This window comes from Ambystoma mexicanum, chromosome 3p (genome assembly GCF_040938575.1).
Source record: "Ambystoma mexicanum isolate Mex_15411 chromosome 3p, UKY_AmexF1_1, whole genome shotgun sequence".
Taxonomy (NCBI): domain Eukaryota; kingdom Metazoa; phylum Chordata; class Amphibia; order Caudata; family Ambystomatidae; genus Ambystoma; species Ambystoma mexicanum.
In genome coordinates this window covers 233,151,924-233,224,012 of record NC_090925.1, presented here as the reverse complement: position 1 = coordinate 233,224,012, position 72,089 = coordinate 233,151,924, and positions in this window count along the sequence as shown.

Genomic DNA, 72,089 nt, shown 5'->3' with positions numbered 1-72,089 from the left:
ATTGGCTGATCCGTACAGTCTTCTTTCCATGTTGGATTTCCTGGAAAAACCCGGATTTACCACGCCCTGTCCACGAACAGCCGCGGTGTTGGCGGACGGCGTCCACTTTACTCTCTGTACCATTCCCTCATTGCATACAGCTAAGCAATCACACAATACGAATAACGTCCTCAGAACACCCCCATTTTGTGAATTTTCCAACATTTCAGGACAATTATCATTTCATTATTCTACATATTAACATTACAAATATTATACTTTCTTGTACTCTGCACACAATGCTATCTTTCTCCATTAGCAGCTCAGTATACTACATAGAATCCCATAATACAATGCTATTTATTGATATAAATGCATCGTTCAAAGCACTAATAACGGTATGATATTTATTGCAATATCCTTGACACTTTTTTCGGAACATTATAATGAAAATCCCTAGTACACAAATTCCATGAAAAGTACATACACATGTGATGTCATCAGTGATTTCATCAATGACATTTGCGATGTCATCTTTGATGTCCTGGGTGTTAGTCTTAGCAGTGCATGGTGTTGGCGCGAGTTATTTTTCATAGCTTACCATAACTTGCTATTTTCACGGGTCTTTCGGCTGTACTTAGAACCATAACGTCCTTTAAACAAACTTTTTTTAATATCACGCAAAAAATATACAAACATGGTGTGCAAAAACCAACTTCTACAGATGGCTTTACACAGAATGTTGCAAAGTAAGAATTTATGCTCGTTCACAGTGAAGGTCAGCTGCTTCATTTTTTTCTTGGGCCCCGGAGAGGCTCACGAAGCAGACTATAAGGTTGTATTGTGTTTTGACCTTGACAGACAGAGATTGTGATGAAAGACTTCTCTTGAAGGAGTGTTGCTAAAACGTAAGAGAAGATAAAGATGAAATTTCTGAAACGAAACCACTTTTACATATTATATCAGTATGCGAAAGATCGATGGCACACGCGGAGTTGTATTTTCGGACTGCACCACTCGTAGACAATGGAAATTGCAATTGTACTGTAAGTAACCCTTTACATTACTTTATACCAAATATAATTACAATAGCGTAGCATTAAAGACCGCTAAAGTTGAACTTGTTCGTTGAAAGTGGCATAATGTTTTCTACCGTGTACTATCACCGCTGAATTGATCCCCTGTCGTTTAGAGGGCTCTGAAAAAGGCAGACGACACAGAGTGGGTTAATAGAAATAATTTAACCGGTCTATAGGCGGTCAAACGCTCTACTCGCTGTGCCACTTTACTGTAGCCTGTCAAGCGCTCGCTTTGACATCTGTGCACAGCTTTAACGCAAGTTCGAATCCAGGCAAGCCCAAACTCAGCCTTTCATCCTTCCGTGGTCGATAAATGAGCACCACACACCGTGGTTAATAATAAGCACTGCTTAGATACCTCACAGTTCTTAGCGCTATATGAATGGGAAAATATTATTTTTTTATTATTAACATACTCTGTTGCACTATCTTCAATAGCAAATAGTTTCACGCCCTAATAGATAAAATGATGATTTTTAATGAAGATCGGCTGGTGAGACTAATTTATGTTTTTTAAAACAGGTACGTGGCCCCGTTTTGTCTATGTCACAATTTACAGACTCCAGCGGATGGGGTCTTCAACTGCCAGGTGCAAGTCCAAATATGGAACTTCATGACCCTCACCAATTTATGGGACAATCGCCAAGGACCAATATGCCCTTACACAGTACTAGCGGCTACAAACAACATACTAACCAATACGGTGGTCTAATGGCTCGTTGTTGGAGCAACCTTCCGATTATCAGAGAGACCATTTACTGCTTTTATCATAAACCAACAGCCTATCTACCGCAAAGGAACAACGCGCGGCTCCAAATAAACTTTTGCTGATCGACAGCAGAGACAATAGCAAATCGCTGAATATTCACTAAACATTTCATGTGAAATAAATGTACTTTACCAAGTGTACAATCCTGCTGTTTACTTTTAAACCACAGTTTCATATTCCGAATTGTGACGCACTGAGTTGTAACCTGATCTAACACTCTCTGTACCACAAAGGAACATCGCGTGTCTCAACATGAACTTTTGCGGATCGACAACAAAGACAAATGCAAATTGCTGAATATTCTCTAAACATTTGATGTCAAATAAATGTACTTTACAACATTTACAATCTTGCTCTTTGCTTTTAAATCACAGTTTCATATTCTGAATTGTGGCGCGCTGTGTTGTGACATAATGTGTGTTGTCTTCTGGGTTCTGTGTAAAGTCGCGTAGTACTGGAGACGACTGGGCGCGTTTCATTATGCACCCTGTAACGTCACAGAGAGAGGCGGGGAATATGAATGCTTTGATAATATCAGGCTTAGTGGCGGGAGATATGATTTAGTGTCGCAAAAGCAAGTCAGCCAGGTCAATAGCGCCAGTCATAGGATTATCACATAATGTCGACGCACAGCAGCCGGATTTATCGTTTCTTTAGTGGACAAAAAGTCAGTTAACGCCCCTAGGAAATTGTACTATTAGCGGACAAAAGGAGTGCTCTTAAAACACTGACAACGAACAATACAAACAACGTTGTCAGAACACCCCCATTTTGTGTAATTGCAACCATTTCGGGACACTGCGAGTGTTCTTAGAACACATTCAACTAGACAGATTACAATACGGACAGCGTCCTGAGGACACCCCCAGTTTGTGTATTTAGGAACAATTAAGTACACCGCGAGTGTTCATAGCTCATTTTTACCTTCCTTGCGAACAAAAATGACACATACTCCGTCCTCTAAACACCCCACCATTTAGTTTATTTACAAAATGTCAGAACAGCCGTGTTCTCCGCGGACAAATCGAACGCAACAAAAACGTCTAGCACATAAAAAAACAAAGCATTGAACCTATCTCATACTCCCCCACCCTCCCCAAACACTCTTACACACCAACACACTGCACTAAATACAATTTTTTATCCACGTTTCACTGCGCTGTACGCGGTCGACTGCGAATACAAGATGGCGGGCGCCACAGAAAATCTGACGCGCTACACGCCCTCGCCGTCCAATCAGCGAACATTCAGTCTATGGGAAAAAAAAAAGTTTTGGGACCCCCCCTATAACTTTGCCCCCCCTGGACGAATCCTCACCAAACTTTGCAAAAAAATTCAGAGTGACCCAACTACTGTTTTTGCAAAGTTTGGTGAGGATCCGTCCAGGGAGAGCGAAGTTATAAGCCGCCCAAAAAGTGCTCTTCCTATGGAAACAGCAACTTAACCATAACTACATGGCCATGTTGATGAGGATTCGTCCAGGGGGGGCAAAGTTATAGGGGGGGTCCCAAAACTTTTTTTTCCCATAGACTGAATGGGAAAGAAATGTTGCTCGCGTCTACAGCCCAAACCGCTGGACGGATTTTCACCAAATTTGGACCAGGAGCAGCGGCTTGGTCCCGAAAGCGTGCTTTTGCAAATTTGGTCAAAATCCATCCAGTAGTTTTTTTTAAAATGACCAAAAAGTAGGTAAAACTAAAAATTGTGATATCTGTGTTCGGTCCGCGGACACACTTCCCTGTTCGCTCCCCGGACAGTGTCCTGATTGGCCAATGGCTTGCGTGATGTTCGCGGACATTCAATGTGTTCGCTGATTGGACGGCGTGGAGCGTGAAGAGCGTCAGATTTTCGGTAGCGCCCGCCATCTTGGATTCGCGGTCGTCTGCAGACAGCGCGGTGAAACTTTGTTCAAAATTTGTATTTAGTAGAGTGTGTTGGTGTGTAAGAGTGTTTGGGGAGGGTGGGAGTGTATGAGATAGGATGAAAGTTGTGTTTTTTTATGTGTTAGACGTTCTTTTTGTGTTTGATTTGTCTGCGGACATCACGGGTGTTCTGAAATGTTCTAAATAAACTGAATGGGGGTGTTCTGAGGACTCAATATGTTTCGCAAGCAAACTGAAACTGTTCTAAGAACACTCGCAGTGTCCTGAAATGTTCGGTTATAAACAAAATGGGGGTGTCCTGAGGACGCTGTCCGTATTGTTCGTTGTCAAGTTGAATATGTTCTAAGAACACTTGCGGTGTCCTGAAATGTTCGCAAATACACAAAATGGGGGTGTTCTGAAGACGTTGTCGAACACTTGCTGTGTCCTGAAATGTTCGCAAATATGAATGGGGGTTGTGGCTGACAAGTTGAATGTGTTCTAAGAACACTTGCGGTGTCCTGAAATGTTTGCAAATAAACAAAATGGGGGTGTCCTGAGGACGCTGTCCGTATTGTTCTCTGTCAAGTTGAATGTGTTCTAAGAACACTTGCGGTTTCCTGAAATGTTCGCAAATAAACAAGATGGTGGTGTTCTGAAGACGCTTCTAAGAACACTTGCGGTGTCCGGGGAATGTTCGTAGGGAGTGTCCTGAGGACGCTGTTCGTATTGTTCTCTGTCAAGTTGAATGTGTTCTAAGAACACTTGCGGTGTCCTGAAATGTTCGCAAATAAACAAAATGGGGGTGTTCTGAAGACGTTTCTAAGAACAATCGCGGTGTACTGGAATGTTCGTAGGGGGTGTCCTGAAGGCGTAGTCCGTATTGTTCGCTGGCAAGTTGAATGTGTTCGAAGAACACTCGCAGTGTCCTGAAATGTTCGCAAATAAACAAAATGGGGGCTGTCCGTATTGTTCTCTGTCAAGTTGAATGTGTTCTAAGAACTCTCACGTTGTTCTGAAATGTTCGTAGGGGGTGTCCTGAAGATGCTGTTCATATTGTTCTCTGTCAAGTTGAATGTGTTCTTAGAACACTCATGGTGTCCTGAAATGTTTGCAAATAAACTAAATGGGGGTGTTCTGAGGACACTGTCAGTATTGTTCGTTGTCAAGTTGAATGTGTTCTAAGAACACTCGCGGTGTCCTGAAATGTTCGCAAATAAACAAGATGGTGGTGTTCTGAAGACGCTTCTAAGAACACTCGTGGTGTCTGGGGAATGTTCGTAGGGGGTGTCCTGAGGACGCTGTCCGTATTGTTCTCTGTCAAGTTGAATGTGTTCTAAGAACACTCGCGGTGTCCTGAAATGTTCACAAATAAAGAAAATGGGGGTGTTCTGAAGACGTTTCTAAGAACACTCGCGGTGTCCTGGAATGTTTGTAGGGGGTGTCCTGAGGACGCTGTCCGTATTGTTCTCTGTCAAGTTGAATGTGTTCTAAGAACACTCGCGGTGTCCTGAAATGTTCACAAATAAAGAAAATGGGGGTGTTCTGACAACGTTTCTAAGAACACTCGCGGTGTCCTGGAATGTTCGTAGGGGGTGTCCTGAAGGCGTAGTCAGTATTGTTCGCTGGCAAGTTGAATGTGTTCTAAGAACACTCGCAGTGTCCTGAAATGTTCGCAAATAAACAAAATGGGGGTGTCCTGAGGACACTGTCCGTATTGTTCGTTGTCAAGTTGAAAGTGTTCTAAGAACTATCGCTTTGTTCTGAAATGTTCGTAGGGTATGACCTGAAAACGCTGTCCGTATTGTTCGCTGGCAAGTTGAAAGTGTTCTAAGAAAACTCATAATGACCAGGGACATTACAAGTTTCCATAGACCATAGTTGAAATGTTTGACTCTATGGATGTGATATGCTGCGGTGGTTGTTGCCAGGGCATAGAGTCTTGTTGCACCCAAGACTCTATGCCCTGGCAACAACCACTGCAGCATATCACATTCATATTTGCTTATAACTTTGGGTGAAAAACAAATGTATAAGGAACAAAGGTTTTAGATACTATGGATGTGATATGCTGCTATGGTTCTCCTTATTATTGTATACTTACTGTTTGGTCTAGTAACCGGAGTACATGTATTTCTTGTTAATTTCTGTGATAAAAGAAAATAGCATGTTAGTATTAGTATTTTGTAATGACTTATTACATTGTAATAAGTATCAATATACTTTTTTTTTTTTTGGACCCTCATATTTAGTAGTTTACAAATCAGAGTACTGTGCACTTTGCTCAGTTTCTGTATTTGTTGCTAAAATCATTGGGTCTGTGGGAGAAAAAAAAATCCATGTTGGATTAAAAAAAAACTTTTTCTGTTATGCTACAGTTTATTTGTTTGTTTGTTTTCAGTGTTCACTTGTTGTTTCTGGCTAATGCTTTATACTTTGGCTTGTTGTATTTTTTTGGAGCAGTAACATATTATTTATTTGTTTTGATATTATAAAATTTTGCAGCAGTTAGATACCAATTGGCGTATTCTAACTGTCTATTTTTTTTATATATTTTAGTGGTATTGATTTATCTATTTGGATATTGTTAAATTTTTGGACAGTTAGATACCAATTGGCGTATTCTAACTGTGTATTTTTTGGTCTAATTTAGTGGTATTCATTTATCTGATTAGTTGTTGTAGAATCTTTGAGCAGTTAGATAGCTTTTGGAGTATTCTAACAGTTTATATTTTTTTAACACAAGTTTACTTAGGGTTTAAATACAGTTTAGTTATCAAATTTTGGTTTTAAGAACATCAAATAAGCGTTTGTAAGATTTCCTGGTAATCTCTGCTTTAGAGTAATGGTACTATCATTACATTCAAACCATCCACATTTCTTTTTTATATATGCAGTGCAGTGCCCTGGATTGGTTGTGGCTCCTGCGTGGTAGATTATACCTATTGTTGTGAAGGTTTTCTTACCAAGTGATATTTGACCATGTGTGAATCCAGTCAGCTTGCAGTTGTTTTTGGTACCATCTGCATTGTAACGTAGAAGCATTAGTATTATGTATTTACTATGTGTTTGTATTACTAACGTGGAGCGATTATCTGAATTGCAGGTAGAGCATAATCTACCATGGTTTGCATTTTGTACAAGTCGCTGAAATGGAATGGATTCACAATTTTGTATTGATATATATGAAGCGTTCATTGGGGATTTCTTCTTGTGTCACATTGTTGCAGAGAGTGCATGTATGTTTCCACATGTATGAAATCTCAAAGATTTCATTTATAGGTATGTTTTTGTTTCCCAGTACTTGTAGTAAGTATATTAGAAATTCTTGTGGATCTTCCTGTGAGTTTATAGTGAATTTCACCATTCCAGCACAGTAGTCCAATTTTTGTCTTATTCCATAAACACTAGACGTGTTGTCAGGATTGTTTGCTGCATTTCTGTGAAGTACTAACATTTGCAAACACAATGGGTCTGTACTGTGTAAGTAAATGTTGTCAACAATTGGTGGTAATTGAAATAGAATATTCATAGCTACATTTGCGTAGCAATTTACACCAACTATATTTGAGAATTTAAATGGTCCAGGTAGTTCTGTATCTAACTGCTTTTTTTGGAGTTTGTCTTCCTTCTTTAAAGAAGTACCTGGTTTACTTTCCCTAATTGATTCTTTTTTGCTTGTAGTACTTGATGAAGTATTAGTTTCTCTTACTCTCTTTGGAGGATTTGCAGTGACATCCTGTTGCATTTCTGTTTGATTTATTTTTCTTTTATAACGTTTTAATTTTTGTGGAACAGAATATGTGTTTAGGTGGGGGGTGTATAGTGAGCGAAGTCTATTGTATTCTAAAATGCAAGGAATATCAGCGTTTATTTTACTTGCATCAAAGTTGATTAGAAATAGACCGTCAAGTGTACGTAAGCGTGATAGTGCTACATAGCTCAGGCCTTCTTTAAAGACTGTGTTACCAATATCTATCATTGCTTTGTCTAGGGTAAGACCTTGTGATTTATCAATCGTGACTGCGAATGCAAGAGTTAGAGAAAATTGTTCTCTGCGTACACACATATCTTTGAAGAGAAGGAATCTAGCTGTTGAGCGTCCTATCCTTTTTACTTCTGAAAGTTTGTCAAAGAGTATATTGACAAACTGAATTTTGTTGTCGCGTGGGTATGTTTGAAAGCCAACAACTGTACCCAGTGCTCCATTAACTAGTCCTTGGTCCACGTCAAGGTTACGTTTAAGCATTACTCTCCAATTTAAGGATAATTTTAATATCTTTTCTAAGCCTGCTGTGTTTGAGATTGATTTTTCCAAACTATTTAGTCTTGTTGTGGCTTGGTCACACATGGGTAGTGTCATACCATGTACATCTAGTTTGTCTGTGGCGCTAATTTCCATGATTGGTTGCATTTCTTTACTTAGCATGATTTCATTGAATTTGAAACAGCTTGCAATAGTTGGTATTAAGGCCATACAATTGACATTTTTGTGGGCTAATTGTTCCATAACATCTGTAGCAAATGCATTATCGCCATAAAGTGCATTAATGTGCCGGGTTTTCAATAGTGCTTCTGCTTCTTTAGAAAGTATACCGACTCTGATACTTTTTAAAATGTTGGCATAAGTGAGATCTGCAGATTGCCGCATGTTTTCTGTTAATTCTCTGTATTGGAAATGCTGCCAACAGTTTTACGGCAGAATTTGTGTCCTAATGTTTTAAAAATAGGCTCACCATTTACTGGTGTTAATTGAAGCAGATCTCCAAAAACAATAATGTGTTTTCCTGCAAAGAGCTCTTCATAGTCTGTTTTGAGTACTTCTTGTAATCTGAGGTGAATCAAAGCTAACATCAGGTTGGAGACCATGCTCACTTCATCTATTAGTAGCATTTTCATTTGTTTCAATACTCTGCGTAATTCCATTGCAGCTTCTGCAGAAAGTTTGTAATAGTCTAATTTGTTCTGGTGTTCTACTGGTAATAGTAGTAATCGGTGTAATGTAACAACACCTATGTTGTAGGCAGCTAAACCTGTGGGGGCAGTGACAACAGCTGACAGTTTGTTGTTTGTCAATTGTTGAAGGAACTTACTAATGATTTTGATTAGGAATGTTTTGCCAGAACCAGCTTCACCACTGACGTACAGTAGTATAGGTTTATAATTATGGCAGGAACATTCTTTATTTTCATGTTTTACACCATGTGAAATTTGTTTTGTTACTTCTTGAAAAATGCTACTTTGCTCATTGTTTAGTTTTGATTGTACTATAGTTAAGTCTTCTTTATCTTCATTACTGACACATGGTGTTTTCTACTTCTATCATAGCTAATTCTGCCTCATTTATTATTAATGGTTCTCCCAGTGGTTCTTGGCTTCCTGTTACAGAAGGTTGACTACTGTCAGGAGTGTCCTTATTTAGTTGGGCTTGGAGTTCTTCTTCGTGTTGCTGTTCATTGTGCAACACTGTTTTGTACTGTGTAAAGTTTGCATCAGTTATTGTGCTTTCATTTGCTTTGAAAGCATCCTCATATGAGTCATAGTTATCTGGTAATTGTTCTTCTTTTCTCCATGGTTTGAAGAGTTGTAGCAGGGACATGTATTATACTTCTTTATGTTGAGGAGTCTTTAATGACAATTTGATATGATGAATTAAATTTGGTTTAGTGAGTTTAACTACGCTGCCTTCACAGTTTGTCACTCTATATTTACCTTTTTTTTCATCAGGTTTCATATTATTTTTGTATGTATAGTTTTGGGCTATGTGGTATAGACACATGTTTTCCAAAGTATTACTTCTGGTTGGGTAGTATGTGTCCAATAAATTGTTTTTTAAAATGTCTTGGCTGTTTGGATCATGTTTGGCTATTGTTTCTATATCTTCATATGATTTTAGAACTCTTTTTCTAGATTTAGCTGGACCAAGACTTAGCCATACTATATTTTCAGATTTACCATACAATGCAGAACCAGTTAAACGATCAGCTGCTTCATATGATCCACATTCTCTATGGGTGAGCATTTTTATGCCCAAGCTGTATAATTTCTGAGATACTGTCTTATCTGATGACAGGTCATTCCAGAGGTCTTGGAGCTCTGTCTTTTCTGCTTTAGTTAAGTATGCTGTGACATATCGTGCAACTGCAGTAGAATTGTCTGCAATGTACTGCACATCTATGTTTGCATTCCATAAGTGGGCAATGATTGCATTATAATCATTGATATATTTTTCTTCGTCTTTTTTTTTAATGTAATATTTATTTTTAGGTGACTTACCTTTAACACTATGTCTAACTGAAGACATGAGGTTGTTCACTTGACCTGTATTTGTAACTGGTCTAGGGAAACCAAATCGGCATTTGGTGTAGTATTTCCCTTTGTTTTTGTATTTGCGACGACAATATTTTCCACATTTGTGTCTTTGAAATTGTAAAATTAGTGCATGAAGATCACTATTTGTGGCTTCTGATGGAATTTCACAAGTGACATATTTTTCTATAAACTGTAAAACAGTGGCATCACTGTCTTGACCAAATTTAGGAGCATCTTTAATCCATAAAAGCATGTGGATATGTGGTGCTCCTCTGGCTTGGTATTCTTTTCTCCAAAAGAAGTGTTGCACTTCTCCAATGGGAGGAACAGTTATATTACAAATAAAATGTAGCATAGCAATGAAGCGATAGTGAAAATATCTTGAAACATTAACAGGATCCAAAGAACAAAGTTCTCCAGGTGTTAGTATATCTATGTTTGTTTTGTTTTTATTTGATATGCGTAGGAAATCATGTAAATCTTCCCATGCATATTCTGCAAAACTTAATGTAACAAACCAATTGGGTGGGCCAAGATTTCTGATCATACAACGTACATCTCCATGACGTCGAAACCAGTACTCTTTAGTACCACGCATATTTGCTAATAGATTTGTAATATTTGATTGTAAAACCTCATCCTTTTGTTGCACTTTTTCTTCTGATTGTGTAGCTGTCATATTTTGAAAGTGTGATCCTGATTTTAAAATGTGTGCAACTCCGTAAAATAAAGTTGCTAGTTCACTTTCAAAGAGTAGGTGGAATATGTATTCCACATTTTGTCTAAATCTGGGATCTTCAGAATACATCCATAATGAGCGGTATTCTGAAGCTGATATTTGAATAGGTCTATCATCATACCTTCCTCCTTTGCCAGTAGGAAAGAGTAGAGGAAAAGCATGTGCTTCTATACTTTTTTCCCATCTGCTGATTGGTGATCCTGTTGTTTGACGCATTTGGTAAGTTTCCAGTACATCTTCTATGTTGTCTTTACAGTGCAAAGGATGAATTGTATAATGGTCTAAAGTATTTGATATTGTAGCAGGATCTAGTAGCTCAAATTGTCCAGCTTCTTGTGTTTCTTGAATTATTTCTGTTGTATCTTTCAAGTTTTATTCAATATTAATTTCTTTGTAATATTCATTATTCTCTTTAAGATATTGGAAGGCGTGTCTAACTTTATATAAAACTACCAGCTGTTGCCATATTTTTTTGTCTTTTGTAGGTAATCCATTTACTAAGATAATTAAAGATTGCTGTATTGGACGTTGCACTCCTAGAGTATGCACATTTTCTTTTAGATCTAATGCTAAATAAACTACTTTTCCACGAATGCCTTTTACCAATTCAGAGAGAGGTAATTTTGTTGTTTTTGTTTGAAGGCGTATTATGGCTTGAAATGGGTGTACTGTTTAAAATATGATATTATAGGTACTGGGTATAATTCCAAATTATTTGTGATAGCACGTGAAGGAGTTTGGTTGTTGTCAAGTTTTGTAGTGCAGTAACTGCAAAGTATTAAGGGCTCAGTTATTTCGTATTTGTTTTCTGTTACAAGGTAGAGAGCTAATTCAAACCATTTAGAATCTTCATTGTCTTCTATTTTGTATGATAGGTCTACAGTTTTTGTGTTACTTCTATAAAAAGTTCTACGGCAACATACACATACATGGTTTGGTACTTCAGCTGATGTACTTTTAAATTTTAGTATTTCTTTTTTGTATGTGTTTAGCAAAAGGTTGCCATTGTAGAATTGTTGCTTAATTGGTTTAAAGCTATTTCATTCTGTAAATGGCTTTCACTTCCAAAATATTTTTTCTGGATATAGTGAATTTCTTCAAGTAGGTTTTTTGCTGTACCATGTAGAAGGATGTTATTTAACTTTGCTAGTGCTAAAGCAGGACTTTTAGCATATTACAGTTTATAGACTAGATTTCTTATAGTTGAATGATGTGTTGATATCCTTTTGATATCATGGAAAGTGGTTTTACAAGTAGGTCCTGTAATGCAGGCCAATGAATGTCCTTGTAGTCCTGTGTACTTGCGCACTGGACAGGTATCCATATTTTGCAGTAATTTAATTTTGATTTTGTCTTTGCTTTTTACATATTTATTGAGGAATTGGCGTAAAGATTTGAAACATTGTTTGGGAATGTTACACATTGACGTGCATGGCCATTTGTACACTAGATGTTCTGATTCAGTTGAATGGAGGGTTAATTCTACGTTTTCAGGGCATATTTTTGTAAGGAGTACTTCTTGTTCCATTATGGTATTATTCACTTTTCATAACCTCGACCACTGCTATGTATGGCAATTGTACTTGTTTGCTTTTGTTTGTACGCTTCTTCATTAAAATATGGTTCTGTGCTCGTAGTGTGATTCCATTCACCTCCGCAGATACTTAAGAAGTTCTTTCTGTTGATATTTCGCTTATTGAGAAGTCTTTTTTGTAATTTAGTTATTAGTTTTGTTAGTGGTTTCATTTTGTTTAACAGTAAAATAAATAACTTTCTTTTGAGAAGAATTGCACTGTCCATCAACGCTTCTAAGATTAATTTCCTACGATAGGTTTTAAGCATTGAACCTGATTTCTCTCCTGTTTTTATAAGATTTTGAAGGACTTTGTGACGGTACATTTTGGCTAAAATACTTTTCTTGGTATGCTTACTTTGCACTATATTAAAATTTGAAGAAGTAGTTTTATCTGTAGTGATAGTTGATTTTCTGTTAATTGTTTTTTGGTTTGTTTTACATTTTGATAGAGGAGGCAACGTTTTTGTACTTGAAACTTCTTGTGTTTCTCTAAATGACTGTATTAGCTGTTTTGTTTCAACTTTTTTTTACAAATTCTGCTAGAGATGGATGCTTATGTTGGACACGTTTATTTTCATTTGCTCTACTTTTGCGTTGCTTTCTACAGACTTGACTTTTGGTAGGCATTCTTTAGGGTCTGTTGAAAAAATAAAGAGGATATGGGTTGGGGTGTTCTGGAATGTATGTGTGCTGTGTGCATGAGTGTTTGAGTAAGATGATAAAGATGTATGTAATGGTGTGTGATTGTGCATTGGGAACTACAACTAGTAGGGATAGGTATTCTTGAATTTATGTGTTACTAAACTGGGGTTCAGATGACAAAAAAAAAGTAAGCTAGTGGTGTGGAAAAGTACAAATAGCAAATCTAATGTATACAATTAAAACAGTTCTTTGTTCTATAATATGAAAATTGTAGCGGTTCAGTTGGGTAATTTGTGTGTCCAAAAATATGAATTTGTGGGCCATTCTGTCTGTAAATCGCTGTTTAAGACATGGAGATTTTTGGACAAAATGGTACACAATCTCTATTTTTAGGCACAGAAATAGCTTATATTAATGTTATAGTATGTTTGATTAATAACACAAATATTATGGTGATATTCTACTTACTTTTTTTCTTAAATTAACAGGTAACTTCTTAGTTCTTCTTTGTTCTTCGAATTTGGCTGCTTCTTTTCAGGAGACTGGTCTTCACTGCAATTGTAAAAGCTACAAATTAGTAACTTTGTATATAGCGCTGTTTTTAATTCAGATATTGATTTTTTTTAATTGAAATCCTCAGTGCCTTCTTTAAAACTATTAAACTAATTTATTTACATAAGATACATTGCATCAGTTCAGCACATATGATATGTTCTTAATGAACAAATTGTATTGAATGACTAACTGTAGCAAAAAAAACATTGTTACTATGTCTTGTGAAAATTATAATATACCAGTGAATACCACTATTTCTGTAACTAAGCTGTTCTAGGTAATAGCACCTCAATGTCATGTCTAAATTAAAGTAATTAAGTAAATAAATAAATAAAAACAAGAAAATATGAAATTGTATAAGTATTTTTTTAAAGATTTAAACATATTAAACATAGATTGTGCTTGCATGCAATTTTGTTTGAATATATGTAGTCTATATATTTCATTTAAAATATGTTAGTTTAACATGATTTGAGTGTGTGTGTATAAAGAAAGTAAATAGTATAAAGGTTTATAAGTGATAGTTGATTTTAGGAAATTGAAAAAATACAGTAAATTCATTTTACAGATTACACAAGCTAAAAGTCTGTTTGAAAATGTGTTCATCTACTGTACATAAAATATGCATACCTGAAGTTTGTGTTCATGCATATGGATATGCATGGAGCTGCAAGTAGAAATCTTGGAGACTTGTACAGTATTTCTGGTAGATGGTGCTTGCAAATGATATGACACTTGTACTCAGAGAGATTCACAGTACATTTGCAGTGCTGATCTATGATGATGCAGTTAGATGTAGAGGTCTTGAATGTGATTGGTGCATGGTCATGTGATTTCTTAGCTAGATCCAATGAGGGAATGGCAGAGAGAGTGAAGTGGAAATGGTAGAAGGGCTGTTCATGTTACGATATGTCCGCGGACATGGCGGTAGTTCGCGGACATCGGGAGTTACATCATGGGATTTTTGGGTTCTGAAGTCATGCAAATGAGAATGAGTACTAAAAAGGGATTGGTCAGGAAAGTTTAGTGGGTGTGTTGTGCCAAATGAGAGTTTCTCATATACTGTTTTTGCTGAGAGAACAACAGATAGCTATGTCTGTATATTTTAGGAAAAAGATTGTATGGATTTTGGGAGATTCATGGATATATTGGTTGAAGGTGCATGCAGAAAGCTGTGGAGTAGCTGTAGATCTTGGATTCCCACATGTGGAAGTACACTGGCATGGAGTACGTGGAATGAAGTGGTTGGGCCTGCTACCTCTCTGTGCTACTTTGGAGACAGAGCAACATCCAGACACAATTGTAATTCATTGTAGAGGGAACAGTTTAGGACATGTGACTGGAATTTTTTTGCAATTTGCTATGAAAGAAGGACTTGAGAAGGTTATGGACATGTTTCCTAATTCTCAAGTGATATTTTCACGGATTGCGCAGAGACAAATATGGCTTCGTTCTTCTTCATTTGGTCCACAAATGGAAAAAGCAAGGCGCAATGTTAATAAAGCTGTTTGTGCCTTTCTAAAAGATTTTGGCATGTCTTCTTTTCACAATGAAAATATTCTGTTTCGTAGTACAAACATTTTTCGCAAAGATGGAGTCCATCTTACTTATGGTGGCAATCAGATTTTTCTGAGAAATGTACAAAATGCATTGCGACCTTTTTTGTAATTACAACATCCATTTTGAAGTAGGTGTTAAGCATTTATAATTTTTGACTTACAAACACCTCCCAAAGGCTCTTTTCAGAGCCACCACTTCCTCCCAGAGATAATTGCAATGTTTGTGATGGGGTAGCAACCCAATTTGTTAAATGTTCGCGAACTGGCCGCGGACTTCTATAAAATACAAAGGGCCCTGCTTCATTTATTCTCACTTCTGTTTTTTAACTGTGAAAGGCAGCTCTGAAAAGAGCCTTATTTTTTTTTTGATTTTTGATATTTTGTATTCTTTTTGGTTTTTTATACATGACACACTAGGAGAGGAGGGGAAAGGAAGGTAAAGGGGGGGCACCAACCACAGGGATAAGAAAGGGCGAGCTGAGAGAGGAAGATGTAGAGTGGGTTTTATTTGGGTAGTGAGCAGATCTTCTCGTGCTCTGAGACGATAGTCTCAAAAGCACTACAAAGTCGCTCCCCCCGGCAGAGTACTGTGTCACAGTACATACATACAACTGTGACCCTCGAAAGGTAAGGGTCATCAGCATTCTGTATGGCATGTGAGGCAGCATGAGGAAGACACTGTCCCACAGAGGTGGTCCTTGTGGTGACAGGATCAGAAACAAAGAATGAAGTAGAGGAAATCAACCTGCTACGTTCTTCGCAAGGTACAACCCTGCAAATAGCCCCAGAGTGAAATGACCTCAGGTGTTGCTTCATAGTAGTGGTCCCAAAGCTGTACTTACCGTGCTTCCCGCGACTGAGTATCATTTTGCACTCCTTGCAGGTAACACGGTTCGCACGAGCCTTAGGAACATTCCCATGAATCGTAAATAACCGCCACACCCAAGACTCATGCCTAGTGCGGGTAGTAGGGTTTTCCTCTACCTCATTCTCATCATCCTCTTCTTCCTCCTCCGCATCCTCACTCCTGTTCCCCTCTTCAGGCCCTTGGGGAGGTGGTGGTGGTGGAGGGGGTGGGGGTGGTGCTGAAGCAGGTGCAGCACCAGGTGGCAGTTCAGCAGCCAGGGATGCCATCAAAGATGCGAAGGAAATCTGCAGTTGGCAGCAAAATTCGCTGTGCTCTGTAGAAAAGCCAGAAACACAATAAGAATGAGCTCTAGGGCATGGTCTTTTATAGGTGTGCTTGTGCACGGTCCGCGGACATGCGCGCTGTCCGCGGACAGATCGAACACCAAAAAAAAGTTTGAAAAGTTTCAAAAGGTATGTAGAAACTCAGGATTACTATGTGGGACTTGTGCCATGGTGAGATTTTATTGAAAAATATTATGGATTAATTGAAAATGTACTTATAACTTGTTCAGGGACCCGAACAGTGTCCGCATTCAGAACACGTGATCAACGTGGGTGCAGTCATATGATCCGTTCGCGAACAAGTCCGCGAAGGAAGCGCTTGTCCGCAGGACACCAAATGCACGGAGATTGGCTAGCGCATGTGTGTTGATGTTCTACGGACACTGTTCGGGTCCTGAACTAATTAAAATTGCGTCACACGTGAAACGAACATTTCAGGACACTGCGTGTGTTCTTAGAACAGTTTAAATTTGCTAGCGAGCAGTAAAGACAGATATAGTGTTCTTCAGGACACGTTCAATTTCGTTTATGTACGAACATTTCAGGACACCAATTGTGTTCTTAGAACATTTTCAACTTGCTAGCGAACAGTACGGACAGGTATAGTGTTCTTTAAGACACCTCCATTTTCGTTTAATTACAAACAATTCAGGACACTGCGTGTGTTCTTAGAACAGTTTGAACTTGCTAGCGAACACTACGAACAGGTATAGTGTTCTTCAGGACACCTCCATTTTCGTTTACGTACGAACATTTCAGGACACCAATTGTGTTCTTAGAAGAGTTTAAACTTGATGGCGAACACTACGGACAGATATAGTGTTCTTTAGGACACTTTAATTATTTTTTTTTACGAACATTTCAGGACACCGCGTGTGTTCTTAGAATAGTTTCATCTTGCTAGCGAACAGTACGAACAGGTATATTGTTCTTCAGGACACCTCCATTTTCGTTTATTTACGAACTTTTCAGAACACCTGCACTGCGGACACCTACATTGTTTTTACAAAAAAAAAGAAACTATTTACAACACAATATAAAAATTAAACTTTATTTAACATATATTAATAATTTATGACAGAGAAGGTGAGGCAGAAACAGAAACAAAAACAGGAGAATTAGGGGTTTCATCATGATTGTTATTAGGTGAAGAAGGGATGGAAGTCTCATCAAAATGTTTTGGGTTATGGAGAGGGTTTGGGGATAATTGACTGGGATACGGTGAGGAGGGACAAGTACATGTGGGGCAATGGTACAAGGTTTTTGGTTTAAAATGATCTTCCACAAAAGTTTTCAAATTATTAAAATTAGTCAACAATAAATCAATTTTTTCTTCTATACTGTGAAAAGTGTTATCCATAACAGGTTTTTCTGAAGTATTTTCTATTTTGGTATGCTCTGTACAAACAAATATATATATATATATGTTAAATGTATACAAAATAATAATAATTAAATGGTTTATATTATAAAGTGTTTACCATTAGTTTCACTATCTGTGACATTTCTTCATGTGGGAATTGTTCCTCTAGCCATTCCAGAGTACTAGACATTTCGGTGACAGAAAAAAAAAAAAAAAAAAAAGATAATATATTTTTTTATCTAATACAGAAAGTTTATAAATATGAATAAAATTAAGTACACTTACTATTTCAGGTACGATATGTCCTATGTACTCAGTGGGTCTGCTGGGTTATGGTTGCTTAGCTTACCATATCTGGCGAATTTCAAGGGTTTTTTCGGTTTTACTTGGAACCATAACGTCCCTTTAACAAAGTTTTTTCACTGAATTTCATCGGTTTTTAGTAGTGCAACTTAACCATAACGTCCCTTTAACAAAGTTTTTTCACTGAATATATATATATATATATATATATATATGTGTATATATATATATATATATATATATATATATATATATATATATATATATATATTACATGGCCATGGTAGTGGCCATGAAGTTATGGTTAAGTTGATGTTTCCATAGGAAGAGCACTTTTTGGGCGGCTTATAACTTCGCTCCCCCTGGACGAATCCTCACCAAACTTTGCAAAGAAAGTATATGGCCCACTCTGAATGTTTTGGCAAAGTTTGGTGAGGTTTCGTTCAGGGGGGGCAAAGTTATAGGGGGGTCCCAAAACTTTTTTTTCCCCATAGACTGAATGGAAAAATGTTTTTGCTCGTGCCTACAGCCCAAACCGCTGGACGGATTTTCACCAAATTTGGACCAGGAGCAGCAGCTTGGTCACGAAAGTGTGCTTTTGCAAATTAGGTGAAAATCCGTCCAGTAGTTTATTCTTAAATTACCAAAAAGTAGGTCAGAAAAAATTAGTGATATCTGTGTTCGCTTCGCTGTGAAGCGTGCAGTACGTCTATTTTCAGAGATGCCCGTCATCTTTGTTTATCGGAGCGGGATCTGCTGCCTGCACAGTGTAGCTGTGGGTTGGGGCCACGAAAAGGTGGTGAGGCACAGGCCCTCGTGTCTCTCTCTTGTTCCCCCCACCCCCCGCTCATGGCCCGTGTCTCCCCTGTTCCCCCCCACGCTGATTCTCTGTGTGTTCCTCCCACCCCCACTCATGCTCAGTTTTTCTTTCCCATTCCCCCGCTCATGTCCCGTGTCTTCCTCCTCCCCCCCACCCCCAACTCATGCCCCGTGTGTCTCTCCCCTTCCCCCCCACCCCCCGCTCATGCCCCATGTGTCTCCCTCCTTTTCCCCAGCCCCCGCTCATGCCCTGTGTGTCTCTCCCCTTCCTCCCCACCCCCCGCTCATGCCCCGTGTGTCTCTCCCCTTCCCCCCCACCCCCCGCTCATGCCCCATGTGTCTCCCTCCTTTTCCCCAGCCCCCGCTCATGCCCTGTGTGTCTCTCCCCTTCCTCCCCACCCCCCGCTCATGCCCCGTGTCTCTCTCCCCTTCCCCCACCCCCTGCTCATGCCCCGTGTGTCTCTCCCCTTCCCCCCCACCCTCGCTCATGCCCCATTTGTCTCACCCCTTCCTCCCCACCCCCCGCTCATGCCTCGTGTTTCTCTCCCCTTCCCCCCACCCCACGCTCATGCCCCGTGTGTCTCTCCCCTTACCCCTACCCCCCAGCTCATGCCCGTGTCTCTATCCCCTTCCCATGACCGGTCTCCCCTGTTACCCCCCACCCCCCGCTCATGCCCCGTGTCTCCCTTGTGTTACTCCCCACCCCCAGCTCATGCCCCGTGTCTCCCTTGTTTTACCCCCCCACCCCCTGCTCATGCCCCGTGTCTCCCTCGTGTTACCCCCCACCCCCCTCTCATGCCCCGTGTCTCCCTTGTGTTACCCCCCACCTATGTCCTGTCTCCCCTGTTACCCCCTCCCCCGCTCATGCCCGTGTCTCTCTCCCCTTCCCACCCACACCCACCCCCTGCTCCTGCCCGTGTCTGTCTCCCCTTCCCCCCACCCCCGCTCATGCCCCGTGTCTCCCTTGTGTTACCCTCACCCCCCGCTCATGCCCCATGTCTCCCCTGTTCCCCCCACCCCGCTCATGCCACGTGTCTCCTTCCTGTTCCCCCCAACCCCGCTCATGCCCCGTGTCTCCCCTGTTCCCCCTCCACCCCGCTCATGCCCCGTGTTTCCCTCGTGTACCCCCACCCCCTGCTCATGCTGCATTTCTCCTGTTGCAGCCCCATCCTCCGGTCATGTCACGTGTCTCCCTCCTGTACCCCCACCCCCCGCTCATGCCCCGTGTTTCCCTCCTGTACCCCCACCCCCTGCTCATGCCCCATGTTTACCTCGTGTTCCCCGCACCACCCCACTCATGCCCCGTGTTACTCTCCCACCCCCCGCTCATGCCCCGTGTCTCCCTCGTGTTACCCCCCACCCCCGCTCATGCCTCATGTTCCCCCCACTCCCTGCTCATGCCCTGTGTCTCCTGTTGCCCCCAACCCCCGCTCATGTCCCGTGTCTCCCTCGTGTTCCCCCCACCCCCGCTCATGCCTTGTGTTTCCCTTGTGTTACCCCCCTCCCGGTCATGCCCCGTGTCCCCCTCGTGTTCCCCCCATCCGCTCATGCCCCGTGTCTCTCTCCTTTCCCTCACCCCCCGCTCATGCCCCGTGTGTGCGCCCTGTTCCCCCTCCCCCGCTCATGCCCCGTGTGTGCGCCCTGTTCCTCCACCCCCGCTCATGCCCCGTGTGTGTGCCCTGTTTCCGCACCCCCGCTCATGCCCCATGTGTGCGCCCTGTTCCCCCACCCCCGCTCATGCCCTGTGTGCGCCCTGTTCCCCCACCCCTGCTCATGCCCCGTGTGTGCCCTGTTCCCCCACCCCCGCTCATGCCCCATGTGCACTGTTCCCCCCACCCCCGCTCATGCCCCGTGTCTCCCTTGTGTACCCCCTCCCCCCCGCGTGTCTCCTGTTGCCCCCACCCCCCGATCATGCCCCGTGTCTCCATCGTGTACCCCCTCACCCCCGCTCATGCCCCGTCTGTCTCCTGTTGCCCCCACTCATGCCCCGTGTCTCCCTCGTGTTCCTCCCACCCCCCACTCATGCCCTGTGTCTCCATCGTGTACCCCCTCACCCCCTGCTCATGCCCCGTGTGTCTCCTGTTGCCCCCACCCCCCGCTCATGCCCCGTGTCTCCCTCGTGTTCCCCCCACCCCCCGCTCAGGCCCCGTGTTTCCCTCGTGTTACCCCCCACCCCCCTGCTCATGCCCCGTGTCTCCCTCGTGTTCCCCCACCCCCGCTCATGCCCCTTGTCTCTCTCCTTTCCCCCGCACCCCCTCTCATGCCCCGTTTGTGCCCTATTCCGCCACCCCATGCTCCTGCCCTGTGTGTGCCCTGTTCCCCCACCCCCCGCTCATGCCCGTGTGTGCCCTGTTCCCCCCACCCACCGCTCATGCCCCGTGTGTGCCCTGTTCCCCTCACCCCCGCTCATGCCCCGTGTGTGCCCTGTTTCCCCCACCCCCCGCTCATGCCCCGTTTCTCCCTCGTGTTCCTCCCCACCCCCTGCTCATGCCCCGTGTCTCCCTCGTGTTCCTCTCCACCCCCCGCTCATGCCCCGTGTCTCCCCTGTTCCCCCAGCCGCTGCTCATGCCCTGTGTCACTCTAGTGTTCTCCCCACCCCCGCTCATGCCCCGTATTTCCTTCCTTTTCCCCCCACCCTTCCTTTTCCTCCCACCCCCTGCTCATGCCCCGTTTGTGCCCTGTTCCCTCTCACCCCCCGCTCATGCCCATGTGTCTCCCCTGTTTTTTTTAGTGAAGTGTACTGGTTTTTGTTAGGGCAAGTTAACCATAACGTCCCCTCAACAAAGTTTTTTTTTGTAGTGAATTTCACAGGTTTTTGGGAGGGGAACTTAACCATAACGTCCTCTCAACAAAGTTTTTGTTTTAGTGCATTTCACTGGTTTTTGGGAGGGCAACTTAAGCATAACATCCCCGTAAGGTTTTTTTTGTAGGGAATTGTAAAGGTTTTTGGAAGGTGGAACTTAAGCATGACATTGTGGCAATGAAGTCGTTGAGCAGAATATACACTGTAATCATGTGATTTTGAGAGATATGTATTATAATCTACGTACTTGGCATACATTTAACATAGAACATACAGAACCCCCTCCCTATTGATATTGGAAAGGGATGGACTGAGCGCCTGTTTGCGGACGGGGTTGGACAGGATCAACATTACCCAAAGAGGCGGGGGATAGCTGAAAATGTACTATTGTCTTACACAAAAAATGTGCAACGTAGAAGAAGGACATAAAGATATTATAAGTAGTAATACGTAAATATGGAAACCTGAAGCAGGGAAAAGAAAACAAGACATTTAATAACCACGTAGAATAAAGTGGATGGTACCATAAAAAAGAAAGGATGCCTCCAGCGTAATCACTTCATAGAAACTCGGCAGCCTGGAACGACAGTGGACGGATGCAGTAGGACGAAGGGACATTACAGCAAAAGAGTGAATGCAGGTCATTTTTTTATATGGGTGATGTTTTTTTGGTGGTATGTGGTGCAGACATAATAATTTCTTTCTGTTGTTTTGACTCAGAAATGGCTAGTACTTTGGATGGCTGGAGGAGTATTTTCCTCATGGGGAAATGTTTGAAGACAGCGACAATAATGGTACAGAGTGCTCTGCATATGCAAAATAGTGACCAGTATTTTAGAGGCATTCAACTTATGTATTTTTGTTTTGAACAGACCAGGAAAGAAAAGAAGAAAAGGCAACAAATGAGACAGAAGAAGACAGGATAAAAAGGATAGAGCAGAAAATTGACATATTGAACGACAAAGTTTACGGGAGTTTGTGGAGGACTGTGTGAGAGGAAAAGTTTGTTATCATTGCCCCACCTGCAGCTGCCCTGCTTCTCCATTCTTAGTGAACCATCCCCAAACCTTGAACAGGAAAATAGACCTTTTGACGAAATATCCATCCCTTCTTCCCCTCATAAATCTTCTCCTCATTACCAGCCCGTGTGAATCCTAATTGCCACATATTTGTTTCAGTGTCCGCTTCCCCCGGTATTTCTTTAGAATGATGTGTGTGTGTGTGTGTGTGTGTGTGTGTGTTTGAAATGTTTTTGTACAGTAGTTGTAGAGAAAGTGTTTTTGTGTAGATTTATTTTTTAAAAAGACGTAAAATGTTCGTGTACATAAACAGAAAGGTGTGTCCAAAGGATATACTATCTCGGCATGCCGCTTGGAAACGAGATAATACATGTTCTTGAACACACCAGATGTCCGGAATGGATGTAAATGTGTAAAATGGGAGTGTGTGAAGGACAGTATAGTGGTCAGTATGGGACACAGCCAAAATGGTGCCGTCCGTAGAACAGGCATGGTGGCCGGCAAGTTCGTAGGCAAAACAAAATGGAGTTGTCCTAAGGACACTGGAACTGTCCGTACAGTGAACATAGCATGCGTGCACATGCGCAGTAGAAACGTACGTATTGCGAACATCGCGCCTGTTCCTAACTGTCCTTCTCACTTGTGTCGCACTTTGAAGTAGTTTGAGAACCCAAACACTGTCCGTAGGACACTTGAGCGCATGCGCACATTTTATTCTTTGCATTTGCTGTCCAGGGGACTTTCATTACTGGGGCGGATGTGTTGAGGACATCATCATGTGACCGCACCTACGCTGAGCGTGGGGACTAATTTCCGCGGTTTGTGTGCTTCCGCAACAATACGAATGAACTTATAGGCAAAGTATTGTAGAGTGTAAAAATGTAATTTCACACATCCCAAACAATAGACCACCTCGGGACTTGCTGTGTAAAATGTGTGTACCGTTTTGTAGGGATGAATACAGTTACGAGGCACACCCCTGCACCCCTACAAAAGGCCACAACCCTGAGTGCATCTTCATTGTCCTTCTAGCTATAGCAGATTGAGGTGTGTTGCCTTTACTGCTGTAGTGACCAAAAGGAAACTAATCAGTATGGCTTCCATGGGTGCTGTTGGGTCATTAGCCTCTGCACCACCCCCAAACTCACCACCACCTCACCATGGGCCTGCAGAGAGATTTATGGGTGAGGATGTAGAGATCGAGGAAGAAGAGGAGGAAGAGAATGAAGTGGAGGAACTCCAAACTAGGAGCACTTGGCAGGAGTTGTGGGTGTGGCGGTTGTTTTCCGTTTATGGGAAAGTACCAAAAGCACATGCGAACCTGGTGAAGTGTAACCAGTGCGAGGTGGTGTTGAGTCGCAAGAGATTTGGAGCGTACAGTTTTGGTACGACAACCATGAAGCGACACCTCACTTTGTTACACACTGCGGACATTCGCAAGTTGGTGCCATGTGAAGAGCGTAGTCGTTTGAGTTCCTCCACAGCATCCTCGGTATCCGATCCTCCCACCACAAGAGACACTCCTGTGGGAGAGCGCCTCCCTCCAGCTGCCTCACAAGCCATTCGCAATGCTGTTGACCCTTACCTTTCAAAGGTGACAGGAGTGTGCACGTATTGTGACACAGTACTCTGCAGGGGGGAGAGTTTTCAAAGTGCTTTTGAGGCTGCAGTCACCGAGCACCAGAAAATCTGCTCCTTACCTAAATAAAACTCACCCTAAATCTTTCTCTGGTCAGTTGCCCTTTTTATCCCCGTGGCTGGTGTCCCTTCCTTAGCCTCCTTTCGCCTCTTCTCCTAGTGTGCCGTGTGCTGTTAAGCAATGAACATAAAAACAACACAAATTACACAAAAGGCTCTTTTCAGAGCCGCCTTTTTCAGTATAACAATAGAACTATGAAGTGACGGCCGTAGACCCCTGTGGAGTTCTGAAAAAGTTCATGGACAGTCATAGAGGAAAAAAGGGAGGGTGCAAGCGGAGCAAATGCAATAAAGTGTACGTTGGGAGTTAGTGGCGGCTCTGAAAAGAACCTTTCGGTGGTGTGTTGTGTGGGTCAAAAACAGTGGATTGGGGAAAACAGATTGCCAGATAGGTTAGTGTGATTGCAAAAGAGGTTGCAATTCATTTTGTACATTGTGAAGAACAATCTGATTGCAGCATATTTGAGGTGGACTCCATCTCTGCGGAAAATGAAAGTGCTGTGAAACAAAATGTTTTCATTGTGGAAAGAGGACATGCCAAAATCTCTTAAAAATGCACACACAGCCTTATTCACATTGCGTCTCGCTTTCTCCATTTGTGGACCAAAGCAGAAGAACGCAGCCATATTTGTCTTTGGGCAATATGGGAAAAAAGTATTTGACAATTTGGAAACATGTCCATGAGCTTCGCGAGTCCTTCCTTCATTGCAAATTGCAAAGAAGTTCCAGATACATGGCCTAAACTGTTTCCTCCACAATGAATGATCAGTATATCTGGAGGACGCTCTGTAAGTAAAGTAACACAAAGAGGCACCAAGTCCAGCCATCTCATGCCACGCACGCCATGTCAGTGCACTTCCGCATGTGGAAATCCGAGATTTGTAGATAAACTCCAGCTTTCTTCATGCACCTTCAACCAATGTATCATGAGTCTCCCAAAATCCAGATAATCTGTTTTCGAGCATGAAAAGCTATGGCTGTGTGGTCTCCTGTGAGGGAGAAGACGGTTTTACTAAAGTACGTCGGTCAGAACACACCTACTGAACTTAATGGACCAATCCCTAGCTCCGCTCATTCTCATTTACATGCAGCTCCACCCTTGAATCCCCGGTGGTGATATGTGCTGGCTGCTAACTACCACCATGTTTGCAGACATGTACAGGATCAGAGCGTGACGACGGTATATTAAAGTACTATTCCCCTTTTTCCCCTTTAAGGTAGGCTCTGAAAAGAGCCGTTTTATTTTTTTATTTTTGACCAGATACCGCACAGACTTCTGGTATTTTATGTATTTTTTTTATTTTTGTCCTTGCTTTACTCTTGCAAACATTACAGAACCTTCTGTAAAGCAAACCTTACGTTCCAAAAGAACATCGCATTTCCCAAAGAAGATAGCACAACACCATCTCCTTCAAAGTAATGCGCATTGCTTGGAGCAATGTTATCATGGCTACAAAAAAACATACCAACTCGTAGCATGAAAGCACGCATGCCGCGATTGATGATACACCTCCCGATGCTTTGATCTGGACAGAAAACAGAAGTGTTGTTCCATTGTACTCTCGAGAGTAAAGCAGAAAAAATTACTTTGGTTGTTGGCAAGACGGTCATGAGTGCTTCAACCAACTTTGTCAAATCTGCCAACAAAGTAAGTGAAGTCAGGTATCCCAAATGGCAAGCACTGTAGTGCAAAATTACCACATGAGGAGTGGTCATTCTACGCATGTCTCTACAAACTTGCAGAATTGCTGCAGCATTGGCATCAGCGTCATCCCTCCACACCACCTCCACTCCTCGCACATTGAAATGGTGTGCCACATGCCCACTCTCGGCATAGCGTTGTAAACCTTGCACAAAAATGTCTCCAAGCATCAAAACCCTGACCCTCTCCACCTCTGCGCACCATCTTTCCACACAAATGAGTAATGTGAACATCTGATTGGCTCATGCCTACAGTCGACTTTCCATGCAGGATTTGCTGTAGAAACCGGTATGTGACATGCCCTACCAGCGGACAAGCGTTGCCTACGTGCGGCACGTAACTCTTACCCAGTCCTTCCACCCTTTCTACAGCGGTACCAAAGCGAGTCCCTCATTGGACACAACAAAGCGGTAGCACAATCATCCACCAATCAAATAGAACATCGCTAATTTTAACTCCGTCATCAACATTGCGCACTTCAAATTTACTATCGATGATTCTGAATGGAAGTCAAATTCCATTGCAAAGCACCTACTTCACAAGCCACTGTGCAAGAATTGCACATTTCTACGCACAGCTCCATACATGTCCACATGCATCAGTATAGAGTACAGGTATGTATATTTTAATCAGGGAACATGTGGAAGCCTTATGATGTAAATTAGACAAAATAATGCCGCTAAATGTCCATAGGGAATACATAACAACGCTCCCCCAAGTGCAAGATTGCCGATTTGTCATTCACAAATCGCACGACTGCTTACTGTCTTCCGCATAACCTGTACATACGTTGCAAGCATGCTTATTTAGGTCACACCTCAATTTTGTATGTGAAAATGTCAGAGTTCTGTACTCTGTACGGCCTACAGTAATGCTACTTGCAATGTGATCGTATGAGAATAGTAAGCGCTCCCGATTGTAGTGCTAACATTTCCTTCTGAGGGTCTCCCGATTTTCCGACATCGTGCTTTTCATTAATAAGTACAACATGTTTCCCCATCTGGTACTTTGCTCTATCGCTTACAAACCTCTTTCCTATGCATAGTACACTTTGTAAAGAACAAGGCATTTTCATACCCTTAAAAGATTTCATTATTTTGAAGGACTTTCAAGTACCATATTGCAAGTACCATGCAAAGATTGCACAGAGTGAAGTGAAATGTGCACGTGCACTGGGTTGAAATATGAAAGTTCAATCCTCTGACGAAAGAAGCACAAGTAATGTATGCAGTATCATCACTGCTGCAAACACACAAAGGAACTGATTTTGTTTTTTTAATTTTTAATTCACAGTCAAGACTACTCTCCTGGGAATCAACAGCATCTACACTGCAGACGACATATCCGAAGAAACCTGGTCATCTTGCACAAAAAAGTAAGTACAGTACAACCTTTATATTGTAACCACTCCTTAAAGAGACTCAGTGGGTTACTTGTTTATTTTGGGCACCAAAGCAAGCATTGATTTGTAAACCATTCTACCTACAAATATCCATTTATTGAACAAAGAATAACAGGTAGAATGGCTGACAAATCCCTGTGTGTGTGGTGCTGAAATAAAATAGGTAATCCTTAGATGGTTAGATTGTGAAAAGAAGTTGCTGTAGCACGTTTCTGGCATTTCAGTTATTAAAAATGGTTCTCGTCACAAGTAGGCCACTTTGTACTCTCATTTGAAGCACATTGTAGTAGTATACAAACATTAAAGTAGACTTACCAAATGATTGTTAGAGTTCACTGTACGTTGACACACCATGACAAAGAGCTTCCCCATCAGACTTATGCACACATGTTCACTGCACACATGCATTGGACAACAGACCAAAGTATATTTTTCTCAACAGACACCAAAGAATGCCTACCAAAAAGCAACTCCGTAGAAAGGAACGCAGAATTAGAGCAAAGAAAAATAAAGGTGCCCAATGTAAGCATCCACCTGTTGTAGAGTTTGTAGAGAATCTTGGTACAAACCAGCTAATGCAATTTGGTAACATAATAAAGGAAGTCTCAACTACCGAAACTGTACCTCATCCATCAAAAAGTGTCATAAAACACAGAAATGTTGTCATAAAAACGTCTGCCAGTACAGCTAAAAATGTTCCTAATAATCCTGATAGTGTAGAAGAACCCACAGTAAAAAAAGTATTTTAGCAAAAATGTTTCATCACAGAGTCCTTCAGAATCTACTAAGAAGAGGACCAAAATCATCCTCACCCCTTAAAACGTACCGTAGAAAGTTAATTCTACAAGCACTCGTGGACAGTGCAATCCTTCTCAAAAGGAAGTTGTTCATATTAGTGTTAAATAGGATGAAAGCACTAACAAAACTAAGCACCAAACTACAATAGAAACTCAGCAATAAACGGAATGTGAACAAAAATAATTTCTTGCATGTTTGTGGTGGTGAATGGAGTCACACAACAACCACAGAGCCATATTTTAATGAGGAAGCATACAAACAAAATCAAACACAATTGCCATCATAGCAGTGGACGAGGGTATGAGAAAATCAATACTACCATCATGGAACAAGAAACACTGCTTACAAAACTATCTCATGAAAACTCAGAATTACCTCTCGATTCAGCAGAACCACACCGTCCAGTATACAAATGGCCATGCACATCAATGTGTGCAATTCCAAACAAAGCTTTCAAATCTTTACGTCAGTTCCTCAATCAGTATGTAAAAGGTAAAGACAAAAGTAAAATAAAAGTGCTGCAAAATATGGACATTTGTTGCAGTACAGAAAGATACAGGACTAAAAGGACATTCATTAGCCTGCATTTCTGGGCCTATTTCCAAAAGTACCTTCCATGATATCAAAAGAATATCTGTACATCATTCCAATGTAAGAAATTTAGTGTATAAAATATACTATGCAAAATGTCCAGCTTCAGAATTAGGCAATTTAAATACCACTCTTCTGCATGGTACACCCAAATACTTACAAGAAGACATGGACCGTATTCAGAAAAAGTATTTTGGAAGTGAGAGCCACGTAGAAAATGCAACAGTTTTAGAATATAGTAGTGACAATTCTGCACATAGCAACCTTCTATTACACACATACAGAAAAGAAATAGTAAAATTCAAAAGGTCATCGGCTGAAGTAACAAACCATGTGTGTGTGTGTTGCCGCAGAACCTTTTACAAAAGGAACACAAAAAATGTGGACATAGCATACAAAATAGAAAACAATGAAGACTCTAAATGGTTTGAATTAGCTTAGTACCTTTTAGCTGAAAACAAATATGAAATAACTGAACGCCTAATATGTTGCAATTACTGTACTGCAAAATTAGACAACAACCACACCCCTTCACGTGCTATTACAAATAATTTGGAATTGTTTCCATTACCAAAAATCCTGCAACAGCTCAATTTGTATGAGAGCATAATAATTCAAACAGTTCACCCATTTCAAGCAATTATACGCCTTCATCCAAAAACAGCAAAATTACCTTCCTCTGAATTGGTGAAAGGCATTCGTGGCAAAGTAGTTTACTTGCCACTAGATCTAACGTAAAATGTACACACTCTAGGAGTGGAACATTCAATAGAGCATTCTTTAATAGTCTTGGTAAATGGAGTACCAACAAAGGACAAAAAGAATTGGCAACAATTAGTGGATTTACAGAAAGTTAGACAAGCATTGCAATATCTAAAAGACAATAATGAGTACTACAAGGAAATAAAGATTGATGAAAGCTTAAGGCAAACAACTGTAATAATTCAAGACCCATCAGAAACTGGACAATTCGAACTTCTGGATCCAGCTACAGTATCCACTCTTTTGGACCATTACACAGTTCATCCATTGCATTCCAATGAAAGCATAGATGATGCACTAGAAACTTACCAAATGCGACAAACCAAAGGGTCACCAATGAGTATTTGGGAAAAAAGTATAGAAGCACCTGCTTTTCCACTGCTATTTCCTACTGGCATAGGTGGAAGATATGATGATAGACCCATTCAGATTGGGGCATCAGAATACCGCTCTTTACGAATGTATTCGCAAGATCGCAGATTTAGACAAAATGTGGAATACATATTCCACCTACTCTATGAAAGTGAATTAGCAACACTATGTTATGGAGTTGCACACATTCTTAAATCTGGAACGCACTTTCAAAATATGTCAGCTAAGCAGTTAATACAAAACGTACAAGAAAAAGAGGTTTTACAATCAAGTATAACAAATTTGTTTGCAAACATGCGTGGTACAAAGGAATACTGGTTCAGACGGCACGGAGATGTCTGTTGCATGATCAGAAACCTTGGACCACCAACTTGGTTGTTACACTAATTTGTGCAGAATATGCATGGGAAGATTTACATGAGTTTCTACGCATAGCAAACAGCAACAAAAACAACACAGATATATTAACACCTGGAGAACTTTGCTCTCTAAATACAGTTAATGTCTCAAGATATTTCCATCATCGTTTCATTGCAATGCTACACTTTAGTTGCAATAAAACTGTTCCTTCCCTTGGAGAAGTGCAACACTTCTTTTGGAGAAAAGACTATCAAGCGAGAGGAGCACCACATATTCACATGCTGTTATGGATCAAAGGAGCACCGAAATTTGGGCACGACAGTGATAGCACTGTTTTGCAATTTATCCAAAAATATGTCACATGTGAAATCCCTTCACAACAGACACATAGTGAGCTGCATGGGCAGATTTTACAATTTCAAAGACACAAATGTGGCAAATATTGTTGCTGCAAATACAAAAACAAAGATAAATACTACACCAAATGCTGCTTTGGTTTCCCTAGACCAGTTACAGAAACAGGTGAAGTAAACAACTTCATGTCTTCAGTTCGACATAGTGTTAAAGGTAAATCACCTAAAAACACGTATTACATAAAAAGAAGGGAAGAATCAAAATATATCAATGATTACAATGCAATCATTGCCCTATTATGGAATGCAAACATAGATGTGCAGTACATTGCAGACAATTCAACTGCTGTTGTACGATATGTTACAGCCTACTTAACAAAAGAAGAAAAAACAGAGCTTCAAGACCTCTGGGATGACCTAGCATCAGACAAAACATTTTCACAGAAATTGTGCAGCCTAGGCATGAAAATGCTCTCTCATAGAGAATGTTGGGCCTATGAAGCAGCAGCTAGTTTAACCAGCACTGCTTTGGGTGGAAAATCATACAACATAGTATGGCTCAGTCTCGGTCCTGCAAAATCTAGAAAAAGAGTGCTAAAATCATATGAGGGCATAGAAACAATTGCCAGAAATCATCCCAACAGCCAAGACATTCTAAAAAACAATTTAATGGACACATTCTATCCGAACAGGAGTACCACTCTGGAAAGCATGTGTCTATACCAAATAGCTCAAAACTTTGCATACAGAAATAATGTCAAACCTGATGAAAGCAAACGTAGATATAGAGTGACCGATTGTGAAGGGAGCTTAGTGAAACTTGACAAACGAAGCTTAATTAATCATGTGAAATTGTCATTAAAAACTCCTCAACAGAAAGAACTATATTACATGTCTCTGTTACAACTTTTCAAACCATGGAGAAAAGAGGAAGACATACTAGATAATTATGAGTGCTATGAAGAGGCTTTCAAAGCAAATGAAAGCACAATCACCGATGTGAACTTTACGTAGTACAAAACAATGTTACACAATGAGCAGCAACAGGAAGAAGAACTTCAGGCCCAACTAGATAAAGACTCTTCAGACAGTACTCAACCTTCTGTAACAGGAAGTCAAGAACCATTGGACAACCACTAATAGTAAATGAGGCTGAAGTAGCAATGGCAGAAGTCGAAAACACTACGTATCAGTATCAAGAAGATACAGAAGACTTAACTGTACAACAAGCAAAACTTAACAACGATCAGCGCACCATTCATGAAGATGTAACAAAACAAATTGTACATGGTATAGAACACAAAAATAAAGAATGTACCTGCCAAAATTACAAACCTATCCTGCTGTACGTCAGTGGTGAAGCTGGATCAGGGAAAACATTCTTAATCAAAATCATCAGCAAGTTCATTCAACACTTGACAAACAACAAATTGTCAGCTGTTGTAACAGCCCCACAGGTTTAGCTGTCTACAACATAGGCGGTGTGACTTTACACCGATTACCACTGCTTCCAGTAGAGCATCAAAATAAATAAAACTATTACAAACTTTCTGCAGAAGCTGCAATGGAATTACGTAGAGTATTGAAACAAATGAAAATGCTACTAATAGATGAAGTGAGCATGGTCTCCATTCTAATGTTGGCTTTGATTCATGTCAGATTGCAAGAAGTACTTAAAAATAAAAATGAAGAACTCTTTGCAGGGAAACACATATTTTCAGAGATCTTTTACAATTGACACCAGTGAAAGGTGAACCGATTTTTAAAACCTTAGGCCACAAACTGTGCCGGAAAACTGTTGGTAGCATAGGTAATGTTAACCTTTGGCAACATTTCCAATACAGAGAATTAACTTAGAACATGCGGCAATCTGCAGATCTCACTTATGCCAACATCTTAAAAAGTATTAGAGTTGGTGTATTATCGCAAGAAGCACAAGCTGTATTGAAAAAACAGAATATACATGCACTTTATGGCGATAATGCATGTGCAACTGATGTTATGGAACAAATAGCACACAAAAATATCAATTGTATGGCCTTAATGCCAACTCTTGCAAGGTGTTTCAAATTCAATGAAACAATGTTAAAGAAAGAAATGCAAGCAATAATAGAAATTAGCGCCACCGACAAACTAGACGTACATGGTATGACAGTACTCATGTGTGAACAAGCCACAACAAGACTAAATAGTTTAGAAAATTCAATCTCCAACATAGCTGGGTTGGAAAAATATTAAAATTATCATTAAATTGTAGAGTAATGCTTAAACGTAAATTTGCCGTAGAGCAAGGGCTATTTAATGGAGCACTGGGCACAGTTGTTGGCTTTCAATCATACCCACGTGATAGCAACATTCAGTTTGTAAATATTCACTTTGATAAAGTTTCAGAAGTGAAAAGGATAGGGCACTCAATTGCTCGATTCCTTATCTTCAAAGACATGTATGTATGTAGAGAGCAATTTTCTCTAACTCTTGCATATGCAGTTACCATTCATAAATCCCAAGGTCTTACCCTAGAGAAAGCATTGATAGATATAGGAACCACAGTGTTTAAGGAAGGCATGAGCTACGTAGCATTATCACGCTTATGTACACTCGACGGTCTATTGCTAATAAACTTTGATTCAAGTAAAGTCAAAGCTGATATTCCTTGCATTCTAGAATACAATAGAATGCGTTCACTGTACACCCCTCATCTGAAACAATACCCTGTTCCAGATAAAGTGAAACGTGGTAAAAGAAAAGTAAATGAAAAAGAAATGCAACAGAATGCAACAGCAAATTCCGCAAAGAAAAGAAAAGAACCTAAAGTTTCATCAATTGCCGCAAACATAGAAGAACCTATTAGGGAATGTAAACCAGCACGTCGGCAAAAAAGCAACAGAAAAAACAAAAAATGCTCTCAGATACAGAATTTACTGGCCCATTCAAATTTACAAATGAAAGTGGGGTAAATTGCTATGCAAATGTAGCAATGAATATTCTATTTCAATTGCCACCAATTGTTAACAATATTTACCTGCACAGTACAGACCAATTGCGTTTGCAAATATTAGTGCTGCATAGAAATGCAACAAGCAATCCTGACAGCACATACAGTGTTCATGGAGTAAGGCAACAATTGGACGACTGTGCTCGAATGGTGAAATTCACTATGAACTCACAAGAAGATCCACAAGAATTTCTAATGTACATACTATTAGTATTGGAAAACAAAAGCATACCTGTAAATGAAATCTTCCAAATTTCATACATGTGGAAACATACATGCACTCTCTGTAGCAAAGAGATACAGGAAGAAATCCCAAATGAGCGATGTGTGTATATTTCCATACCAAATAATGAGAGCATTCCATTTCAGCAACTTGTACAAAATGCAAACCATGGCAGATTATGTAGTATTTGCAATTCAGACAATCACTCTACCTTAATGATACAATCACATAGTGCCTACATAATACGTATGCTTCTACGTTATAATGCAGATGGCACCAAAAACAACTGCAAACTGGATTCACACACAGTCAAGTGTCACTTAGAAAGAAAACCTTTACAACAGTAGGAATAATCTACCATGCAGGAGCTACAACCAATGCAGGTCACTACACTGCATACATTAAAAAGAATTCTGGATGGTAGGAATGTAATGATAGCACCATTACTCTAAAGCAGAGGTTGCCAGCTAACCTAACAAATGTGTATTTAATGTTCTTGAAGCCAAAATTTACGAAATAATGTGTACTTGTCAACAAAGTATGTGAAAGACTACAAACAGTTTGAATACGCCCACCGGTATCTAACTACCCAACAGGATGGAAGAATGACACAAAGAAATGATTATCACAGATCGTTGGTAACAAATGCACAGGTAGAATATGCCTATAGGTATCTAACTGTTGTTAAAAATCGTCAGGAAGGCAACAAAGAAAACATTAATTGGAAAGATGAAGGAAACAAGATATAGCAACGACCCAAATGAATGAGTATCACAAATCTGTAGGAACAAATGCACAGTTAGAATACGCCTACAGGTATCTAACTGTTGTTAAAAATGGGCAGGAAGGCAACAAACATAACATTGATCAGAAAGATGAAGAAAACACTGAAAGGAAAAAATGAAGTAGTTAGTACCTTAGGAAATGAAGGTTTTTTTTTTAATCCGACAAGGATTTTTTTCCCCAGTCACAAGGATTAGAAAAGCAAACACAGAAACTTAGTGCAATGCACAGTACACTGGTTTGTAAACTAAATATGAGGGTCAACAAAAAAAAAGTTAACTGTCTATTATGCAATGTAGTAAATAAAAAAATGCAAGCACTAACACACCTATTTGTTTCATCAAAGAAATGGAAAAAGTGATACTTCCACCAAGTACGATAGCCAATTTAAAAAAAACTATGTGGATTCTGAACAAAGTAAGGAGTAGGTATATTGGCAGGCATTTTCTACACATAGGAATCTACACGTCTAATCTATGGTACTAATATGCTGCAGTGCCAGTAGGCTGCCCTTCCATCTTCGGTGAGTAACCTACCACCTACGCCTTACAACCAAGGTACAAGGAGTATAGTTCCTATCCACAACCATCGCTGCATATGGAAACCATGGTCCTTGTAAATTAGCTGCTTATAAATTTACTTTCGGACCATCGTCTGCAGCCATGAAGTTAAGACACTAGGGCATCAACACAACTAGCACATTCCACCACACACAAATTGACTTGTAACTCCACTGCTTATGACTTCAGGCTTGCGTGCATGGGCTTTAGCCATGCACCCAAGAGTGCAGGGTCTCCCCACAACCACCTTGGTGATGTGTGGTAGTGGGGGTTATTCTATAGGTGTGTTATCCTTCAGTACCTCTGCCCAGAGGCTTCCCTCCTAGCTGTATGTCTGTAGATCTTACATGGGATGGGTGTGCAGTGTCTTCCAAGTCTAGTACTTACCAACCAAGACTGCACACACTCTCCACAACTTGCCAATCAAAACGCAACACTGTGGGTGTATGCATGGGTGGCACTTGCAACGGTGGTTGTTGCCAGGGCCTACAGTCTTGGAAGTAAAGCCTTCGGCCGGCGGCCATGCATACAAGACTGTAGACCCTGGCCACAACCACCGTAGCATGTGCCACCCATGGTGACGTACTAATGAATATAATAATACCCTTGGAAAAAATAATGCATTGACGGCATGTTGTCAATTTTAATGTTCCCTAATACCTCACGTGTCCTTACAAATGTAACAACTGCCCGTGCAGAAATACTGGCCTTATTGGACCCCTCATTTTATGTGCGTACAAGGAGGCCATAGAACATACGTCATTAAGTAGGTATAAGTGTACTGTGCATACAAGATGTCCATAGAAATTACATAATGACGACCGACCCCAGAACAAATGCATTGATCACCCATATCTTAAGACTGTAGGTCCTGGCCACAACCACCATAGCATGTGCCACCCATGGCGGCATACTAATGAATATAATAATAGCCATTGCAAAAAATAATGCATTCACGGCATGTTGTCAATTTCCATGTTGCCTACCAATACGCGTGTGCTTTCAACAGTTACAAATTTCCTGTCCACTACATGGACTGAAGTGTTACACATTTCCTGCCCACTATATGGACTGAAGTGCTATCGATATTACACCCCACATTTACTTTGCGTACAAGGTGTCCATAGAAATTACATCATGACGACCGAAGAACAAATGCATTGATCACCCATGTCTTACTGTCTGAACCTTTCCCAATGCTCTGTGACACAGCAAAATAGTTTAATGAAAAAAGCATGTGTACGCAGGTTGTTGCTCCACTTTCCGCGGATCCAAGATGTCGAGCACATCCAAACCATCTGACGCAGAACATGTCTCGCAGCAGCCAATGGGCAGAGATGTTGCGTGTCTGTATTTATTTCTGACCTACTCTTTGATAATTATAAAGAAACATACTGCACGGATGGTGACCAAATTTATAAAAGCACACTTCCTGGACCAAGCCCCTGTACCTGCTGCAAATTTCGTCCAAATCCGTCCAGCGGTTTCATCTGTAGTCGTGCGCAAAGTTTTTCCCCCCATTCAGTCTATGGGAAAAAAAGACGTTTTGGGAACCCCCCTATAATTTTGCCCCCCCTGGCCCAAACATCTCCAAACTTTGCAAAATAATTCAGAGTGGCCCATATACTATTTTTGCAAAGGTTGGTGAGGATTCGTCCAGGGGGAGCAGAGTTATATATATACATTCACTCCCACCATCCTCCTTTTGTGAAAACTGGGCACACTATCATTTGCCCACACAGGGTAGTGCCCTTCCTTCCTCTGGTTCCTCTTTCAAAACCTTATGTACATGGACAGGGCATATACTCTTTCACGACTCGTCCGTATTAATAGGGATAGTAGCTTCTGATACTGTTATAGCCATCTTGTCTGACTATCTGTTCTCATCTAATCACTGTTTTGTTGTAAAATGGACCACCTATGTGTATCGAATTCTGGCTACAGCAGATGTAGATGTTGAGACTTTAATTCAAAATCCTGAACGAGCTAAGAAAAAGATCTTTCTTCAAGACTGGCTGCTTAATCGCGATCTTTGTTTAGGTTATAAAAACTTTAACAGCCATATATTCCCAGACAAAAAAATGGGAACTGTTGCAAATTATTTGATTAAATCGCCCTCACCATATATCTGTATAGAGATTATGAGATTGCGCTTTAATTTGTGGCCTACACGAGATATCTTAGCACAACGAAGGCAAATTGTTGTTTCAGATAACTTTTGCAGATTTTGTAACAATATGTTACAAAAAGAAACCTTAGAACATTTAATTGTTGAATGTTCCGCACTAAGTTCAATAAGAAATAACATGTATAAAAAACATCTATCTACTGTTGCTAATGTCCATCCTAGTTTGAGATGGTCTTGTTTACTAAACTCAACTAATATGAGTTTACTCATTGCCTCTGCACATTTTGTGAATAATCTTTGCTTACCTATGATAGCAGACGATTAACTAAATAGCATGAATGGGCACTTGATGAATTTATTCGTTAACATGAAGAAATTGTAAAAATCTTTTTTATCTAATTCTGTGTAAAATAGTGTATCCTGAATCAATGTGTAAAAATGCTTTGTATAAACTATCTTGTAAAAATCATAAATGATTCAAAACAAGAATAAATAAATAAAAATAAATAAATAAAAAAATAGGGATATTTGCTGCTTCCGAATACTTCAGCTTTAGGCATCAAAGAACAATATGACCTCTGTGACCATTATGCTGGGATAGAAATGCTCTAGCCTACACCCTGGCATTGAATATGAATTGTCTGAAAAAGCAGATACTGCCTAACCGTGATACCACCTCTAAAGAAATCTACTTCCAATGTGTGGTTGGTCCTATCTGGGCACCACACATTCACCTTTGATGGATTAGATCAACTTCTAGGGTCTGCAATAATGAGGGCTTTTAAACCGAATGTAATGGAAGGGTGAAGAACTGAGTGTGCCCCCTAGATATTACCCACTTTCGCCGAATGATACTTATGCCAAATTTCTGTTGCCACATCTTTTATCACTTTTCTTACCGCAAACATGCAGATGCTAAGTTGGGGGTAAGGGAAATAGGAAGGGGGGCGATGGGGGAGAAAGTGGAGGGTGGTGGGTGTCACCCCCACACTTTACGGTAAGAAAAAGTGGCAAAGTCAGTTTTTACAAAATGGTGAAAGTGTAATTCTGCGAAAGAAATCGTGACACATTCATCGATCGTGTTCAACATTTTGTGACGGTGGGTTTTGTGGAGATTGACGAGATGAGTTGTCTTCCCTCTGTAAGGAAAGTGTTTTTGAATAATGTGGTTAAAATGCAGCAGTGATGATGTGCCTCCTTTTAAAGCTCCAGTCCTTGGCTATTTTTGTCTGTGTGTGTGAAGATACCCTGGACTGCCAGATCTGAGGAACCGAGGTCCCCAATATTTTTAATAATGCTTACAAATGTAGCCATAACGAGCTACTACTCACTGTACACGTTCATTTGTTTATGGTGACGCCTATTTGTATGATCATTTTTACTAAAATATCAGCACGCCATTTTGGAGTGTTCATGATTGCACAATCAGACACACACAATAATGAACACTATTTGCTATAACGTGAAGAGATCTGGCCCCTTCCCCTACCCATACTAAATCCTGGGAATCATTTTTATCTCTGTCACAGGGTAATATTGCTCTTCCTATTTCCCCTCTAAAGTCAGGATTTTCCTAGAGCATCTTATCGGTAACCATTCATCAATAATTTGCCAGTACATGTATCCTGCCTTTTTTGACCTTGCTTAACTCCTCTCTACAGGAAGTGATAGTACCCACTACTCTCAAAATTGCAATACTTATTCCATTCTTCTGGAAACCATCACTTGGCTTATCTCTTCTCGCCAATTTGTCTACTTTGAGTCGTGTCTCTCTCCCCCCAGCTTCTTCTAAACTGCAGGAATAGTTGATAACACTTCTTCACTGTGACTTTGTTGAATCCTCTTCTGTTTTGTCCCCTTTTCATGTGGAGTCTCTTTGCACCTTTCAATGACCTATGCGTACCCTCTGATGCCCGCGTTTTCACAGCCAATATTATGTTATATCGTATTGCAGCTTTTGCCACTGTTTCCATACCATTCAACTGTAAGGCCTCACAAGTACAGGCATCAGGTGTACCGTGCTCTCATGGTTTCCAACTTTTCTTTCTGAACATTCTTCTCAAGCTGTTCTGATCTCACCCTATCTCTTGCCTGCAATATCCTCATGATGTGTGGTATCCAAGGCCCTGCCCTCTAACCTCCCACAGCGAGACCCTCTGACATATGCTTCAAACATAAACTCTAGCTTTCATTGCAACTCCTGTGCTGGTTACACTTAGTTTCTGCTCCATTTGGATCTTGGTCTGAGATGCAAGATTTCTCCTTTAAGGAGGGTATATGAAACATTCATCAATGAATGCCTGGCATTGGCGGAAACTGAATACTGATTGAAACGAGATGTATAGTGGAGTCAGGCCTGAGCTCCGTGGCCCCTCCTTCTAGACCTCCATATATCTCCTCATTTGTCTTAAGATGATCCGACATGTGGCCACGCTCCTGGCTACAGTTGACCCCTTTCATACTCCATTGCCCTTTTGTCCAAATTTCATTGGCTGCCATTCAACTCAGGAACCAATTTAAGGTCCGAAGTATTTTTCAGCATTCATACCATGGCCTTACACTCCCCTTTCTTATCACACTAATTAACCTTCTACTGCCCTACCTGTCCCCTCTGGACATTTAATCTTCAAAAGGCCCCCACTGTAGTTTTGACTACAATGTAGAGAAAGATGTTTCTGTCTTGGCTTCCTCTTTCTGGATCAAATATCCACTCATTACACACTGAATGGATGGGTATATACTGTTCCATCCCCTCTTAAGACATGTCTCCTTCTCTAGTCAGCCCCTGGTGCGCTTTATCAAATATTTAACCATACCACAACCCGTAGCTATCTCCATGGTTTAGTTTAGTTTATTTATTTGTAAAGCGCGTCAAGCCCAGAGGCATCTGGGCGCTATGCTTACAAGTTCCAAAAAAATACAAAACATGGAATGCAGCAGTATAATACATAGGAGTTACATACATAAGAGTTACATATATACAACAGACAGGAATGTACATACATATTTACAAAGCAGGTCAAGGTTATGTGATCGAAGTGAGGTCTTGCTCATGGAGCCACACTTTGACCTTTTTCTGGAATAAGAGGTAAGAAGGTTCCTCTCTTACTAAACACGGGAGGGCATTCCATTTCTTTGCAGGGAGTATGAGGAAGCTGACCCCTCCTGTGCATCACAGTCCCTGCCATGAGCATTTTAGAATGGGCACTCATGAAATCCTTTCCTGTACCCTCTCTCCATCAACACACTCATTGTGCATCATTGCCTAACACTTTTTGGGCTAGTTGCCGTTGACCATGGTACCAAGATATGCTGTGTAAGGCTTTTCTTCACAACTGTTCTCAATTTCTATTTTGTGGGGTCAGGGGTAAGAACACAGTAGTAGGTGCTAAATAATTACTGCCACCCGGCCAGGGCAAATGTGGACTTAGGTGCACAAATACCCCCTTAATGGTTCTGCTAATTCTTTCTTAGGTTAGAAATGTACACCAACAGTGCCACCTCCAGGCGTCAGGCCAGAATCATGTATACCATTCTACAAAGTGAACTTTTCATATTTTCAGAATTGAGGCCATGTCCATGAATTTCATGTCTTTCTCTACACTGTTGTGTGGTTTAATAATAGTCCCAGCACACAAAAGGAAATGTCAGACACGGCCTGTAATTTGAAAAACATTGTTCGGATGGCAAAGCACAGTAAACGAAATTGACAAGCCTAAAACCTTAACACAGCGATTGGGCCTAGTGAGTGGAAATGTGTGTCTTGCTGAAAATGACACAATGAAGCATGTGAAGATGGAAAAGGCACATTGTTGGTTGAGAGACAAAAAGTGGCATTTGTTATTGAAACTGACACACATCAAAATGCAGTGCACCCTGAAAATTGGGCAATACAGAAACTGACATTATTTCAAAATGCCCACAGTGAATGAACAACATGAACGGCAACCTTTCAGTTTCAGATTGCCACCTTATGAATAAAATGCTGCACATGGAAACAAATGCAATACCTGGAAATGGTAATTTGTTTTCAGATGCACATGTAAATTTCTTATGAGTCCAAGACAGACAGATGTTTCTACTTGTGGGGCAAAATTCACAAGGGACTTCCCTCATGGCAGATCTGGTGGGCTCCTTTTCTGGAAGAGAGATCTATTTTAGCCTCCTGCATGCTAGATTGCTAGGTGACTAGATAGACCGAGACCCAGCATTTGGTGAGTCAAAATGTTTAAAAAATATAGATCTGAATTGTGGTCAACTCGAGATTACAAGAAAAACTGGCAGAGGCCAGAATGGCCTCATGATGTCAGAGGGCAGAGGTAGTTGATGGGTATTTTTTATTTACTTTTTTATCATTTTGATTCCATACGTTTGGGTATCTGTACCTGATATTCCGCTCAATGTACCTGGCATGACAGCCTAAAAAATAAATATAGCATGAACAGTGAATAGTTGAGACAATCCATAAACATAGAAACTGTGTTTATGTTCATGATCAGCAAAGGATATGTGAAACTACATACAAAATCAATAAGAACATCCTGGTTACCGCGCAGTAACAAATTGGGTCCTTGCATATAGAAAGGATGGATCTCACACTTTTCCGTTATGTTCTTTACATGAGTGTTTTTTATTATTTATTTGCACTTGGAATATTATCTAGACATTTTGTCTTGGGAGTAAAGGTCAGCCGACACGTGTTTCAACCCCTAAGGGTCTTTCTCAAGGCTGAAATATTCCATATATTCCAAATATTCCATATATTCCTTATTTCAGCCTTCAGAAAGACCCTTAGGGGTTGAAACACGTGTCGACTGACCTTTACTTCCAAGACAAAATGTCTAGATAATATTCCAAGTGCAAATAAATAATAAAAAACACTCATGTAAAGAACATAACAGAAACGTGTGCGATCCATCCTTTCTATAAGCAAAAATCCAATTCGTTATTGCGAGGTAACCAGGACATTCTTATTGAAATTCTCTCTTCAAGCGGTATAGGGTTCACCTCTTCAAACCTGTGACCTCGCAGAGACATTGCAAATCCAAGTGAACTATACACAGAGCTCAGCACAGGAGTGTGCATGATCTAGAACCCAGCACTCTCTCTCCTACTGTACATACAAAATCAATTTAACATATTCAATAAAATTAACCCCGGGGTAGTAAGGTAGTGTTACATAAAGGTAGACAGAGTGCCCACACAGTGTGCTTATGGAATCAAATGATAACAAATAAATTAAAAATGCCCGAAGGTGGAATTTTTTTTGTGTAGAAGTACCTTACCCCAGCCACCATAGGAAGAAAGGGGGAAGACTTTAGTTAACTAAGAGGACAGAGGTGGGACCATCTGCTGCAGGATAAGAATCTCCTCAGCTCATCAGCTCTCAAAGAACAATAGGCTAATGAATTTGCCCCAGCCTTAAATCAAAATTCAGAACAGAAATGGAAAAGGCTTTGAACCACGTGTTTTCAGGGAAATGAGACCAAGAACCAAAAACAAAACTGTTACTTTTCTGTATAACTATATGGTCATTAACTTATATTACAAATATCATTTTTTTCAATAACTTTGAGATTGAATTACTTCCAGAGTTGTTGCAGATCACATTTTAAAGCTAATTTTCAGCAAACTTTTGTTACAAAACAAAAGGTGTTCCTAGCTTCCCCAAATATGTTTGAACTCCGAACATTTGGGAGCTAATGGCATGTTAAATTAGTTAGTTTATTATTACGTTTCATATTCCCAACTATGTTCATTTTTGAAAAAATGGCAAAACACCATAGCACACCCGTGCCATAATGTGCTGAAATTAAAGTAAGCTCTACCAATTCGTCATGAGTAGAGGAACAAAAATACATCTATATTATAATATTTATTTGTAAATTGTAAACATTTGCCATGTTGTGACTTTTTGAGTCGAAAAGCTGACAGCTAAAAAAATGTACATGAGAGAAGGTGTGTACCTCTCCACTACACTTCAATCATGGAACTGCCCAGGCCTATAGGCAGACAGGGGTGGAATCGTGGGAGGGGGAGAGAACTACAGAGTTCTAATGAGAATTTGGGGCTAATACGTTTACACCTTCCGATCTCAATATTTTGTGACCTAGGGTTAAAAAGGACTTGCTCTAGGGGAATAAAAGGGACACACCTACACGAAAAGATAAAGAAGAAAAAAAGGAGAGCTGCTAAACATCTTGAAGGAGAACTGCCCTTAATGAACCTGGGGGTATCCTGAGACAGCAGTCTAAAACCATCTTGGGTGGGGAGGGCTTAACATTGAGAGGCCTCAAACTTTGCCACCTGGGTGTGGGGGAACTAGAGAAGCCAACAGCGGACTATGCCCTGATATTTAAGGAGAGCCAGATGAGGAAAGAAAAGAAAGCTGGTGCCGATCTCTGACTGAAGCGACCAAACACTTTGCTGTCCAAACCATATGTGGGGGGTTCTGCCTGACTTTCTACCTTCCCTTCATAATAAGTGTGGGCAAATTGTGTACACCCTTTGCAAATTTGACTGAATATTAATGTAAATAACTCCCACATTGATTGATGCAGGGGGGAGATTGGAAGAGTTCAAAACATCTCCTCTCTTTCATAGTGGGAATTAAATTATTGTCACGTGAAGTAATTGGGTTCCTTTATTGTTCTTTAACACCCCAGCTTTTCCTAATAAACAGGGGTATCCTGTCACAAAAATGAAATTCCCAGACTGATATCATTCCCAAACCTTGCAATTGAAACAAAAAGGTGTTTGTACCATTCCCAGACCTTGCCTCTGCAACAGAAAGGTGCTGGTTGCAACAACATTCCAAACTGATACCATTTCCCTAAACCCTGCCTCTCAACAAAAGATGTTCTTGCCACCAAACAAAATTCCTGATTGTCACCACTCCTTAAACATGTCCTTTAACCAGAGGGGTGCTGCATACCACTGATGCCTGGGATTTTGGTGTGGCGGAGAAATGCGTTGCAAAGTGAAACTACTGTAATTTCCACTGAACAATAAACACTCTTTCCTTAGAGTGAGTGTGTGACCCTGATAGCAGAACATTTTACATTTATTTTGGGTGAAAAGGAAACAGGGTGCTAAGTGCCACCTGTATTCTTACCAATCAGTGTGATTCAAAATCTGATAACATTTTCAAGTGTTAAGGAAAATAAACAAAGGACCAAATGTACAATATGTAACTTGTTTTAAAATAAAAACTGTGATTTGCTTTCAGTCTCAGTTGTATCAAGTCATAATTGCCTGTTTATTATGAAAAAGAATGTTCATTGTGTGTTGAAGCTTTGTGTTATGCTAGAGAGAAGGTGTGGTGTGTATAACCATTAAAAGGTTTATACTTTAAATAAATATATATTCTCTCTAAACCTGGCCTGGTACTCGTATAATCGTTGGCACCGGGGGAGGAATCCACATGGTTCTATATGAGTAATAGATAGTGCCTACAAATCCAAAATGAATGGTTTATTGTGGGCTCTCTCTTCATTGGAGGAAGGAACTCCCTATGTTGAGTGAGGTCTCCCAATATATTGTTACAAAGTGGGGGCTCATGCCAGGAATTCACTTACTATATTTTGACTCATGACAGACTGTTCATTCTGGTATAATCACATTCTGATGGTTAGAATGTTTTTTTGGTTTTTTTTAAGTATTACAAGAACTTGAACCTTGAGTTCCAGGGAGGTGTATAGGTGAAAGATTAAGATTGAGTAGAATGGATTTTTTATTTGGCAAATCAAGCAGGAACAGGGTGAGTTTTCCCCTGCACAACCTAAGTGTTACAAAGATGAAAAAAGCATTTTTTCTTAAATGACAACAGAAGAAGTGAGTGATGCCAGGAAGAATGTCCTGGCTAAGCTATTCATTCCAGGAGAATATAGTGAGAGCAAAGCCTGAAGCAGGCAAACCAGAATGCTGCAGGAGGTTACCTCAGTGAGCACTAACATTTAGCTTGAAGGTGGGATATAACACAAAGCTTTTGAGGCAACTTTACATGACCCTGAAAGACCAAAGAAATATCGAGGCTTAGTACCACAAAATGAAATGCACCAATCACAGGTCAAAATATACAAGTATCTTTATTTCTGTACAGTTTCAAAGCAAAATCAGATAGTGATCTGGCTCCCAGCACCTTGCATTGTGTAACAGCAAACACTGTGAGGGGAGAGAGAGCTGTACATCCCAATACATGCACTTTTATACACCAGCCCGGTCATTGTCCAGCCTTTCTTCAAACTAATAAGTTACATACAAGGTTTTGTGCACATTCATATGACAACTATGACAATATTGTTTAACACATTTAACATATTTGCTTGTCCATGAAGATTCAATGGTGATGTTGGTTGTCCAGCTTAAATTAAGACCAGTTTCAAGAATGAACAGAATACATCTCATCCAAAGCACACAGTTCTAGTTGTCTTACATTGTGTTCTGTTGTTTGAATGAGGATGAGGCTGTGGGTGCAGACAACACTTAGATTGCAGTTCATTCTAGTTACAAGGTTTCTTTGCACAGAACAATCATTCTGCTCTCAGCAGCCTTAATGTTGACATAGCACGAAGTTCACTTTTGCACCAGCTGTATCCGAAAGCACAGTCCACCATTTTAGGACACAAGGCAAGAGTTAGAATCAAAATGGCGGATGATTCTAAGATGGCAGCAAAGTCAATTGTAATCAGGTCATTTAAAATGCGGTTTTCTGTACAATGTGAATGTGCTTAGGTCAATGTTCATAACCAGACAATATTATGCGAATATGGTTTAACAAACCCTCCTTTTGGCCTAAGCCAAGACCATTACTCGCCCTATCCAAAAACCCCTGCATCAATGTCTGTACATCCTGAATCACATTCTTCAGAGATATCAATCGCCATTAGTTCTCTGATGCTAATATCCTGCATTACCAAGGCATTAGTAGCTTTCTCAGGGATATGTCCTTAGGTCCTATTGTACCTATTGTTTGCGCACAACATCCTCCTATCATCGAACATATGACAGGGAGACAGTGCACACAGCAACAACAAAACAGTATAATACCAAGAATTATCCTAAGGACTGCAAAGATTTCCCAAAGACATGATCGTAAAAAGTCCCAGAACCAAGCACTAAGATTCCAGTCTCCCTCTGGGACATGTACGTCAGTACTCAAGGTATGTAGGTTTTGAATTGCCTTGAATATGGTAGGGGATGAGTCAGGTACAAAAACACAACATGCAGATCCCACCAATTTGCATACTCCATCACGCTCAGGCTCTGCTAGGATGATGTCTAACACCATCCTATTTTGGAGGGCTAGTCATCTAATTGCCTTTTGCTCCAGCATCATGTTGTACAAAATATTGGTAGTCCTAATGATGGTCTTTTCCAGTACCCTTGCTAGTCTTCTAATACCCTCGGAATTCATTATCTGTCCCCAGAATGGCACAAAGGATTTTGCAACATCACCCATAACTTGGGAAGGTGAATCACCATTCTCATCCCACGTTGGATGAGCTCTTGAAAACTCAATGGTGGTGGCCACATATACTCCTGGAAACACGATACCTAAGTAATAAGTACCCTGCCAATCTCTGGGCAACCAAGGATAGGCCTCATTGCTGCAAATGAAGTAAACATGGTCTCCTACATACAAAGGTCTGTCCTCACTGGTTAGATTCACAATGTTAGTACAACCCTTGAATGTACCCATTGGCTGAGAAACTTCTCTTTGTAAACAGAAAGGAACAGAGTTGGGGCTATGATTGATAGTATAGGAAGGAGGCATGGCATCAGGTTGCCGATCGGAGCCATTTCGAAAGAAATCAATGATTGAAATGGTCTAGAGAGTCTATCAGAAGGCCTAATAGAAGTAACATTGAGCTTGCTTCTATTTGCAATGAGAGAACGTCCCAGAGGTGTTAAGACTCGCTTTTCAAATTCATTTAGATTAGTCCCGTCAAAGTTCCCAGAAATGCTATCATTCCAAAGAATAGTGCCCTGAGCAAGGCATAGCATGCAGTAGTTAAGGGAAGAGGATGAATATACCAGCCCAGTTCCTTTTCCCCAGGTTGTGGCAAGTTTTAACACACCCAGCATTTCATTTTGATTAGAATTGCATAGGTTGCATTCATGATCATTAAAAGAGTGTTATTATGGTAACTCTTTCTTTGTTGGTAGTCTTGAGGAGGAAGAGTGTGCAGATGCACGAAAGGTGGAGACACAGAGGGGATTATTTCAGTGGGTAACAGAATATCGAGCAGATGCACTTCTTCCATGTACCAGAACCCAAGTGTGAATATAATTATGAAACAAGTTATTAATGTGACTGGAAAACAGTGGGTCCTCAAGGACCATGACTTTCGATAAACAGATTCATCATTGTATAGGTGACCAATATCTTCTCCGGTATGAGTGGGCTTAGGAATGGGCATTGTTTCTCAGAGTCTGTTTAGAAGCCTCTCCATTAGGCTCTTTTAGTTCATCCATGGGTGGCTCCTGACCACTTGGCCTATCTTGCTTGTAGGTAACTTTGCCGGTCCCCACCTCTTATTCATTTTTCAGCAGAAGAGTGATGAGGGACTGGCTCAACGATGATCTCTTGTAGGCACAGCTGATGCTGCACTGTAAGTCTGATGTCTTGGTCGCAGATCGTACCTTAAGACTCCAGGTACTGTGTGATCTGCGGACAGAGTGTTGTCGTTTCCTGAAGGGAGTGATGAAGCGGAAGCAAGGTTGCTCAAAGGTGAAGAGAGATTCAAAGAAGAACTTGAAGACAAAGCAACAGTCTCCCCAGGACCCACGGGCTCAGGAAGGATTTCCGTAAACAAAGCAGGCTCGTTGTGAGCATCAAAGTGGTTAATCTCCTTCTCCTCCCCTTTATCGTGGAACAGAGGAAAAGGAATCTTCTTGATGTGTGTCGCGTGAATCCAATGTCTTTTCCCTGCCACTCGTATTGCGGTCTGTGTAGCCAAGAGGAGTTGGTGTGGTCCGCTCCAGCGAAGTGCGAGACAGGAGACTCTTTCAAAGGACTTTATGAGCACCCAGTCTCCAGGACGGAGTCGATGACCTGGTCCCTTGTACTTTTCTGGGAGTGCTTCTCGCACCTGTTGATGAATCAAATACAAGTTTTGAGTTAACTGGTCACAGTACTCGGAAAGGAGCAAATGCTCTACATCATTTAAAAACTTGGCTTTCGGTACATTCCAAATATTGGCTGGTCTCCCGATGATTATTTCATAAGGAGAAAGCCCTGTCTTTGATTGTGAGGTCATCCGCATCAACAATAGAGCTATTGATAAGGCATCTGGCCATTTCAAATTGCTATTTGCACACATTTTCGTGATCTTATTTTTTAGTATACCGTTAAGGCGTTCTACAAGTCCGCCACTCTGCACGTATCTGGCCGAATGGAACCGTTTATCAATCTGCAATACTGCACATACTTGCAGGATAACAGCAGCGATAAAATGTGGACCATTTCCGACCAAATGACTCTTGGCAAACCAAACCAAGGAAAAAATTCATTCAGCATGGTTTTCGCTGTCATCATTGCTGTCGCACCTCTTAGAGGAAAAGCTTCGACCCATTTACTAAAAGCGCAGATAACTACCATTACAGATTTGTAATTCTGACAACGCTCCATTTCGATAAAGTCAAAGTGTAAGACCTCAAAAGGCATAGAGGTGAGACCAAAACTACCCTTTGGTGTCGATTTCCCTTTCCCAACATTATGCTGTAAGCATACCATGCAATTTTGGACAAAACGCTCAGCAGTTTTTGAAATATTTACATACATAGATTTTTGTTTTTCATTATCCACAACCTTCATCATCTAAGCTTGCTGGACCCTCAGCCCACTGTTTAAGTTCGTCTAGAGTGGCATGAGCCTGAATTTCTTTTTTGCAACCAATTCCTACGTCTATCAAACAAGTGTTAGTGACCTCCTTTGTCACGTATATTTTGGAATGCAAATCGGTGGCAGTCTGTTTGGCTATTCTGTCAGCAAAAGTGTTTCCTTTTCCCACATCATCTGTTACTTTCTGGTGTGCTGCGCAATTCATTATTGCTAACTGAGTAGGAAGCGTAAGTGCTGAAAGTAGCCGAACTATTCGAATACCATGCTGTATCTTAGTTCTATGCGAGGTCAAGAAACCTCTCTCTGCCCATAATCAACCAAAGTTGTGAACCACCCCAAAGGCATACTGGCTGTCCGTAAATATATTCACACTAAGCCCTTCAGAAAGTTCAAAGCTCTGGTCAACGCAATAATATCTGCGGCCTGCGCAGAATTATGCGGAATTCTTTTGGTTTCAACAATACTGCTTAATGTACTGATTGTGTAAGCAGCAGTGGATGTACCATCCAGAAGTTTGAAGCAGGAGCCATCGCAAAATAGCTCCCCTTGTGGATCTTTTAAGGGTGTATCGCTTAAGTCAATTCTGCCCTTAGTCTCTTGTTCTGTGGTATAGAGGCAGTCATATGACATTTTGTCACTGTAATCAATTTCTTGCGGAAGAGACAATAGTTTGGCCGGATTTAATGAGCAACATCTCTTAATTTGGATATGTGGTGCAAATAGAATCAGCTTATACCTTGTTAGTCGTGCTGATGTGAGATGTTGAGTCTGTATTCTGTTTAATAGATCGTCTACAGAGTGAGTAACCATCACGGTTAAGGAGTGACCCAGAACCATACCCTCACTTTGTTTTACAGATGCAGTGACAGCAGCAACTGCTCTCAAACATCTCAGCAAAGAGCATGCAACAGGGTCCAACGTGGAGGAAAATAACCGCACGGTCTATTTTTCCCCCATGTTCCTGTGTCAACACAGCCAAAGCCCATCCATCACATTCATGCACATACAATATGAAGGCCTTTTCGTAGTTTGGTGTGCCCAAACCCGGTGCTGAACACAACGCAGCCTTGAGCAGATAAAAAGCTTTCTGGCAATCCATGTTCCACGGTAAAGGTAAAGAAATACCCTTCTTTATCAATGCCAAAATAGGTTTTATCATTAATGAAAAGATAGGGATACACTGTCTACAGTATGAAGCCATACCTATCAAGGCTCTGACCTCTTTCTGTTTATTTGAGACAGACATGCTAGAGATGCTTTGTATCCGTTCAGGTGTCAGTCTTCTCCCTCCTTTGACAGTAGATAGCCTAAATAGGCGACCTCCTGTAGACAATATAGAAGCTTTTTTTAATGAAGCCTTATGCCCATGTTCTGCTAGATGGATAAGCAGCAACACGGTGCCCTCCTTGCAAGCAACTTCAGAATCTGCAGCTAGAAGAAGATCGTCGACATACTGCAATAACGTGCAGGTGGAAGGCAACTCAAGCACATCAAGCTGTTTCTTCAACGCTCTACTATAAATGCTTGTGGCACACGAGTAAATGTAAACGAGCGTCCCCCTAGAGTGAACGTGAACAAATATCTATTGCCAACATGTACAGGAATACTGAAGAAGGTGTTCTTTAAATCCACAACACTAAAATATGTAGCTGAAGCTGGAATCATTGTCAATATTGTAGTCACATCAGGCACAATCGGAAACTGTGGGGAAACAATCATATTAATGGCGCGTAAATCAATAATGAAACAGAAAGGAATTGCATTATCCTCTTTCTTAAATACTTGTAGGATAGGACTATTACATATACTCCCTTCAATTTCCTCAATCACTCCTCGATGTACAAAATCAGAAACAATACTCTTCAAAGCTTGTTCACCATCAACCGAAATCTTATATTGTGGAATACGTGGTAGTTTAACACCTGGTTTCAACACAATTTTAACAGGCTCGATTTTTAAAATGCCAACGTCATTACCACCAAGCACCCATACACATGCCGGAACGTTATCCAATTCAGTGGGTAAGGGCCTAGTCAAGAATTGTGAAACAGAAGTTTGTTGAGGTAAAATCGTTAAATGCACTCCATCCGGAGAACAAGAAATCATGGCATTCAATTCTTTCAACAAATTCAATCCCAACAAATTCTCACCACAATTCGTCGTCAAAAGAAATGGACATGAATCAGTAGATGGCCCCAGTGAAATCGGTACAGGCTGAGAGATCAGACTAGCCACTGGCATACCAGAGAACCCTACAGAAATGTTGTTCTGTCCTGAAAGTGGAATATCTGGAACCCGCAAATGATCAACTAACACTTCTGTGGTATCAAAAATAGATGCTTCCTATTTGCCACCTTCATCTCAACGTAGGGCCCTTTCTGATCGACAGGAATAGGTACTGGTTCCAGACTATTCCTCGGGCTGTCCTAACGGAACAGTACATCATCAAATGCAAGATCCTCAGAAAAATAGACATTCAAGGGATTAATGAAAATGTTCCCATTATTAACAATATGCTGTTGACTATCCTGTGAAGATGACTGTTGATGCTGAACTAACTTCGACCAGGACCCCTTATCCCAGGACGGCCTCTGGATTGTCTACCCATGGTACCATACGCGTTATTCGATTGCTGCTGAAGGATCGGGCATTCTTCTCGCCAATGACCTTCCTGTCTGCAATAGGCACATTGGTTCATGTGTACAGGACCCAGTTGCGCATTACTCTGTGGTGTAAATTGACCTCTAAAATGTGTATTCCCACCTCTGGCTCCTCTTACTATTTGCTGCAACAATACTTTTGTTTTCCAGTCTCCCTTCTTCTTTTCTACCTTCTCTTTTTCAGTATTAACACTATTGTTATGGTACTGAGCCATATGTAATACTTCAGACTGCGATTTCGCTTGCCAAACGCTTTCGGAAGTCATAATTTGTGATTGGAGCCTTAATGTTGACATAGCTCAGAGTTAACTTTTGCACAGCTGTAGCTGAAAGCACAGTCCACCATTTTAGGACACAAGGCAAGAGTTAGATTCAAAATGGCAGAAGGTTCTAAGATGGCGGCAAAGTCAATTCTAATCGAGGCATTTGAAACATGGTTTTCTGTACAATGCGAATGTGCTTGAGCCAATGTTCATAACCAGACGATATTATGTGAATATGGTTTAACAACCCAAAATTCTCCGAAAGAACAGAGTCAAATGGCCCAGCTCAAACAGTATTTGTATTTCCACTTGCAGTTAGTGGAAGAGCAAGTGCAACATAGGGAGGCATGTGTGCTGAATTAGACTGAGATTTTGAAAGAGGCCCAGGAAGAAATCAAACAGTTAGAAGATTAAGCATAACAAAGCCATACTTTTGAAGTAAAAACAACACAATCTCATTGAGCATTTACAAAATGATGTGAAAACCCAAACACAGAGCAGTACAGAGCGAGAAATAGCGTTTGCTGCACTAAAAGACACAAGCAAAGAGAGTGCAGAAATGGTGAGCCACTTCCAATGACTATTGAGTGACCAGACTTGTCATAATACGGGGTTGATAGATGGCACTGTGGCCCTAAAGCAACAAATAAAGGCATTGAAAAGGGAAAACAATCAGTTCATCATTAAAGAGTTGGACTCACAACAGGGGCTTGAGAAATTGCTTCAGGATTTAAATATTCTGAAGCAAAATAATTTACAAATGAGTAAAGACCAAGATGTATTTAAAGGGAGAATCGATGCAGAAAAGGTCAGACAGATTCTCAGGAAATTACCAGAATAAGGGAAGAGAACATGGAGATTGTGGAGCATGTGATGCAGGCAGACGCTGGCCTATCACACGCAGTGAATTGTAGAGGTGCATTTGAGAAAGAGATGAGTTCCTTGAAAGACAAGCACCTGGAATATGCACACATAATGTAGGACTTCCAAAGAGAACAAGAGGAAACTCAGGACATGAAGGGTTGATTAGGTGCTCAGGGGAGGGTGCTCAAGACTAGTCAGGCCTTGGTGTCAGATTTTTAAAAGCCATACCAACAGGAAATAAGGACAGAGAGAAGTAGGTGTGAGAATTTTATAAATGAAATTGAAAAATATAAACCAGCCTTGACACACCCTGATCAATGATATGGGGTAGGGCTTTCTTGTCGAGGAGAGATGCCCCTCCCAGCATGGACCTCCGGCTAGATATACACCATTTCAGATGCACACATGGGAACTGACGTCATGCATTCCACTGATAAAGAACATGGGGACATGAGGCAGTTGAACTTACCCTGACTTAGCGACACTGATCCAGAATGCCTGTCCTTGTCTGATATTGATGAGTATTCATCTGTACCAAACAGTAAAGAAGGGGGTCGGACCTGCATGTCCTGGGACATTAACAATAATATTGTGAATTCTTCAGACCATGAAAACTCCTATGATGAGAAAATCATGGAGTTAGAGTTTAGAAGGGCATACACAAATATGCATACATTCAGGGGGAAGGGGGGATTTCCCCAGGCTACATGGAAGGAGGGTTGATGAAACTGTGTTTTTTTCCTGGGCCTAGGTTTCTTTCTGCGGTCCAAGTGAGAGGAGTCCAGATCCTGTGAGTCTGGGAGATATTACCAATCCTACGGAATAGGGAGCTCCTAAAAGACATGGAATGGAGTGCAAATAGTAGCTCTGAATCAGAAAATGAATTGCCTTAGGTACAGAGGAAGAAAAAGACAGCAAAACTGTTAAAGACCCAATCAAGTCCATAAAGTGATTCCTGACCGCATACCATAAGCATGCCATTTATAAAGTGTGGGAACATTTGGAGCTTTATGAACAGATGATGTCATCATTTCAGATCAGAAATTGTGTGAATTGTATAACATTTGCTAAATAGATATTCTCACCTGAGTACTCTAGTTTCTTTGCAGGTCTGGAGGACCAGGGTCATTATAAATGGTAAACCTTTAAGGTAGCCATTTTGGAGCATTTCTCCACACACAGAAACCCACAAGTGGCCTGTAAGGCTACATATAATTTGCAGAATGGGGTGGATAAGGCACCTAGGGAGTTTGTGCAGGAGCTAAAGCGTGTGTTTGCTCAGACTTCCCAGTGGGTGAACACCAATAGTAGGAAGGTTGTGAACACCTATTTCTATGCACTCCCTAAATACATTATGACTCAGTTGGTACATGACCTTCATGAGCACAGGACCCTGGAGTGGGTAATTGAACAATCTACCAAGATCGATGAGGTCCAGAAGCCCACTGAGAGTAAAAAACACCCCCAAAACTACCAAATCCTCTAACACATCTGCAGCTGCAAAGGTGGCAGAGGTGAGACCTGGAGATGAGGGGGCCTAAAAATACTACTCCTGCCAACAAGCAAAATGGAAGGCTGAAGGGACCCCCTACCCCAGCCCAATCATATGGTAGTCAGGCAGGGATTCAGAACAATGATCCCGCTGACCCTTCCAAATATGTAAGCCCTTGGTACAAGGGAACCAAACCAATCCTGGGGTTACACTCCCCGGGCCAAAGGGGAAGACCCAACCAGGTAAGTAATTTCCCAGGAAACTTACCTCTAAACTTGCCTCAAGAGAGAAGTATCACTCCACCTGCCAAACATAACTTCTTTCCACAGATACACCTCAAATCAGAACTTCCATAATAGTCCTCCTCTTTCTCCCAGTTCCAGGACAATAGATAGCTGAACTGGCGAGAAGGAAGGAACAGGATAGAAAATTATGGGGGAAACTTCCAGTACTCAAGTTACTCTAGCAGACGGGACAGTTACCCTTTTCAGGATTAACAGAGGTATGACCCGAGACCTCCCTACAAACCAGAAAAAGACTCACAGCTGGAGTGACTGGTCCAGCAACTGACAGATGATCTGGGGCACATGATGAGGGCTCAGTCCAATCCTCAACCTAACCCTGCTTACCAGAATTCCCAAACACGCAGGTCTGATGCGCTGGGAGAAGGAAATGACAGGAGGAAACATCTGATTAGCCACAGATTACTGGGGCAGGGGGGGGCTGGGGGAATGGGAGATGCCAAGCCCTAGTGTAAGCTTCTTTTCTCAGCCAGTTAGAACCCAAAGAGTAAAGGGTAAGTAGAAGAGGCCAAAGAAGACCCTGCTTTGTGGAGTAGCTCAAGATAATCCCTTTTGAAATAGAAGAGTCCCTGGAAGATTCAGGTGAGAAAACAATTTCTTTGATAAACGGAGGGATCCCTCCCAAAGAAAAATGGGTCTCAAAAGTCCTTGAGTAGGACAGAGTAATTATGGAGACTGACCCATATCAAGAAACTATTCATCCCCAAACATATGAGCCAGAAAATGTAGAAATGGAGGAGGCATCCTTCCCCCAAATGGGTTCTAAGAACTATCTCCAGGTAAAGGGGGGGCAGCAAAGAATTGGGGAAGAACGAAGACACCCCAAATAAGCCCATTGGTAGTTTTAAAATGTTCCTTACAGATTCTGGATCTCCGACACGGAAAACCATCCAAGGTCACACAGTGTCAGAGTTCAATATCAAGAAAATGACCGCCAGGATGTCAAATAACATGCACTTTCTTTGCACCCTTGAGGGGAAGGAAGCCAGATTTTATGTGCCTGTCATGGTGCAAGGTCAGGGTGAATAATCTGCTCTGGTGGGTAGTGGAACCCAAGCCAGACTCCTGTCCTAAAAGGCCTTTGACCAACTCAACTCAAGAAGTGAGGTGGGTCACCAAATACCTCTTCATGGTCAACTCCAAAAGTTTGATGGTAATAACATTTCCGTTGAAGGGCCTACAGATCTGGAAATAAAATGTGTGCAACATCGGTTGAAACATCCAGTAATAGTCATGACGCCAGAGGGTACACCTTGTTTACTGGGGTATGATCTACTGAGGAGGTTATCACCTCTGATCGTCAGTGTAAGCAAGGTCCTCTGGACCCAAACTAACCCGATGATAAAATTCAAAATGAGTACTAATTATGTAAGCATGAATGCTACCTGTCATTTAATTGAACAACGGTCCTAGAAAGTAAAATTCCATTTCAAGAATAACCAGGTCCCAGACATCACTGTCACCTCTGCTGCAGAACAAACTGGTGATGGGAACCCTTCTCCATTCTTGAAAATCGCCTTTCCTCCCAGTTTTAAGTAGCATTCCACACTGGAAGCGAACACTCTGACAATTACACTAGTCCAAAATCAGAAGAAACATTGAGTCCTGTGAAAGACAATGAAGAACCAGCTCAAGGTCTGACAGACATTCGGAAACAGGGTGAACAGTTGTTTTTACCCATTGACAAAATGAGTGGCAGGAACCTGTGTACGCCAGAGTACTCCTGAATACAGGAAAAAGCTTAATCAATGAAGGATTATTCACGAAGCTCCCAAAAGATCAGACCATTCCCACATTTAAATTAATTGATAAATGGGAAGTAGGTCTGAAAACCCCTACTTCCAAACAATCTCCTGACTTGCAGGTAGGTGTATGCTAAAAAAAAAAAAGAATCTATTGACAGCAATGGTTTAGAATAAAATTGCTGAGTCATAAGTGATGTCCCTTCTGCAATCAATTTGACCTACTTAATAATAAAGCCTTGTCACCACTGGGTGGGGGGGGGCAACCCCATGGGTTTTGACAACACTGAAAAAGCATTCTGGTCAGGTCAATTGCTGTTTTATGTAGTTGAAGTTCAAGTTCAGAAGTGGTTACCACCCCAGGACAGGTGCAACAATTTACATTTCCCCTCAAAATTAAGTGAGGACAGAACCTCAAACATTCAGGATACCTATATAAATTTGAATTTCCATATCAAACACCAAGGTTTGTCTTTAAATCTGACACCTCCAGTGAATCTAGAACACAATACCATTTGAATGTTGATGTGTAACTGCGACCCTCGAATGTCACTTTGGGCACAGGCACCTTTATTGGAATCGTAGTTGATACCCAACATTATTCTATTGATTTAGGTAATGAAATCATTGGAGCAATCCCAAATAACTGTTTCAAGATCAGCGACGGTATTCTTCCAGAACAGATCTTTACCAGAAAAGGGGGGAATTTCTTTGTGTAGTCTTCCTGACCTTATTTAGTGCCCTTATGTAGTGGAAGAGCTGACCTGTGACATCAGGAGAGATGAGGTAGTACTCAGAGTAAAGTACCACAACCTCATATCCCTGGAACCTCTTCTCCAGACTAACACCATAAAAAGAGATATAACCACCCATCTGTAGGATACCACTGAAATTTCCATGCCTGAGGTCTTTCCAGGTTTCGAGCAGATATTTGAAGAATGGATCAGTCTTGATGATGCCTGTGAGACCAAGGAGCAGAGACAAAGCTGGTATTCCTGGCCTTCCAGAATATCTTTTCAGTGGACTCATATAATTATGAACCACATCTATGAATTCAACCACCATACTCACAGTCTCTGAGAAGGCTCCAGTATTTGTGAAACAATACCTGTTACCTCTCATGCCCATTAAGTCACTCACAGAGATTATTAAGAATTTAGAATCCTGTGGGATAATGTGTCCGATCCACAGTACCTTTAACAACCGGAACCGGGTAGTGTGGCTACTAAAACCAAATGGCCAATGGAGAATATGCACAGACCAAAGTTGAATAAACAGGTCCACTTGTCACGATGGCCACTTCCCTACATCAATCAAGTGCTGGCACAGATCCAAGGGTCAAAGGTGCACCTCACCATTGATTTGACCAATGGCTACTAGACAGTGGCTGTGAGTAGGGAAGATCAATTCAGGCTGGCATTTGTCTTCGGTTGGCAGCAATATACTTAGATCCAAAACCCCTATAGATACATAAACCTCAGAAATGAGTTCAACATCTTTCTGCATAAGGCCACGCCAGATTTGGGGCCTATGTAGATGATGTTTTGATCAAGAGCTCAACTGTGGAGGAATATATAGTACAATTCCGCTATGTTATGACCCAGTTGCAGAAAGCCAGAGCAAACCTGTCCTTTCAGAAGGCACAGCGGTGTAAGACCTTAGTGAACTTCTTAGAGTACGAGAACAACGTTGAGCGTCTCAATCACCAGCCGAAGAAGGTGTAAGCCTTAATGATATTAAAAGACCCTACTACTCTGCGAGAATTAAGAAGCCTTCTTGGAATCACTAATTATAGTTGAAAGTTCATTGAAGACTATGCAGAGATTAGTCGACCATTGGTCCATTTATTAAAGGCCGGAGTCAAGTGGGTGTGGGGTCCGAAACAATCAGAGAAAGTTAAACAACTGTTTGGCTTACCGAAAAAGGAGTTCTTCTTGGAGACGGGGTTCTCAGATACTTGCCTACCAGCAGAATTGAACTAGAAGCATGACAAGGTCTACAAAGTCATCTCGTACGCAAGCAAAACTTTGTCCTTGATAGAGGAGAAATTCAATGACTGTGAAAAGGCACTCCTGGCAATGGTGTGGGCGTGGTGAGAACCCAAAGGGTGTCTCACTTGCTAGTCCCCAGGGATCTCTTTCCCTCAGGTGGCCAGGGCAGAGCCATCGTGTTTTGACCCAGACCTTTGGGGTGGACCAGTGCTGGAGAATCACCTGCGTGAAAATCTTCGGGAGCAGGGGTGAGACAACCGATGGTGAGATGTTGTATTCCCCTTTTCCTCTGCCCAGACCCTATCCTATTTTTTAGAAAACTCCAACATTCCTTCTTTCACCCCCCTTTCTACACAAACACTGGGCCGAGGAAGAGGACGACTGAGAGTAAAGAGGCTAACACTTTCATATGCCATTGGACATGTCCCATTAATCAGGTCAGGCAAAGTCAGCCTTAGGGCCTCATTACACGGTAGGCGGTAAGGGTTTACCGGTACCGGTATTTTACCAGTACCGGTAAACCCTTACCGCCTTACTACGAGGTCCCTTTGCGGGTTGGTACATTAACGCCTGCTTTTAGCAGGCGTTAAAAAACGAACCCGCAAAGGGACCAGGGTGCTAATTACGGTACCGCAATTTGCGGTACCGTAATTAGCACCTTCCCCATACCCATTATGTCCTTTGGGGCAAAAATGGGAATGGGGAAGGGCAATGGAGGAAGGAGGAATTACCGCCTTCCCAACCTTGGAATAGGGCGGTAATTCCCCTTTCCTCCAAGGTGGTACCGGTAAATTACCGGCATGAACCATGGCGCTAATAGCACCATGGTTTACCGCCTACTGTGTAATGAGGCCCTTAATCACATACATTAGCTCCCCCCACATGGATAAAAGGCAGAACATAGAGATACACTCTGAGCAAGGTGAGACACGAGAAGGAGCAGATCTTCTGGGGCGAAAGCGAACCCATTGGAGCAGGATGACAGAATGAAGGACCAGAGCGAAGGGTAGGGAACAGGGCTGGACTGGGAATTAAAAAAGGCCCTGGAAATAATTACTGGGGACCAAAAGAGGCCCTGGAAATAAAGTTAAAAGTGGCCCCATATGACACATTTTCAGCAAGCCCAATGCTTTTCCTATGAGAAAATTTGAAAATACCACAGAAATGAGGCCCAGGGTGCAGAGGCCCACCAGGAAATCTCCAGAGTTCCCTATAGGCCAGTCCACCGCTGGTAGGGAACCCCTGAAGGTCCATGCAGGCGGTTGTTGCCTCCGGGAAACCATGATGGATACACAGAGAAAGCCAAATTCCATACCGGAAGAAGCCTGCATTGTGTGTCAAGGACGCCAGCAACCCTCCTGGGTGAATGACAGAGTTGGGTAGGCGAGGCCAAGTCTGTGGAATCAACCTTGACTCAAGGATCAAAACTGCAGCGACAAGAAAGGAATGCACACTCCTGGTGAGCTAGCAAAAGACTTGAAAGGCCAGTTTGTGTCAAGGAAAGATTGAAGCCGCAACAGTATATCTCGCAATTGAAGGTTGTGCGCATGCTGAAAGAAAGCAAACCAGTAGTAAAAACTTTAAAGTTACTGATAACTGTGAAGCCAGTGATACAGCGTAGTGGAGTGGTCCACCGAAATTAAGTAGCCCACTCAATATTCAGCCAAAATGTTTGGTGTCTTGTTATAAAGCGGCAAGTGAACGAACTATGAAATGTCAATGGTCAAGATTATTCCCATTGAAAGGTGAAGTTAAAAGTTGATTGCTTTAAGAGAAAGAAATCTTTGTACATTGTTGATTGCGTTATCGAACTACCAAGACTGGGCAAAATAACAAGGGAGAGCTGAAGTGGTCCTCCTGAGGTCTGTGGAAGGGCCTTGCACACTCGAAAGTTTTCGACATCAGTGAAAAGTCCGAGCCCAACTGAGGGAGATGGGGAACATGAAATAAGTTAGGGGAAGGAAACCCCTAAAGTATGCAAATGAAGCTTGGGTTTTGGAATGCCTGCGAGTGCTGTGATTGCGAAGTCTGAGCCTGGCTGAGGGAGATCTACATTGAATCGGGTACTTTATGCTAAGAAGGCCGAGCCCGACAGAGAGAGACCTGCGTCAACTGTTGATGCCTTGAGAGGCCCGAGCCAGAGAGAAGGAGACCTACGTGAACTTTTGTTGAACTGTGAAAAAATGTTTTGAAAACTGGAATAAGTGAGTCTAACACGGAAGGCCAAGCGGGACTCGTGCCACGTTATGAACTTACTTTTTCTTGATAACCTGAGCCAGCGTGTGTCATCCTGTTTACGGGGGTTGCCTTACTCCGTGCTGTCCATCATGGGGAGGAGAGCTGACACAGCCACCTTGTTCCTTCATGTTATAACACTGACTTTCCTTTGTGTAAACATTCCTCTTTACACACTTTTTGTATTAGAGATAGGGCAACCATTAGGTTTTGTTAGTATAGACCATTTTCATTTGACATTGACTGACTAGGACTGTGTTTTCTTTATTACACGATGATAGAGACTACTCACATCATAGCTATAGGGCAAAGTAGGAGGTTTTCCAAACACCAAGAATTTAATAAGGTTTTGAAACTTGTAGCTCTTGTGTCAGTGTCATACTTGTGATACCATGCCTCCCTTACAACGTTGAAGAACTACTGCTCATTCATCCAGGGAGAGCACATCATTGAGACTCCTCACCAACTCTTGCAATATTTACAAAGTGACAGAATCTGTTGGGGAAAATCAGTTATTCCAAAATTACTTCCTGGATTCTGTCTATGCAAGGCTTTCCTGTGGCGATCAGATATGGCCAAAACAAGACGAGTCCTCTAGCGCAAGGATTGGTGGACTTGCTTGATTGTGCTCAAGAAAACCGTCTTGAGGATGAAAGTTTAATGAATGACAACAATATTGAGGCATCATTCACCTCCCTATACAAGGTCTATGCACTAGACGCATGTCAGGGGATACCCATAGTTTATGAGACCATGTTCTCCTACCATGTTGATAACAACAGGGAAAACAAACTTGTGGTTGGAATTGAGAATGCCTGGGTGACTGATGCCCCCAAGTCCTCTGCTGGTTACAAAATAGGACCCCAGAACAGTGAGGTTGTTGAGTTGATGGCTGTTTATCAAGCCATCCTCACTGCAGTGCCCACCAACTCAAAGATCTGGTCATAATCACTGACTGTTATAGAAATGGGTTCATTGAACAACTGATTAACTGGAACGATCAATGCATGCTTTGTGCCAAAAACAAACCATTAAAGCATGGCAAACTGATCCAGTCAATTGACAATCTGGTGACCTCCAATGAGATGGCCATCTATTGGAAGAAGAGGTCATTCCAAAATAGAGGGGCCAGACAAGACTGGAAATGATCTGGTTTACCTCTTGGCTAAAGTGAGAGCTCTGCAGGGGGATTTCATAGAAACTGAATCCCTGCTGTGTGAATTCCAAGATGCCAGTCTCACCAGGTTCCAAACACATGCCAACAGTGAACTCTTGACTGTCCAGTGCAGTAGATACTGTAGATGCAGATTTGAACACTGCACAGAAAGAGGACCTGATCACTGTGAAATGTTATCAACATATTGAATACCCTGTGAGATTTCCGCTAACAGAATAAGATTATGCCAGTAAAGAGGATCTCCAGGGGTTGATGATGTATTCCAACATGTTCTGGATCGAAGATGGTCTGTTGGTATGGGGAGCCTTCTCTGGATGTGTACCTAACTCATTCCAAAGCCTGATGCTGAACCACACCAATGATGTGGCCACTGCCAGTCATTGGGGGTTTCATACAACATTTGAATTCTTGTAGGAGGTGACCTACTGGCCTCACATGGGCCACAACCTCAACGTTTACTTGAAGGGGTGTTTTGTATGTGCTCAATTTCAACTCAGTTCACTCACACACAGAGTTCCACTACAAAAAAGGGGAATGACACTTCCTCTGTAAGATCTGCTAGTCGATTTGATTAGGCTAGTGATTTGCTCCTCTAGAGGAAACAAGTACATGTTATCTGCAACATGCTTGTTCACAAAGTGAGTAGAATGTCTTCCTGCCCCAAGTTGTAAGGTGGAGACAGCTGCTGCATTAATGATCAACCACATCTTCTCTTGGTTCAGCTTTCCACAAAGGATTGAGCCGGATTGGGGAAGTAATTTTAACAGTGAGGTGATGACAAAAATGTGGGAGATCCTAGGGATAAAAAGAAAACTCCATGTTGCCTGCAACCCATTCTTGAGCGGGTGCAGGGTTTATGCAATGACCTGGTAATTGCCCATTCGTGGGCGCTGAAATGTTTGCAAGTTTGGCTGCAGCCTGCCGGTTTTACCGGCAAGGCTACCGCCAAACTTATAATGAGGCCCATTCTTTACCAGTACAATTTTCAGAGGAACCAGACTAAGGAATGGAAATTCCTTCCATCTTGGCGTGCATATTTGGAATTGTAGATAAAATGTCATCTGTTGCCTACATGATCTGCATCCCAAAAGGAGAACAGATGGAAGAGAAATGGGTCCTCATCAATCAGTTGAAAAGTAGTGATTCCAGACAAGCATTATGACTGATTGAGGAGCCCAATGAAAGTCGAGCTGAGCAACCATCTGAGGAATGAGAGATGAGGCTGAAATCCCAGAATGGAGACGTATAACAGGTGAGAAGTGAATGGGCTCATCTCCCAACATAGATCACATATTCAGAATAAATGAACACACCCCAGTAGGGAATGAGACCAGGAGATAGATTGCAAGTTGAACAAAGTTTTATATAAGATAAAAGATGCATGCAGAGAACTCTGATGCCCCAGAGCGCTCTGCCAAACATTACATGGGCAGCACATTATAAGATTGAATACTTGAATGTCATAGGCTTAACGTGCAGATACAGTATGGAAACATAGGAGACAGTTGCACCGGATTGGCTCGAGGCTTGGGTGTTCGTCGAGCAGCATGTGGGTCAGCTGGGCTCATCTCCTTGGGGTGAAGGTCAGACACACACGATGAAACATAGCTAACTAATATTTTTGGGCAAAACAGGAACTGAAGGCATGCAACAAATAATTGGAAAAAAGTGGATAGTCATGGGGATTTGACCTCCCTGTACATTCTGTATGGAATGAATCTTATGTTCATCCAATTGCGGTAGATGTCCCTATGTTCTGTCCCCTGATGACAGAGGACAGGAGCCATTGGATGACACATAAAGACTCCATTTTATACTACCCAAACTCCATCTTTTACTAGGCCGCACAATGATTTCTAAAAACTACCTCTCCCACTGTCCAGTGCCGCACACAGCAAGCCCAGCCAACCCCACTACCTCCTCCTCTGTCTGCCTCGCACAAGCTCTTTTCTCACGGAATCCCAGGCGTGAATTGTTGTGAACAGATACAGTATTCTTTCTCTTCCTCTGAGCTCACTGTCATGTGTGTGACCAGACCAGAACCACCGCCTGCTTGCCCATCTGTCTCCACAAACCTGTCTATGCTTCCTCGACTCCCACCTTGCGAAGCAACAGTCCCCCAACCTCTTTTGATGCTGATACACATCTGACCCCCATTGTATGAACAGGACAACTACCCACCCCAGATCTAATCCCCTACTGTTGTATTTCAATAGTAAACCCAACACACGTCTTCTTATATCATGAGGCATCAATCAGAGCAAAACGTCTAGGGTGGGCACCTGGGCCTGGGGATCAGACTTTAACAGTACTTAAGGTTCAATGAGCAAAATCAATCAGCTGTCAACTAAAATGAACAGAAACTTGTACAAGTTGGGAATCTATAAAGTACAATTTAGAATATGAAATAAGCCGAAACATCTAAGGGAAATGGATCTCATTGTGATTGAGTTACACTTGTTGACCCAAGACTAAACATATGATTAGGTTTGTAATTTGTTTTGTGATGTGATCATTTTTCAGATGTTTTTTAGAAATGTACTTTGTATGATTAATAACATTTTTATTTTTGAGTATTACCGTATTATTTAACTGTTAGACAGGATACCCATGTGTGTTTGGCACTTTTCTAGGAACTGAACTTCCTTTTGTAGATGACAAACAATGCTCCATGGAGTAAGACGTTTGTGAATCCCCTTCTGTGGTTACAGCCATTTTGAGAATAGTGAGCACTGAAACATTGGACATTAGTTGATATTCACTGTATACATACATTATATTTTCATTGACATTCATTGGTGTGGATCCCAGCTGAGAATCTTTCATTGTGTGTTTTTTATACAAAGAGATACGGTTTACAGAGATGTTATGGGCCCATATCAACTTTGCCCCATCCCAAATTAGCTGTGTTCCTTCTTGCACCAGTTTTCCCCCACCCTCCCTTCTTTTATATCCCTAATAATAAAAGAAAAGATCCAAAACAATCCTAAACCTAGTAATATTGTTGACAATACAATGGCCGCAAAATAAAGACCAAAATCGTAAGAGTACGCCATAGTGGCGCTAACAATGTCACTGCTATTTCTTGCTCATTTTGTGCCCCTTCCCCTTGTGTTATGCTGTCATGTGCCTTCCTTACATCGGAGAAGTGGATCCATTATTTCAGGCCCTTTCCTTTCACCAGCGATGGAGTGCCATATCTTACTTCATATGGGCCATGAAATCTTGGTGAGTTCCAGCTTCTCACAAAGCTGCGTACATTTACCAGCTCCCCTGGCATTAATTGCCTTGCTTTGCTGTTGGTAGCTACTGTAGTGATGTCTGTTTCATTGTCTTGGGTGAAGGGCGGGCCATTTGTTTTGCTGTGCTTCGCACAGCTTGTGTGAGTTGTGTCAGATACTCTTTGAATTCCTCACCTAAAGTGTTGCTGTTCTGTGTGCATCAGACATTCTTCTTGCTTGTGACAGTGGAGTTTGCATGCACCTTCCTGTTACTATCTCGTGTGGGGACAAGTGGTGGTCTTTGCTGGGTTGTGTACGCAAGTGGAACAACATCAAAGGTAGGCAATAAACCCATTTTTTCTTGAGAACATGAAATAATTTGGAGAGCCTGCTTTTTAGGAGGCCGTTTATCTTTTCAACAGGTCCATTTGCTTGTGTATGGTAAATCGAGCACATTTTGTGTGTAATCCCTAGTAGGGTTGTTACCTCCTTGAACAGGTCCTTAACAAAATGTGTTCCGTTGTCGGAGCGTATGACCTCTTATTCCCCAACGCGGGAACACTTCTCTCACTGAGAATTTTGCTACACCTTTTACATCTGGGTGTGCACACGGTCCTGCTTCCACCCACTGCGCAAACGGGCAGACAGCCACTATTAAGTTTAGTGCTCCATTGCAACTTTCTCGCCTGTCTCTGTAATCAATGTGCAGCTCACGGAAAGGTTCAATGGGGTGGGGCAGATTTCCTTGTAGAGTCCGGAGGGTCATACCTGAATTGTATATTTGACATGTGACACCTTCTGCAGTCAATTTCACTAAATGCTCATGGAGGTTTGGGACAAACCAATCTTCTTGAATGTCTGCAGCTATATGTTGTTTGGTGACGTGGGCAGGCAAGTGCACTTGTTGGAACACTATTTGTAACAGCTCTATGTGCATTACTACTTTCCCTGTAGCGTCCTGTCTCCATAAAAAGTCTGTTGATGATTGTGTACAACCCCTTTTTAACCATAGGTCTTGTTCTGCGGGGGGAGCTCTATTTTGTAGTTCTATTATTTGAGTTATCGGTAGGGTATTGTACCCTTCATCCTTCTCTGTCCCTGTACTTGCTCTATGTATGCATTTTGTAGGCAATGGTTTTGAAAAATAAGCTGTTTTTTTGGCAGCTGCATCTGCTGCCGTGTTTCCCAGTGATATTTTGTCACCATTGTTTGTATGGGCATGGCATTCCACCAAAGTCACCACTGAAGGTTCTGCAAGAGCTTTTATGAGGTCATTCAAAAGCTCTGCATGCTGCCCAGGGGAACCATCTGCTCTCCATGTCCCCCGTCTCCTCCACCTTGACAATCCAGCATGCACCGTAGGGGTTGCATATGCTGAGTTGGAATAAATGGTTACTGCACATCCTTTTGCTGCATGCAATGCTTTTATTAGCGCTACTAGTTCTGCAGCTTGTGCTGAATAATACTCTGGTTATTGTTTCTGTGCAATGATCTCATATTCTCCTAACTCTAGTCTCACTACTGCTGCACCCACATGTTTTTCTCCTGTCTCTGGACAAACAGACGCTGACCAATCTACGAAGTACACTTCCCCCCTCTTCTAGGGCATTCTCACTTGCTTTGGGAATGTCATCTCCTTCCCCGTCATATGTGGCACAATCATGATTTTGCATGTCTTCTATGGTACATGGCTCAGTGAGAAATGTGGCTGGGTTTTAAATTTTGCAACGTAGTTTGTGGATGTGAGGACTGGAGAGTATTATTTTGTAGGCTGTTGCTCTTTGTGTGGTGAGAGTAGATTTCGAGCTTTCAAGAATGGCAAACAAGGAGTGTTCAACGAATAATGTCACAGAGCATCCCATTACTATTGTTGCACTTTTCTCAATTGCAAAGGTGGCTGCTGTGAGTGCCTGTTCACACATGAAATGTCCCTGCATTACTGAGTCAAGGTTAGCACTGTAGTAAGCCAAGGGTTTGTGCCCCAGAGATGTCTTTTGTGTTAATACTGCAGTCATAAGTGTTCCATTGCAATGTGAAAACAGGTAAAATTCCCGTTCATAGTCTGGGGTGGCTAAACGGGGGCTGTTGATATCAGTGCCTTTAGCATTGTGAAGGCTGTGTGCATGTCAGGAGTCCAAGTGATGGCTGTATTATCCTTTTGGGGTTCTTTTAGTGCTTGTAGCAAGGGCAGTGCGTATGCTGCATAGTTCAGTATCCATGCTCGGCAATAATTACAGATGCCGAGGAATTTTTGCATTTCTTTTACTGTGTGTGCTTTCGCTGCTGCTAGCACTGTTGCTGCTCTGTCTGGAATTATCTTTTTACCATGTTTAGATTTTATTTGTCATACATAAAGCACCTCTGTCAGGCAGTATTGTAGCTTTCCTTTATCTACCTTATATCCCGTGTGTGCTAACAAATTCAGCAGTATTATTGAGTCTTTTCTGCACTGTTTTTCACTGTCACTGCAAATTAGGAGGTCATCTACATATTGTATCACCCTACTCTTGACAGGAATATTGCAGAGATCTTCGTGCAATAGTCTGTAAAAAATGCTTGGGCTTTCACAGTATACCTGGGGTAATCTACAATGCTCATATCTCTTTCCCCCCAGTGTAAATGCAGTCAGATATTGGGAGCCGGGATCAAGGGGTATTGAGAAAAGGGCATTTTTCAAGTCCATCACAGTGAAGTGTGTGGCTTTCTCTGGAATACTACATAGAATGTAGGCAGGGTTAGGGACGAGGGGGAACTGTTTTTGAATGACATCATTAAGTGGGCGGAGGTCCTGCATCATCCTCCATGCCCCTCCATTTACTTTTTTGATCAGATAAATAACAGTATTCCAAGGGGAAATGGAGGGTAGAATGATGTCCATCTGTAATAGTGCATGTATTGTTTCTTTTATCCCTTCATCTGCTTCCCTTGACAGGGGGTACTGTTTTACCTGGGGCAGCACAGCCCCAGGCTTCGGTTTAATTTTCACAGGGGTAACTTCCCACAATAGCCCCACATCATGGGGGTTGATTGTCCATAGGTTAGTGGGTACCTGCTGCATGTCTTTGTCAAAAAATGATGGTAGTGCACTGACGATGGCCATGAGAGGGTTGACCACTCGTCTGTTTTGTACCATTATGTCACATGGCATGCACATTTTCATTATTATCTCCCCATTTCTATCATCATCAATGAACAGCTCATCTTCTGTCAGTTCGCGGAGCACTGTGTTTGGGTATGTGCAAAGTACTGTTCGCCACTCACATCCATGCGTGTCCAGCCCTATTGCCACAAAACGTTTAGCTGAAACTTGTACTCCCTGTAGATCTAACGAGAGGATAGTGCCTGACAATATTTCAGGGGCTGCTACTGGGCGAAAAACCAAAATCAGAATGTACTCTCCATTCTGTTTGCGTTAATTCTGGTACAGCCTTTGCCAAAACATGAATAATAATAATTTAGCATTCATATAGCACTATGAACCCTCAGGCATCTCAGCACTGCTTATTATTACGCTCGCTGTGTGGTGCTCATTTATCGACCTCAGAAGGATGAAAGGCTGAGTTTGGCCTTGCTGGGATTTGAACCTCCATCAGCAGGCTCTGCACAGATGTCAAAGAGAGCGCTCTACTCACTGTGCTATCGGACCCCATACATATATCTGATACACAAAATTGTCTACATTAATGGGCACCCCCCGTACTGCTACTTCATTTGTTATTGTTTTGATCAACTGCATGGCCTGGAGGGGGCACACTATACCCCTTTCTGTAAAGGAGATTGTCATTTTGAGCTTACTGAGGAGATCCCTTCCCATTAGATTGACCTGCGAGTTTTCATGATATAGTAGGGGGGCTCGCTCTGTCTTTCCCCCTACTTTTACGTCCAAATCTTTAGTTTATGGAACCATGATCACAGCCCCAGGGAATTCCTGCATTTCCAAAGATTTTTCCCGACAGCAGAAAATTGCCTTCACAAAGGCATGATTTCTCTGCTCCTGAGTACACCATAAAGATGAACTGTTTGTCATCTATCTCTGCCCCCACCAGTGGTTCCTCGCCTGGACGTAAGCTAGTTGATAGGATGAACATGCAAGTGCTCTCTGTGGGCTGTCCTAGTCTGGGTATGTGTTGGTCCCCAGGAAGGAGAATATTCTCTCTTCCAACAGAGCTGTTCCTTGGAATGGTGCAGGCGCACCATTTGCAGTGGTGGCGAAAGGGTTACTGTGCATTTCTCCCATTGGGTTTTGGCGTGTTAATCGTGTCTGCACCCCTTGTGGTGGCGCTCTGGGCACCTCCTGTCCATAACATCCCATGGGTAACCCATAAGGACTGCCTGTGTGGGGATGGCCATATTGCGATCCATTTTCATATCTTTTTGTGTTCTGATAATAGGCCACAGGACGAATCCAACATTCCCTAGCAAAATGACCCCACGTCCCACATGACCAACACGCTCCTTGTCCTCCTAGTCCAGGTCCTGGCCCTCCGTACCCTCCTTGTTGCCCCCAGAACCCACCTCTTCCTCTTCCAGGCCTTCCTTGCCACTGTGGCCCTCCATACTGCTCTTCTCCATCCCATTGCTCCTGCCCATTGGCTGTCCATATGGCTGCCATCCTCGCCTCTAATGCCATCTGCCCCTCCTCTCCTTCTCCCTGTAATTCTGAGGGTGGTGCAACCTTCACTAACTTGCTCTGTACAAGTTTGGCCTTGTCTGACAATCTTTTGTGCAATTTCTTTTTCCATCTCTTTGATCCTCCTGCAATGGTGTACAATGATGCTTTGTATTTTGGGCAAACTTTTGGCTTATATCTCAGCAATTTTATGAAGGGCCTACTGTACCTTCTTCGGGATCCCTCTTTTGATAATTAAGTAGAAGAGGGAGGTAGACTGATCGCGGGCCCTGCCCGTCTATGCCCTCCACATATCCTGCACCTGAAGAATGAATTGTGCAGGTTCTTTCCCATCCCCCATAGTGCATTGCATTACAGAGTGTAGATCAGGGGTGTCGGGTGTTCTCCGCAGTGCATCTCATACCTGTGCTCTTAAGTTATTAACAGATGATCCATCATGCCTATCATTGCCCATGGTTACTCCAGGGAACCCTGCCTTCACCCACACTCTGTCAGCTTGGTCACTTACAGCAGATACTAGAAGGCTTTTGATGTCCCCTATGGCCAGCGGAACCCCCGCAGTGGTTTTCTCAAATGCATATATCCACTTACCCACGCCCCCGGAGAGTGGGGGAGTGCCTTCAGCAAATAGTTTTTATCCATCAATGCCCAGGGCACATAATGAGGTCTCCCTGCCCCCTTGGGAATGAGGGGCATCTGCAAATTTGTCTTCCGCCTGCTTTTACTTAACTTCACTCCTTTTTTCTTTCCTAATGCCATTCTTCCCAACCTATTTCGGAGCCTTCCCTTGCCACCCTTCCTCCTCTCCTCCCACCTGTGGTGTTTGCCAATTCAGTTGCGGGCCCCCTCCTACGGCCCCTTCCTCATACTCGTCAATATCACTCCAACATACTTCTTCTCTATCAAATGGCACGCTGTAATACCCTGTACCTACCGGGTCACCCTCTCGTTCCACCCGTACTGTTCTAATTGGAGTACTGTCTATATGGAAAAGGATGTCCCCGGACTTCCATTCATCCTTGGGTATCACAGAGGAGTTTCTTAATGGGGGCGACAATTGTGACTGCCCTCCCCCTGTCGACAACAGTGTATTTTCACACAGTGTCCTTAATCGGGTTAAATCCACTTGAGTACTGGTCACTAGCGCTCCTAAATCCTGTGGTGTGGGTCTTACGGGGGTTGGGGAAATGCTTGTCAGACCATATATGCCCTTGGGATCATAGGGGGAGGGGGAGCTGCTTCGAGGCAGTTGGTGCACTTGGCTGGGGCAGAAATACTGGGTCACAATATCCTTCAGCAGACTTTGTCAGTAATGGGTATAACCTTTTTGGTTCTCCTCCCTCCTTGCTCTTTTCTTCCCCCTCCACCTCCGTTGCAATGATATTGGTCCCTCCCTTCTCCTTACCTGCTGTGGGGGGTGTTTCTTCGAACATCCTCCACAAATCCAGCACCTCTCTTCTATTTTGAAGCTGTTTCCCATTATATTTAGCCATCAATTATGTTGCGCCCAGATCCAACGCAGTCTTATCAAAAGACCCTTCTTCTGGCCAGATCTGAGATGACACCTCCCCTTCAATCTCCGTTAACCACTGCCCATGGTATTTCCTAACTTTTTCACTATAGAGTGGGAGGTGTTTGAAAATGTTTAAAAGTGGCGTGTCTACCCCCTTGATGCGTCAGTGTATGTACTAACACTGTTAACACTTCAACCTTCTGATAACTAAACAACTATTTTTTATTATTATTATTATTATTATTATTATTATTATTATTATTATTATTATTATTATTATTAATGTTTATTTTTATTTTTTATTATAATTCAAACCATTTTGCTTACTTCTTGCACTGTCTTAAATATTGCACAAAAAGAATGATCACGTTGAGACATAAACCAATTGACAGTTTAACAGGACAGACCAATGCACCTTACTGACAACATAAAACATAAAACGTGTATTTTAGGATAACCCTTCAAACCCTCAGCCCTGTTTCAGAATGTTATATTTCCCCTTAACTCACACTAATCATTCACCTCGTTCTGGCCCTTGTGGGCCGTCCTTCAAAAAGATATAGAATACTAAAGACAAGTCAATACTACTATTTTCCTGAGCCTACTAAATATATATGGCTCCTACTTTTTCCTCTTCCTCTTATTACCAGCACTGGTCGAGACAGTACTACGCGTTGCCGCCTTTCATGCCCTTTCAGAACTAGGTTCCCATATTTCCTCTTATTTCATCACCTTTACTCTTCTATATAAAAAACCTAATGTCCATGGAAAAAGAAGCACTTTGTTTTGAACATTCACTCCATTCATACTCGTTTCGTCTCTCCCATTTCCCCTTATTAACTCTACTCCATAACCAT